The following is a 70209-nucleotide window of genomic DNA, read 5'->3' as shown; positions in this document are numbered from 1 at the left end:
CCTCGGATGTGTAGAGTTTCATTTTTAATAAGTAAGGCGAATGACCATCTCGCGAAATTGAACGTTCTCTCGGATATGGCAATACTCGGCCATATATGCGGCCGCGCACCTGAAGAAGCAGCATGAATGATTTCTTGTGGATGGCGCTATCCAACAGCAGCAGGCGTCGCTGGCACTCGTCTCCTAGACGGCGCTGCATAAGTTATGGTCACTCTTCCCGGGCGAATAATTCGGCTGGAACTGAATAACCGATCACTGTAAGAGATGTTCAATCTATATATAGCACTAGTAAAATGAAACTGCGCATATTCCATTTATACGTCCAGCGAGGATGCAGATACACAGCGCGAGACCGGGAGGATACCACGAGTGGCCGCAGTTGGCGATGGCTGCCCGGGAGCACCGTTCTGGTAACAAATACGGAAGTTATTCCCTCTATGCTTGCATTTTGGAATAACGACATTCGAACACACATTCGCAGTCCCTGCTTCGTGATGCATCTGCATTGCGGATGTAGTATACTATGGCGGCCAGCTGTGTTTATAGCAGAGGCTGTAAAGGAAAGCGGCCATGGAAAATTCAGGAGTAGGAAGCGAGGGCGATTGAAGATTAAGATAGAGATCAATGATCATCGAAAAGTAACCGGAGGCCAATCGTTATGGGTAGGTAAACTCAACAGTTTCAATTTCATATACGAGCGTGCAAGCAAGCGAGTTCGTCCTGCTTCTTTCTTGCTTCATTCCTCCTTTTCATTCATCTCTTCTGTCAATATCCCTTCGTTCGTGGCTTTCTTTTCCCTACCTTATTTCCTCCCAACCTTCATTCACCCATTCCTTCCTTCTTTATCCTTCTGTCATCGCTTCCTTCTCTCCAATTTTCAACATTCATTCATTAGTTCCTTCTTTGCACCACTCGTATCTCTGACACTTGCAGAGATGACGATCATTGAGCAAAAAAGCTTCCATGCAGGATACATCTAGCACTCTCTTTAGTAATGCGCATACTACGACAATCGAATCGACCCCTCCAATCGACCACTTGAATCGACCACGGTTATAAAGTTGGTCTTGCGTCATGTCACACTAAAGCTCTTTTGCAGTGATTTCTTCTCCGGTCATCCACTGAATGGAACCATCTTCCTGTTGAAGTCGTATCCATTTACGATGACCAAAGATTTCGAGCAGCTCTAGCTAACATTGTGTAATCGAATCATTTTTCTTGTTGTTGTATACTGCACGGTTGTAACCTAAGTGCACTTATATTTACCGCTTTGCTACCTTAGTTTGCCACCAATTTATCATGACGTTGTAAACCATAGCTAAAACTTCAATATCAGAAGCCTTTGTACTTAAACGTTGTCACTGCTTATATTTGCTTCTTTTTCTCGTTTGCTGTAACCCACTACCCTCTTTAATGCCTTTGGCCGAGAGAGTGATAAATAAATAAATAAATAAATAAATAAATAAATAAATTAATTAATTAATTAATTAATTAATTAATTAATTAATTAATTAACGTCTGGTACTTCCAGGGGGCAACATCACAGCACGCGAGGGAACCGTTACATTCACTCCTTCTTTACTTCCGTTACAGTGCAGTTTAGCGTAAATTTAGTGACGTGTCTCAGTGACAATGCAAGATATCCTCAGGCTGGGCGATCGCCTATTAAGAGGACACATGGGTGAGTCCGACTTCACACCCACCAGCCTCAGCATCACCACCTGCCACCAAAAAAAAAAAATAATAAAGTAAGAAAAGGACAGTCACCTATGATGAACGCATTGTGGAGAACTCCACCTCATTTTCGACCCCTTGAGATCTGGATAAATGAAAGAGAGATGTAAAACTAAATTAACAATGCCGGACACTTGTCCAGGCACAAACAAAAGAGGTTAGGCTTCCCGGAGAAACGCTGCACACCGACCCAACAATAACGTTCAGGCTGTTCAAATACTGAGTGTTGATAGAAAACACGTATTCATTAAAGAAACCAAAGAGGTTTGCAATCACCCAAGGCGAGGGCGCACAGGCAAACAGTCCGCGAAGAACAAACGAAGGTGAGCAACGCCGATTGAAAGATAAGCCGTCGGGGGAGGGGGGGTGGGGGGGGCACTCATTCAAGAGTAAGAGTTAAGGAGCCAGCAGTGATCCCTGAACCCGATGGTAGTCCAGGAGCCTCCGCCGTACACAGGTACAATATAATAAAGGCCCCGCGCTCCCTGACCCGTAGATACACCAACTGAGTCACAAAACTTTTCCTTCGCAATTCGGCGCCGCACACAGCATTCCAGAAGCAGAGGAAAAAGTAATCGAGGGATCGAAACAAAACAAAACAAAACAAAACAAAAAAACAAACAAACAAACACAAAACGCAGGCGCGCGCCGAGTTCACGCTTTCGCGTCGACTTCTTCATTGCCTTAGCAGCGGGGGTGCCGGCCAATTGATCGCATCCTTCCTTTCGGGTGAGACTCCCCCGCTCGCTCGCCCGAACACACACGTGGGCGAAGCGTCAGCAGCAATTGAAAGTACACAACCGACTCCGCGGCGTCTCTGTTTTGTGCCCGCTTTTGTTTCTTCTTCCAACATGGCAGCCGCGAATCGCCGCCAAGAAACAATGCGTCCGGTCAGCCTTTCCCGTCTTCTCACCCGGAACGTCCGAGGAAGGGACTCTCGAGTCCCGAAAGCGGAAATCAACGGCCGAGGAAACCGGAAGGAAATAAGGAGCGAAGAAACCCGTTGAGGGGGGGGGGGGGGTGGCCTCGTCCAAGGCTACACAACACCGAGAAGCGCGGCGGCGCCCTGCAATTGGAGAAAAACAGCGCGCCTCGCAAGCGATTTGGCGGCGGCGAAAGGGCGCAGTTACTGCGCACCGCAATATACGCACTCCGTCTGACCCTCTGGTAACGTCGGTCTGACCAACTCGGCGGAGTGCGGCGAAAGCGCGGCGGAAGGAAAAAAATGGCTGTGGCTTAGGTAAGGTTAAGCCCAGGATGCGAAGCATACTAGCCTTTATTTTAGTTGTTGAACCACTGTTTAGCCTGGTGAACTGCTGTTGCTTGGCTATATTTGGTTCGGCTAGACGAAGAAACAACTCATGCATTACTTCTTCGCCTTCAAGAGTGGAACGCGACAGCGTTCCCGTCGACCCGCCAAGGGGTGTAAGACAATGGGCTACAGGGCAGCGACTACGCGCCCCGCATTGGACGCGGTGAGCGTCGAGCAAAGCAGCGTTCGGCGCGGCAACGAAATGTGCGCCTGAGCAAGAGACGCACGCCTTAGAAACAGCGCGTTTCTAAGGCAACACCGCATTCACTAGAGGCGCTTTTGTACCGCTTTGAAGCGTTGTACTCGTGGCTCAGTGGTAGCGTCTCCGTCCCACACTCCGGAGACCCTGGTTCGATTCCCACCCAGCCCGTCTTGCAAGAGTTGAGCCAAAGCCACTTCTCCTCTGTCGTGACGTCACGGTGTCACGTGATTTCATGGTCACCGCCGCGCCTGAGGAGCTGGGTTGAGCCCTCGTAATATGCTTCGCATAAAATGGTTGTGGCTTAGCTAAGGTTAAGCCCAGGATGCGAAGCATACTAGCCTTTATTTTAGTAGTTGAACCACTGTTTAGCCTGGTGAACTGCTGTTGCTTGGCTATATTTGGTTCGGCTAGACGAAGAAACAACTCATGCATTACTGCTTCGCCTTCAAGAGTGGAACGCGACAGCGTTCCCGTCGACCCGCCAAGGGACGTAAGACAATGGGCTACGGCGTAGAGACTACGCGCCCCGCATTGGACGCGGTGAGCGTCGAGCAACGCAGCGTTCGGCGCGGCAACGAAATGTGCGCCTGAGCAAGAGACGCACGCCTTAGAAACAGCTCGTTTCTAAGGCAACACCGCATTCACTAGAGGCGCTTTTGTACCGCTTCGAAGCATCGTACTCGTGGCTCAGTCGTAGCGTCTCCGTCTCACACTGCGGAGACCCTGGTTCGATTCCCACCCAGCCCATCTTGCTAGAGTTGAGCCAAAGCCACCTATAATGTCTCCAGGAGGCATCTCACCTCGTGAGTGTCTAGCAGAGGCAAGCGCAGCTGCTTATATTGGCCTCGAGCTCCACCACTGGAAAAGCTGGCGCCACCGTCGGCGTGACGTGCTAGGAGGGATCACGTGGACATAGAGGCCGCGTCGGCTGCTTCGGGCGCGCCGAAGCGAGCTGAAAACGAGTTTAAATTCCCTCGTACGCTGCGGTCCTCATTTAGTGGCGAAATTTTCCCGCTTCGAGTGTCTCCTTTACAACGCTTGAAAGCACTACAATAGGTAGTGGCTGCCTTTGAAGGCGCGCAACATGGTAGGCTACTGCTCGGTGCCGCAGGGCCGGACGCACGTAACGGAGGCCGGCATCAGCCCTATTCACACGTAGCCGCAGGTCAAGATGCTGCGTGAAGCTTGGCTCGCGAAACATAAAACCGGCAAACAGTCATCGGCTACAACTCGGGTATGCAGCAAGCACAGACGCGAGGAAGATTTCTGCTACGGCGCCCGGTCTGCGATGTTCTGAAAACGCGCACTGAGACGCTCGCCCGAGTCCGCTGCCCGACTAATGTCATGATGGTTTGGTCTATGAACTTGTCGATGCTATAGATACTGGCAAGTTCAGTGGAGTGGAAAGGCAGCGGTAAGAAGCACATTTAAAAAAAGCATGGCATATGGTCATGTTTGTATTATGAATTAATGCAGTGGATTAAAAGAAAAGAGCAGCGGGAAATTGCACGCTGAGAACACCGATAAACATACAGTGCGACGCAACTCGAGAAAAAGTATTGAAAGGTCGAAGAATTTAGAAGAAAAAAAAGATTGAATCGTCGCGACGGCACATCACAGTCCCCGTAGGCGTCGAAGTCTCTACAATGAAATTATTTTTGAACAGCTCTGATAGCGCCCACGCAACAATGGTTGCTTGTATACTGTCAAATGCTCAAATGCTCATTCTGCGGCCTAAAGCTCATGGCACGGTGCGAAAACTCGCGCGCGGTGAAAGCGACACAGTGCGCGGACAAGCATGCAGACGCGCAGTCGGTCGCTGCGAATCTGCGCGATCGCTGCATTGAGGCTTCGTTCTATTACACTCCATTTAGTTATACAAACACTATAAGAACATATTTCACATAGTTTGCTCCCAGCGTTTACCTACCTTTCACGCAAGAAGCAGGTTCGGGAGACTACATCGCGGCGACCGCGCGCAGTGGCGTTCGCTGTACGTATTCGGTAAAGAGATAGCGTCTGTAAACGACTGTGTGCTTTCAGTTTGCCCAAGATTATTATTTACACAGTAAGAAACTTCTCTCGTTTCGAAAGTACTTACAGAAATGTCCGGGAGAGCTCGCGCGTGGTGTTTTCAGTGAGCGCTGGCAGCAAAACCTATGAGGAGCGCGCCACGTGATCCCTCATACTACGCCAGCGAGGCGCTTCCGATAGATGGCGACTCCGTAACTCCTCGCCGCCAATACCGCCGCGATGCCGCGAGCGACGGCGCGAGTTGGAGCCCCGTTTCTCCTCTGTCGTGACGTCACGGTGTCACGTGGTATGGCATGGGGTCAAAGGTCATTGAAGGCAACACCGCCGCGCCTGAGGAGCTGGGTTGTGCTCTCGTAATATGCTTCGCATAAAAACTGCAGGAGCGAGCGTCACGTGATCAAATCGGACCCATAACATGTCGGCCCTACGCGCGATCATGTCGCGGTAAGCTTTTAAGAGAGAGGTTTAGCGTGTGTACGGCATTCCGGAATGCGCAGGCGGTTTGGTCGGATTGGTTTGGTTTGGACGCCACCTGGTGGCGCAGAGGGAGGCGGATGTTGTAAGCTGGACGTTCTAGCCAACGTTACTAGACGATTCTAGTAACGTTGGTTCTAGCCTCCTTGCAAGGAACGCCGGCAACTGTTGCGTCGCCCGAACGCCGCCTCTCGGAAAAGTTCGTCACAGTTCAGAAGCGTATAGCGTGAGAAGGGTGAACAAGACGACGCGCACGTCGAAGCATCGATGGGCTCAAGCGCGGAGCCCGTGAACCATCCCGCGCGCGGCGCTGAGCCCTGAGACAACGCCCTGAGACGCACCTGCGAATCGTTTCCAACCATTGGCTAAGCCTATATATCATTATAAGAACTTCAAGAGTAGTAGGGACACGTTCTTCCTGAATGTAGTCGGGACGCCTCGGCGAGGAAACCCGATGTCCTTTCCATCGAGAGCCTAGACGGTGGAATACGTCAAACAAAAAATTGCTTTCTGTAACGAGTCCAGGGCAGTGTAACACATAGTCTTCAACATCAGCTAAAGTCCTTCAAATCACACGAAACGGAGACGCGGCGAGTCCGATCTTGTATAGCCATGCCGTATAGTAGGCGCTGACCCCGTGTGCGCTAATCCCGTGCGCAGAGCTCAACCAGTCCCCCTGCGTTTACCGGTACACCCTACTGGCTAAAACTCTCTAATGTCTTCCACCGCCGCGCCAATCGCACCCAACGCACACTCTTCCAAAGACACAAAGGGTGCGACAGCTACGAGTGACTGCCGCAGTCGTACGACGCAGCACCGAAGACGACAATCGTATTCCTTGCAACGATCCACCGAAGTTACGCGACAGTATCGGGAGAAAGATTTGGCGCTGAGCATGTTGGCAAAGCACCCGAACAAGCGCGCATCGATTAACACCTACCGGGAAACCAAGCGCACTGGGGAGCAACACACTCGGGCATCGCCATGAAAACCCCAGAGAAGGAGAGATTGGACAAGCTGAACGCAGGCAAACAACCACACCACGGGATACGTTAGGATGCTTTTGGTCGCCTAGCGGGGTTTCGCTAGTGGGCTCATCACGAAGATGCAAGAAATCCCGACAGCTGGCTCTAAGAAATCTTACCGCTGACGTAACACCATGAAACATTCGGAATCTACGCGATTTGGAAACTATGCGCGCAGTCTTTATCCCATGTTTCCGGCGCGCCGGCAGAACAGTGTGGTCACCGTAAAACGTGGCGACAGAGAAGGAGATTCTGCAATGCGGGACTGCCTGATGTCAAGCCAAAGTTTTCTCCAAAGCTTTTTGTTTTGTTTTGATTACCCATTCATCAGAGAGCGCGAGACACCGGTCCATTGGAACGATGACACCTGGATTAGCGGCCGAGATATGGATGACGAGATATAACCGACACCTGAAGGCGGATCTCGCTTCTAGGTCGCGTTCCCGAAAGATCACTGTGGCTGTTGCCTTGACATTATTGTGGTACATAACGTCCAGCGCGACGAAAAGGTACATGCCGAATAGCGGAGAACTAGGCGACGCACAAGAAAATGTTCTTGCGTCTCCGAAAGAAAAACAACTTGCGGAAACTAAAAAGCAATAGTTTGCCCGGCGATAATGACAACGGCACAGCGGGAAAATCGCGACCACACAAACGTAGAAGGCACCGGTGGCTGCCGCGCCCCGAAGAAATGCTCGAATCCTGATGGACAACGGCACGCCAATCTTGTATACTGTCAAAAATCTTGATTATAAACGAAACACTCATAATTCCGACACATGATCCGCGAAAACTGCATGAAGTACCCCTAACAGTTACCAAAGTCACACGAGATAAAGAAGGGAAGGCGCGGAGTTCAACCTGACGCACTTCAGGTTTGCTACCCTGCACTGGGCATGGTAGTTACGGGATGACAAAGATAGGCAGGCGTACAGACACACTTACAGAGTTGGAGAGACAGAGAGAGACAGAGAGAGACAGACAGACAGAGAGAGACAGAGAGAGAGAGAGAGAGAGAGAGAGAGAGAGAGACAGACAGACAGACAGACAGACAGACAGACAGACAGACAGACAGACAGACAGATAGACAGATAGACAGATAGATAGATAGATAGATAGATAGATAGATAGATAGATAGATAGATAGATAGATAGATAGATAGATAGATCTATCGTGTGCATTCCGGAGCACTGCACGGAAATGGAGAGTCGTGGAGTAAAGGAAACGCCGCCATACTAGCCACGGCCAGCGAAGCTCCGCGTTCCGCGCACTGCGGCCTTTATTTCAATGCAGCCACGAAATTGGGCCGAGAAGAAAGAGGCGGGCGCAGAACCGATGGTCCTCAAAATGAGATTGTCCGTTCGGCTGCTCGGCGAAGATGGCAGCGGCAGGAGTCGTATATAGCAGCACAGTGGACAAAGCACCGCGGCTACGGCTGCTCGGCCGACGCGTGGGCCGTACAGGCCGTCGCGCTACACGCCGATGGTTGAGTGCGGACGACCGTCTCCGAGACGGCCAAAACGCCGGGGCGCTCGACGCCCCAATCGTTTTCGTTCAAACAATACGTTCCGGCCAAGTGACCGGCCGTTTCGCTTCGCCTCGGAAGTGGGTTCCCGGCGACAGAGGGCGCGCCGCATTGCAGACGGCCGCAAACTGTCGCTTCCGTCTGTTCTTCCAAGGTTATGTTCTGTCTGGACAAGGTCGAAATCCCGCCGAGCTGGCGTTTTTGGGCCAATCAGGCTCGCAGCGTTGCTATGGTTTCTCTATCGGAACTGAGAAAGATGGCGATTGGATAATATGGCGGAATCTTATTGAGTCCAGAATCTCCGCTTCGGCGCCACTTGTTCCCTATATTGGGAAAGTTAGAGGCCCATCATTAAAGCCAACGAAAACGAAACGTATGACCCTTGTTTTGTTATATTAAACGTCACGCAGATTCTTGTTTGTTTGAGTTGGAAACTGTATACGCTAATACGACCCAGTACGTATGGAGCAGAAACTTGGAATTTAACAAAAAAGCTTGAGCAGAAGTTAAAGAACGCGAGACGACCGGTGGAACGAAAAATAATAGTCGTAACCTTAAAAGGCAGGAAGACAGCGGCGTGGATAAGAGTGTATACGGTGGTACCCGACATTCTAGTTGACATCACGTGGAAGAAATGGCTTTGAACACGACATCTAACCCATAGGGCAAATCACCGGTGGTTTATGAGACTTGCCGTACGGGTGCCAAGAGAAGAGAGGCGAAGTCAGGGTGGGCAAAGATTACGGTGGTGCGATGGAATCAGGAAATTCGCAGGCACAAGATGGTGTGAGCCGGCACTAGGCATGCGTAATTCGGCGATTTCTGGAAGAAGTCTCTGTGCCGCAGAGAACATAGAAGGCGCTCGTGATAATGACGATGGAAGTCCAGAGATGGTAGCACTGCGATGATTCACGAATTCCGTGAGCGCCGGAAAGTAGTTCGTAAACTAAAGATCTTTACAGCCACCCTCTTTCTCTGTCCTCCTAATCTGTAGTACAACATTTATTTGTAAGCTGTGCAGCATTTAAGGCTGTGCTGTTTTCGGGGAATGGACAACTTCTTTTTCGAAATATGTTCCCGCGTGCGCTTGAAGTCGACTAGGCAAACGGCCTACTCTATAAGCTTCGAAACGAGGCCGACGACGGCTATTGAAGTGGCTCGAAATCAGAGAACACAACGAAAGCAAACAAAGAACGGGCACGTATACTTCTCCCTGTCCTCTTCGTGCTGTCCGGGTTAGCGCTAGAATGCATTCTTCACGTCCGGAACAACCATAACCGGCAAAGCAACAGCAGTTTTAATGCTATAGCATTCTTATCATATTTCTCGCACCTTGCGGAACGTTTTCTTGTTTGTGTCTAACCGTTTGATCCGCCGTCCTGGGGTCCCTGGGTATTCCGCGGTCTAACGGGTAGCACAGCACCGGGCGGAAAACGTGAAGAAAACGTGTTCTAAAGCACCCTTGGACCAACTTAGGTGACTGAATATGTGCCACAGGAGATATGCCGCTCTTCAAGAAACCTTTTTCAAGTCGACTTAGGCCACCATAGGTATGCGCCACCGGTATGTGCCGCTCTTCAACGTACCTTTTCGGTGTCAACTTGTGTCGAGGGGTATGTGCTACAGGGTATTGCCGCATTTCAATCTCTTCTTGACACGAATTTGGGTAGTTGGGTATGTCCCACTCCTCAACGAATCTCTTTGAATGCCAACTTGAACCGCCACTCTTCAGCTATGAAAAAAAAATTATTTCAAATTTCCGAGATGCTGGGCGGAATCGGAACAGCATCCTACATATACAGCCACTCTTGTATAAATATATATTACGCACACGCCACGCCCAAACTTCATGGCAGCGGCACTAGGTGGCGCAGCGCGTCCGGAGGAAAGCGCGAGGGACGAGTTCGGCTGCAGTACACGTCTCACAAATGACGCGTTTCGACAGAGACAGCTTCATTGCCAATCGCGTTAACGATGGCATTCATCAAGAAATGGCTTATGCCAGATTTTCCTTTTTGTTAAATAAAATGAATGAGAAGATGCATGCATGCATGCATTCGAAGATGACGTGCTTTCTGGCAAAAAAAAAAATCGCCATGTTTGCGTTCCGATCCAATCAGACAGGGAGCGGCCGTTCCGCTAGCCAATCAGAGCTGACAAGATGGCGAAGTTCACGGCACGGCGGAGCCTTCACTGTGAGCAGAATGGTATTCCCGGCGGCGAAACGCAGTGCTCCCACTTTTCCATACATGCGAGAACACAGTTCGTTTGTCGCGAGGCTTTTCTTAACCCTGTTTTGGTGTCTTGGTCGTGCGTCCGCCTGTAGATGCAACCCGACAAATTCGGCATAACAGACGATAAGAAGACGGGTGCAGACGACTGTGCCAGACATATGGAACAGACGGAGCAGTGACGTACAGCCGGAGTGTATAGGAGAGCAAATGCCATGGGAGACGGCTGTCGTTAACAGCCAGCCGGCCTTCCCCTTATTGCGAGAGGCTGTATACGTATCGTTAGAGCAGTCTCTGCGCTCACTGAATCAACCAGGGACACAACGGTTTCGTTCCGCCCCATGAAGGAACGCCATAGCATTGCAATGTCATTAGGTCGGCCTGAAAGCTGGCCGAGGCTCGAAGCACTATGTCGGACGTAAACGCTGACAAGAAGCACGACGTCTCGCCACCGTCCATATACGAGGCTTAATGCGGGTGGTGGTAACCCCGCAAACACATATCCAGGCTCCCGCGTGGTTAAGCGAGTCAAGAAAGGAACCTTCGCAGTGGAACGTGTATAACCGTTTTCTCGTACATCGAGCGTCGTAATGTACTGGGCCCAGCCACTGAATTATAGCTAAGAACATCCAGAGAACTGACATAGCGTATATAGCAATCATGCAGGAAATCCAGATGACATCCCGAGAGAGACAGAAAAAAAAAACTTCTAGTGTAGTTTGGTTGAGAGGACTGTTTTGATGTGCAGGAGCGATGTTGTTTGCGTCAAAGGCCACAATTCCAGCCGAGTTCACTCTGAGTAATCTAAGATAATAACTACCATGATGTCATAATCGAAAGCGCGGTGTGTGCTCAGCATCGTTACGAGGATCGTGTCGTCAAATATTCAGCAGCCGCAAAAGTGTACGTCCGAGCGTAAATCACGCCTGCATAAAACGAGCTACAAAACGCAAAGAAAGTCACAGATGCTTCCCGCAGTTGGCTTTCAGTTTGCAGTCGTTTTGCGTTGCGACGATGCTGCTATCGCCATAAATTTAAAAATTAGTAAGTATAAAATCAAACTGCTATGTGTATTCGTGTTTGCGCCGTTTGCCATTAACACAAGTCAGCTCAAGACTAGCGAGCAACAATTTACGGGTTTTCGAATCTCGCAGACACATTTCGACGACCATCGTAACCATGCAGACCAATTGTGTTCGTGTTGTTATTCTTGTCGGTGTTGCTCTCGTTCGGTTTCAATGGCCGACGACATCGAACCTCCGATTTTGCATATTAGCGGAAAGCCATGAGCGTGCCCACGCGCTAAGCTAAATTGGGACGTCATAGTTTTTTTGATATACATAAGTCTGTCCCGCTAAAGGGCTGTGACAACGCAGAATGGCTTACTTGATTGAGACATCGAGTGATTGATCGCCCCAATCAACTATTAGACTGATCGTTTGATCGATTGACAAAACTGGGACGGATGGAAACAAAACAACCCTCCGCCATGTGCACGACTGATTGCTTCAATTAACGCTCGCTGATGACCATGCACGTCCACACTCATTGCCTGTAAAGGCATCTAAGTCAATATAGCGTATGAGGCACAGCCAACATTGGACCACACTGGCAATTACATCACACATAGTTGGCCCAGCGATGGTCACGCCTACACCGGAACTACGCGCACAGCGATGGTGCGAGGAGAACGCTATTACGTCGCCATGTCGATGGCCGAGCAGTGAGGCAATGTACAACCTCTTAGACAAATGGGCAACTGTGAGCTACCATCAACACGCAGTGCCGTCTCCACAAGAAACGAATAGACGTTCATCATCGTTCGTATAAAGATAAACATCTATAGATGTTTCTGACGATCCCGCGCGGCGCTTCCGAAAAGCGTATACGCATAATGCACACGACCGCACTTAAAAGCAACAAGCAACGAAACTACCACTGAGCACTCGCGCAGATTTCTCCGCGCGCAGCAAACGAGGCGTAGAGCATTGCTTTCGTGACCTCTGACGCAACGTTTACACGGAGTCTGCTTCTCGGAAACCATTCCACACATTTGGGCGAGTGTTGGGAGGCGTTCGAAGGACCAAGTTCCGCCGGAAGTCAGCTTCTTCTTCCTCGTAATAAACGATGGCAAACGGGCAAAGATTGCCGTTCACCCCTTCCGATCCGGCGGCCTCGCCGCATCTTTCCCCCCGTCGCTTTGGCGTCGACTCAAAGAGTTCACTAACCCCTCTTCGAGCCTCCATGCTACGGATGCGTTGCTTGGCTCTGCCAGTTCGTGCTGTGTGTATTTACCGCACGGAGGTTTGCGGCACAACGCTCGCTGCTTTCCGCCGCTGCTCGTGCGTTACGCCTTATGTTCCGAGGGTAATGAAGCGGAGAGACCGACGTCACGCAGCGAAAATGTTCTCGCAGCGCCCGACGCGTATAGTCTTGGGGAAAAACAGCCATAGACACACACACGCACACACACGCACGCGCGCAAAAATGAGTAAAGGGGCGTGGATCTCGAAAACTCTTTGACAGGCAAGAGCAGCCCGTGTATAAGAGAAACCGTGCGCAGTGTCGAGAAAGGCCAGTTCGGCGACAAGGGATGAAATGGATTGCATATTATATATATTAGTCATATCATAAGAAGCCAACAAACACTGACACCAACGACAACGTAGGGGAAATTACTTGTGCTTAACAAATGAAATAATGCGAAGGTTATGCGATCGCTCCCCACCTGCGGCAAGTTGTTTTTTCATCTACATTTATTTCCATTAATTTATCGCTTCTTTATTTTATTTGTTAAGCACAAGCAATTTCCGCTATTGTTGTCCTTGGTGTCAGTGTTTCTTGGGTTCTTATGATATGACTAATAAAGAATCGGGGCCCTCGGTTAACCCTCTTTCTTCTCGTTCACACACACACACGCACACACGCACACACACACACACACACACACACACACACACACACACACACACACACATATATATATATATATATATATATATATATATATATATATATATATATATATATATATATATATTCTCGTGAACTGTCGCACATGCTGCGGTTCCAAAGGAAGCGCAACGAGACTGCGTTGACTGTCAACTCGATAGACTTCAAACGACGCGTTGCAACTCGATGGAGCTCACTGCGCAAGAGTTGTGTCTAGACATTTCAGCTGGTTCGAGCCGGAGTGCCTGCACAAAAGCCTACTCTTCACTTTGCGGTGGCAGTGAGAAACAAAAACTTTGCGTCGGTTGAAGCTTTCAAAAGTTGCGGGCCGTTTTCTTTAGTAACTTCGAGGTTAGTTCAGCTGGCCTTCGAGCTCTAAGCGAGTGCCACTCCTATGGGCTTTCCGTTTCGCCATCGTAGCACAAATTAAAAGTTATCGGCCAACAGCACTGCTTGAAAAGCAGAGGTTAAAAAAAGATCCATTACCGCATAGTATCGGGAATCAATGTCACTACTGGCTTTCACAATGAACTGCCGCCGGCCACTGCCACCGTCTACAGACAAATAAATCTTTCATGAGAAAAACCTGACCCTGAAACACTGAAATCCGCTTACTGCTACGATGGGCTGGACAAAATAGCTATAGTTTGCCAATGCTATGTCTGAGCACCTGTCGCAGCAGTCCGCTTAATTTCTTTTGTTTTTCACGTTAAGCTCTCCTAAATCGCCTTCGCCTTTCTTCATTCGACATTCGAAGGTACAAATATGACACAATCTTCGTACTTCCAATGGCAAGATGTACTTACGGTATACATTTGATGAGTTCCTACCGCGCTCCTACTTGTTTTGCAGCGATGCCCAGCCCTTCAGGGATTGCGGAATCCTTTAGAACCCTCTAGCGCCCTGAACTGAAACGTGTCACTTTGAATGAACCGGATCATTTTGTTCCGAGCGCTCGCTTTTAACTGCACGAATGTAAAAACACACGGCGTAAGCGCTAGAGAAAGCTCGAAAGTGACGAAGTGACGGGTGTGGCCACAGGCCACACCCGTCACTGGCACGAAAAGCGAATCGTGCATTACTGCAATACTTGAGGTACACCGGTTTAAGAGACCGTTTATAGTGTCCCTGTGCATAGTGTCCCGCCCACACGTACTCAGTGCTCACTCTCTCCCTTTCTCCTTTTTCTAGTCCCCTTTCCCCCACTCCAAGTGTAGGGTAGCAAACCGGATACTCTTCTGGTTGACCTCCCTGTCTTTCCTGTCATTGCTTTCTCTGTCTTCTCTCTCGAAAGCGACGAGTCCAATGCATCATTAGTTCTTGCACTGCTTCGTGAAACCTCTTGTCCGAAGCTTATTGTGTGTCATAGGTGCCTCCGAGATGCGCGATAAGCTGCTGTTTTACTTGAGGTAGCACTTAATTCTCAGGGTATCACTTGGATCGCGTATCATCTTGTCTGAAACACGTTGTACACATGTCATATGCCTAATCACGCAAACAGGCGATAAAAGTGTATGAAATGCCGCAGCGTAAATCACAGAGAAAACAGTCGAAGTCCAAGGACTCACCGCTAGGTGGAAGCCACAATACCACGCCGCCACAAACACCGCTACTTCATCAAGGCATGTATAGCATACCTGCACCACATTGCGGCAAATTAGTCAACGTGCCCCTGAAGCGGGAATTGATGAACAAGAAGAGCATCTACAAGCTTTGTCAAAAGTCTATGGGCCACTCCGCGCATTCACCAAAAGGGCTTTTTTTTTTTTTCTGGCTGTGCGTTGCGGTTTACGGGGAACTCATGCCACTCCTGACCTCTGGTTGATGAGCACGACAGTTCTTTCTGCATAACCCAGGCCGTTCGAACTTATGGCGCACCAGACCAACAACTTCCAGCAGCTTTTAGTCAGCTGGGCGATCACCGGCAACGTAGGGCATACACATTCAACAAAACAAAAAGAAGCTGAGTGGCGCCGTGTGGAAGAAAGGCCTGAACTTGCCATCGCAAGCCCTTGCACACTGTCGTGTTTTACGGGTAGCGCATTTATTTATAAGTGTTTTGCTGCAAAGTGCGAAAGACGCGACCGCTCCCAAAAGTCCCCGAAGGCACTAGGCGCGCGCGGGCGCATCTGACGAAACCCTATGAGCTAGCGTCCTAACGAGGTTGCGACAACTGCGCGGGAAAGGCAAGAGAACTCTTTCTCGGGGCGGGTACGGGCAACATTTTTCTTTTTCTACTACTTCCCGGCCCCCAGTAGATCACCCGATGCCGGAGGCGGAGTAGAAGAAACCCTCGGTTCGTACGTCTTGCAGAGCTGGGACATACCGGAGTCTGAACTAGCGACAATCTCTCCCAAAATAAAATAATAAAAAACAGCGAAGCAGGCAAGAACGACACGAAAGATAACTTGGAACTGTGAGAATAAGAGGTCGGCGAAGAACAGCGGCGCGGCAACGACGGGACGACGATGTGCCGCTTGGGAGAGGACGGGAGCGACAGAATGAATTGCCCCCAATTTGCAAGTTGAGAAGCGCCGCGCGCCCCTCGGAAGCAGCGCAGTGTTGGCGGGCTTTGTGCCGCTAGAAGCGTGCAGTGTTACAGAAGCTCCGCGGCGTAGTCTCGCGTTAACCAGCTCGAGGCGTTAAGGTGGAACAAAGATTCGCGTTCTCCACGAGCCATACTCCTTGCAATACGCTGTGCAGCCCGTCCGAATTTACTTTAATGCGTTACACGATGCATATCCCTATTGTCAGAATGAATTGAAACGCGTACGTCGATAAACGAAACACAACAGCGCACACGCGCACTTTCGTTAAACAAAATGCAACGTTGCTGCTCGGCCAGTCGTTAAACAAGTCCTAGCTGCACTAGTATCGTCGCAAGCGTGGCCAACGCTGGGCCAAATTTTTCATCTGTGGGGCCATTATTGCCTTGCATTGTGCCCACGTTCGCCCTGGGTTATGCAAGGGTAGAAAATAACGGCATGCGGTCCTGAGTCACGCTTATTTCGCCATCCCCACCCTAACTGAAAAGGTACAGACGCGTTGCAGCTTTCGCGCTCCTTCGTACTAACATTGCGAAAATTTTTAACCCGAAATGCTGCAGGCGAATGGTTACAATTTCTTTGTTTGCTTGATGCAATGCCATCTGCACACGCATGTCAGTCGCTTCATACAACATGTTCGCCAGAAAGAGCAACGAAAGTGGGTCTAGGGAGAAGAAACACCAAGCGCGGCGGGCAGTGGAGTTCAGGCACTTCTGTTCAGTGCTCAAAATTCATGACAGACTCGCAGACGAGCCGTTAACTATTGTGAGTTTTACACGTATAGTTCTTTTCAGCCTTCATTACCTAAGTTACCAGTTTCGTCTGCGTGATTTGAAGGGCCAGTACACGACACGCTGCAAACAATTCCAAGGCACCTATTAGTTGCCACAGATGTCCCCTGGTTAAAGTTCAAGTACGAAGCGTTGTCTGACCTGAAAAGCAGACGATCCAGCGCGGCAAAGGAAGAAACTAAACTCGCGGTGACGTCTGCAGTTTGCCTCAGTTTCCGCAACGCTGCACGCAATTATCGAACTTTGCTTGCAGACGACGACCCGTTCCGTGGGAATCTAAAAGCCGGGGGGGGGGGGGGGGGGCATGCTGCGAACGCCCGCGAAATTATTGTGCAATATGGATATATCGAGGGTGAAAATAGAATGTTTCTCGGGAAAGCAGGCACTACACAGTCCGTCGACCGACCGTTCCTGGAGAAATACGGTGTCAACGAGCACTTACGCTCGGCTTAGCAAGAGGGCAAAGACGTGTTATTGTTACAAATGGCCTCCTCTGTTTCTTCTTTATTTTTTTTTTTCGAAAGAACTATTTCTCAAGGTGAGCGCGCGCACTCACACAAAAGGAGTGGCTGTACTTGCTTGTTATCTCGTTGACTTCTTAATGTTCCATTGAATCTCACTCGCAGCAGCGTGCCTTTAGGCCTGAGTAGTCCCCAACGCCAAATGGCCGACTTACGAAATAAAGTTTCTGGGTGTTCGTAGTCGTGCTTTGCGTTGAATTAATGATAAGCGCCAGGCCCCTGGAGGTGGTCGTGCGAATTTCGACAAAAAAAAAAAAAACTGTGCAGACGAAAAATTCGCTTTTCGCGTTAACGCTCCGCGGGTTGGGACCGCAGAAAGCGCCCTCTATGGGGCATGTGAGTTACGAAGATTGCGTTTGCGAAGGCGATTGTGACACAGCGGGAGGAGGAATGTCGAAAACGCACATTCGTCGACTCAAAAGGACGCGGTTCGTATTAGCGAATTCCATTCCACAGCCTTAGAGATTTTTGAACTTCTCAGGGCGTCCAGCTGTGCCTCAGGACATCTTTATGCCGGACAACATGTTACTGCATTCCCTGCTGTAAAAAAAATAAAAATAAAGAAGAGGTACTACAAGCGAAAAATAAACGTTGCTCGAAATTGTATCGAAGAAAAAAGAAAAAGAACAGAAGTTTACGTAAAATAGACGTAGTTTTTTTTATGTTTTGGGCCCTGCAGCAGCCTTACCAATTCTCCCAAAATTTTTGGTGACTGGGTATTGGATAAGTTTTAAGGATAACAATCTCTTTTCAAGAGATAAGCAGATGCAATACTAAGAGTAATCTATAGCTCAAAACTGGTTTAGCTTAGCGTTTCTTAAATTATCTCGGTGACCGAGCAATCGGCAAGTTTTTGCATAAAAGCGATGACGCTCGAAACATTTGCAACAGGCGTACAGCATACAAACGTTGTGTGGGCGCCAATTTAAAAAATACAGTATTTCTTTTACTGAATTATAAAATCTGCTGTGACGACACATCTCAAGAACGAAAATCGACCATGCCATAGCAACTTTTATTAAGGTCCATATTTTCATTGTTTGGCCAAGGTCTGTGAGTCGCGGCGCTGGCTAACACTCCCAGCGTTCTTAGGAAACATAAATACCAAAGGAAGTGGATGGAGAAAAGGCGCCGCGGTAGCGCAATTGGTAGAGCATCGCACGAGAAATGCGAAGGTTGTGGGATCGTTCCCCACCTGCGGCATGTTGTTTTTATGCGAAGCATATTACGGGACTCAACCCAGCTCCTCAGGGCGGTGTCGCCTTGAATACCACGTGACACCGTGACGTCACGACAGCGGAGAAACGGCGCTCCAACTCGTGCCGTCGCTCGCGGCGTCGCCCCCCGCATCGGACGCGGTGAGCGTCGAGCAACGCAGCGTTCGGCGCGACAACGAACTGTGCGCCTGAGCAAGCGCCGCACGCCTGAGCCGACGCCGACGACACCGGCTTTTCTGCGACACGAGCTCCTTAACGCTATCACGTTAAAATAAAGGCTTGTATGCTTCGCATCCTCGGCTTAACCTTAGCTAAGCCACAGCCATTTTTTCATCACCTTTCATTTCCATTAATTTATCGTTGCTTTATTTCATTTATTAAGCACACGTAATTTCCCCTATGCTGTGCTTGGTGTCAGTGTTTGCTGGCTTCTTATGACATTTTCATTCTGTACGACAGACAATATGTTAGGGCGTTGAGTGAAGGAACCTAGTACGATGAGTCACGCCCTTAACTCAAACCGCGTTAGCAGGTCCGAGCTATTTATTTCAATACTGAAGCTACGACGAGCACAATAGTGGGGTACTCTAGCAAATTTTCTGACAACGATCTCATTATGAGGCATATCGCACTGAAAGACTCTGGATAAATTGGGACCACCTGCGTTTCCTTAACGTGCACCCAGTGCAATAAACGCGCGTTTCTTTTTTAAGATTACGCCGCCATCAGAATGCGGCCTGCGAAGTCGGATACGAACCTGCGACATCGCAATCGGCAGCAAAACGTCACAGCTACCGCGGAGGATAGGGGAGTAAGAGGCCTCACGACATGGCGTCGAGAATGGTGGATGTGCATCATTATTTGGCTGCCCAATGTTGGGACATCACGCCGACGGCTGGAGTGTCAGCATAACTGTTATCGCAATAAGATCGCATCGTAGCACCAGCCACCAGTACGACTCAGCCTGTAAGCAAAAATAAAAGATTTAAAAAAAATGATAAAACGGAGCGGTAGCACAGTAACTATAGCCGCGTTTACATGAATGCGACAGTGTCGCATCGCATCGCATTTCTAGCGCATCACATTCATGTAAACAGCAGTAATGCGCTAGAAAGGCGCATCGCATTAATGCGCCAGGCGAGGGTAGATTTACGGGCGCGAGTCGACTCTCGCGGAGCATGTAAACGCAGGATCGTCGCATTAGGAATGATGGGAAGGAATTGCCAAACAACATGGCGGCGGTCCTGGCTGCCCGCTTCGAAATGAATTTGGCGTTGCTTTTGTAAAATGCACTTCGTTCGCAGCAAATGAATGTGTAAACGGCTTTCGCTTAGTATCGGGCCGCTTCGACGACAGGGTATTATGGATAACCTTGTGGTGTTTTCAAGATCGCTTCTCGTTTCGAACGAGGCGAAGCCTAATGAAAGAAACATTCGAGATGTCAGCGCTACCTATCGCTATAGTCGAAAAGTAGCCGCAACGACGACTAATGGCCTCCGAGATCCGAAGATCTCGCTGGCCAGCTAAAGCTGCAAAAAATGTGCGCTGCTTCGCGTCCGCTACACTATAGCGTATAGCGTACGCTATAAGTTGCGTACGCTAAACTAAAACTGTCTATTTCTCGGCACTCAACCACCAACGTGCACTCGGCCCACAACCGGAAACCAGTTGCACCGGAAGTCGGTTGCACTTCACTTATACGCGCTACGTTTTTGCGAGAGTTAAGGCGCTACATGTAAACAGCGTCGCATCACATTTCCCAAATGCGCTTGGAAATGCGATGCGCCACTGTCGCATTCATGTAAACGGGGCTTATGGCATTGCGCTGCTGAGTTCAAGGTAGTGGGTTCGAACGCGACCGGGGCATGCAGGCGCATCTCGATAGCGGCGAAATGTAATAACGCGCACGTACGTTGATGTAAGTGCACTTTAAACTGCTCATCGTCGTCAGACTTAATGTGGAGTCTCCCACTGCGGCGTGCCTCACAATCAGATCCTGGTTTTTGGCACGCAAAACTTGTCTTATCTTTGCTTAAGTTGTACAGAAAAATATTCCCTACAAAAAGAAAATTACTAGTGGGAACTGTGGCGCTAACTGTATACAAGCATGGCGGTTCAGTCAGCGTGAGGATGATGGTCAGTTGATGGATTTTCCTAACAATCGACCTTCTAGCTTTGAACGGTTTTGTGACCTAGCACGCAGTACATAGATTTGTTTCAACAAAATATGGCGTTGCTAATTCCAAAATTCGAAAACGATTATGCTGCAGTGGGGAGTTGTTGCCTAGCCTCCTTTAAAAAAGGAAAACTGTCATCACTTAGAAATCTTGAAACATAAACGGTGAGCAGCAACCAAACGACAGCGTTTGAAGCGAAAAGCAGCGCAAGCACGAATATTCTACAAATCCAAGTCGTATTTCTCAATCCACTGGTAGTTGAACGTTCCTAGCGCCAAATATCTCTATCGTATCTTTTTTTTTTTCAATTTATTTTAAAAATCTCCGTGCTTTATAGTAGGCAGCGCTCTGTGCGTAAAATAAGTGCCAGTCCAAAATTAACAAGGTCACCCGTTTTGATGACGTATAAATAATACAGACAAGACAGATGGTCTCACGAAGTCTGAAGCTTGAGATGGTTAATAAATATGGTCGAACAAGCCCTGCTGCTGTAGAGCCAACGTTTCGACAAGTGCACTTGTCTTAGCCGAAACGACCAAGACAAGACAAGATTCCCACGAAGAGATGTCCATATGTCGAACGGTTGGCTCAAGCGGCATTCCATGTAAGCAATGTCAATAACACAAATTAAGAAACATAATGTTTCGGCTACGAACGTGAAAATCATCCATGACAGTGTTTGGACAGTATTTCGTAAACACAGCCAGGCAAACCCAGCAATCGCTGAACTCGGCGATAAATTGTCGCAGGAGCTGTAGCGCTCGTCTTTCAGATGTTGCCTGTCCCAGTATACGTCTTCCCTGCACGTTGGATTTGAGCAACGACACTTAAGCGAACGCAAGACAAAGCTACGCACACGTACAGGTGGCTACGAAAATGAATCGAAAACAACCAGTGGACGCACATGACAGGCCATAAATTGGTGCTTCGCGTGAGCGAGGTGTCGGCACACAGACGTTTGATCCTATTCACCGCGTGCGCCTTCGGATCGATACACGTCTTTCAGAGTCCACTCAATTTAGTTTCGGCGCTTTGCTTCTTTCTTTTTGTATGACGTGTCCGCCGGCCTGATTGCGGGCAATATCCCTCCCACAGAAATCGCTCCCACAGCTGATCAATGTTCCTTACTGGCAAGCCTATATAGGACAAGGCTTCACGTCACCGCTACAGGTAACGCTATGGGAACTCTTTCCTAGTAGTGAAAGCATTATGTACCTGATGGTAGCGTCGTATACGTAGAGAGATATTATGGTACGACAAATGAGCTGTCTTTTGATGTTATTGTTGTTTTTGCACACGGTTCACTCCTCTGTGCCTCACACCATCCGCGCACTGTTGTACGGGCTGTCGGGAATGGAACCGGCTTACATCAAGTTCAGCAGCAGAATTCCATGTAGGGTCTGAAGACTGAGAGGCGGCACATCACTGTTACCAAGGTAACTGTACTGCGGTTTAAGGCATAACGTTCAATGCCACATAAGAGAGAGAGAGAGAGAGAGAGAATGAGAGAGAGAGAGAATTAGAGAATTAGAGAGAGAGAATTAGAAATGAAAGGCAAGAAACCGAATAATAAAGAAAAGAAAACAAAGTCTAGAGGGTGTCACGGAGGACTGAGGTGACGTGAAGTAAGGAGAGGGGGGGGGGGGCGTACTTTCTTTCAAGGTGGCACGCGAACCGGTGATCCCAGTCTGCGAGCAAACGTGCTTGGATCCTCCATACGACACATCCGACCGAGAAATGTCCCTTCAAAACTGGCGTATAGAAACAAAACAAAAGGCTGCACAACATCGCAAAAAAAGAAAAAGAAGCAAGAAGACAAGAGAACGGAGAGACCGCTCGTGATCGAGGTCGTTCAACCCTCGACTCACGTCACCGCACCGTCAGCGCCACGCTATAAAGCGACCGCGCACAACACACAAGCACCGCCCGGCACAAACACCCTCGCGCTGCCGATCGCCGGCGTTGCGAGCACGTCGTGGACACCCGTGTAACACCGTGCGCGGCACCGCCAGCGAATCCTTCGGTGCTGTCACGACAGGCGATTGGACGGAGAAGAGAAGCGGTGCCACCTCGGGCCTCAAAACGGCGCCTATAGCAGCGGTAGTGGTGGCGGAGCTGCGCCGTGTTTTCTTTTTATGGGGAGAGCTCGTTTCGCATGCTGATGTTGATCGAAGAGTGCCGCGGGTAAGGTGTTGCCAGATTGCCAGCTCGCGTGCCCCGGCGCCTCCGGAAAGCGCAGAGACTCGCTTTGTATGTTTTCGGGTGGACTCGCGTTTACCGTTATGAAGATGCGCGCGCCATGTACCGACGTGGTACCTACATACACCGTCGAAGGGAAAATCAAAATCGAACAGGAGAACTCGAATTCGAGTATCTGTATTCAGGAGGTTCGTGATTAGATCACTGAGGAGATATCGCTGCCACTGCGCTCGGGTTGCGCAGAACAAAAAACAAGAAAGTATTCTAGCCAGTACTCCCAGACAAAGACCCCACATAAGACTACAGTTCGCTTGCTACAGTTCCTGATGTCTTAGGGCCTTCGTGACAGGCTTTAAGAGCGAAGTAGTCTGCTACCACTGTACACGGTTTACTTCATTTTTGTTGCTGTATCCTCTCTTGCTCTCTAGACCCCACATAAGACTACATTTCGCCTGCTACAGTTCCTGATGTCTTAGGGCCTTCGTGACAGACTTTAAGAACGAAGTCTGCTACCACTGCACACGTTTTGCTTCGTTTTTGTTCCTGTATCCTCTCTTGTTCTCCAGACCCAACATAAGACTACATTTCGCCTGCTACAATTCCTGATGTCTTAGGGCCTTCGTGACAGACCTTAAGAACGAAGTCTGCTACCACTGTACACGTTTTACTTCGTTTTTGTTCCTGTATCCTCTCTTGTTCTCTTGCGCTCAGCCATGTGCAAAGTTAGCCAGAGAGAGCTACTTCTCGCTAACCTCCCTGCTTTTTTATAACCTAACTGCCTTTCTACACACTCTTCCTCTGTGTGTGTCAACGTCTAAAGACGCAACGCGCTCTTTGTACTCGAAAGAAAACTGGAAATTATATAGGAAATGCACGAATCAAACTCTCCACATTTCGCTCTCAGTTCGCGTTCTTCAAATTGCCCGTCCGAGTCTCACATACACTGGAGAACAACGTGCATCAATTAACCCGGTTCATGCATACACCGATGCACACACGCGTAAATGCACGCACGCACGTATACACATGCATAAACAGAAGCATACATGCAGACAAGCATACATACACAGAAACAAGCAGGCAGGCACGTATGCGCACTTTAACAAACGAAGCAAGGTCAACACACTCTCTTCAGCGAATGGAGACGAATTGGTCCCACGTATTAATGCGACGCATTACTACTCAGCAACGGTTTTCAGTCATGCCTGTGGAATAACTCTATACCGCCCCCGGGAGAACACAACAAGCACACGTAACTGAAAAGTCAGCGCGGGATAACAGCGCCCTCTGACGACGAGAAAGCACGACACTCGTTTCACGGTCCTCATAGTCCGCAAATTAAAGACACCCCACAGGCTCAAGCCATGCGTATTCGGCGAAGAAATGAGAGTCCGACGCGGACAACATGCCAATCCCTTTCTTTCGAAATGCGCGTGGAAATAGACAGAATTTGAGCGATTGCGGCAATTTGGGTCCCAAGATAATCCAACGCCAGAGAGACGAGCATATCGGCGACTTTCTTAAGTTCTTTGAGATTAAAGATTTAATTACGGGTTTTTCTACGCGCAAAACGACGATCTGATTACACGGGCCACGTACGCCACAGTGAGGGACGGCGGATTAATTTGCACCACCTGGAGTTCCATAAGGTGCACCAAATAAAACGAGCCTTATTGTAGTCCGACTCCATTGGAATAATGGAGTCGCCACGGTTGGCAACGAACCCGCAACCACGAGCTCAGCAACGCAACGGCCAATAGGGCTACAGCGGCGAGTGTTGTCCATTTTTTTTTTTTTTGTTAACCCTGTAATGTCCAACGCATATCGTCATCATAGGCATCAGCATCATCCTATTTTATGTTCACTGCATGACGAAGGCCTCTCCCTGCGACCTACAATTACCCCTGTCCTGCGCCAACCGATTCCAACTATAGCGCCCGTGAAATTATATAGCGCCAACTATAGCGCCCGTGAAATTATATAGCGATCCAACTATAGCGCCCGTGAACCAAATTGCTTGTGACGAAGCAACTTGGTTTCTGCACATGTAAGTGCCGATAAGATTTTGTTTAGTCTTCGGATGTTCTTGGTATGTTTCTTTTTTTTTTTTTCTTTATCATGAAGCCATCATGTATGCGATGCGATTGCCTGTCGCTGCTGCTTTGTATTTCCGGGCTGCGGCCGAGTCAAGCTGTTTACGGCAGCTTTTTCTGCAGCTCCCCCTGTTTGTATTTTTTGAGGCAGAAATAAAATTATTATTATTATTATTATAATTTCCTAAGTTCACCGCCCCGCCTAGTCTTCTGCCGTCCTCAACTGCGCTTCCCTTTTCTTGTTGCCCATTCTGTGACCCTAATGGCCCAACGGTTATCTAACCTGCGCACTACATCACCTGCCCAGCTCCATTTTTTTTTTCTCTTAATGTCAATTAGAGTATCGGCTACACCCGTTTTCTCTCTGATCCAAACCGCTCTCTTGCGTAATATTTCTCCTAACGGGCGAGCGTTTATTAGAATTCAACCGCTAGACATTTTTTCTCTAATTGATTTAAGTATGACAACGACCAGTGTAGGTAACACCATTTTTTTTTTCGGAGAAAGCCGCTAGGTCACGGTCCAAAAGACTCAAATTTTGCTAAAGGTTGCCAACTGATAATGATGGTAAATTGGTCGAAATGTAATTTTTACGCCTCAATAGTTTCTAGGCATCTTTCTTCCTCTCCCCCGTCGCTATTATCTTACAGCCTTAAAGTTTCTTCCCGTGCGGATTTAACAGTCGAATTGTTAAGAGTTAAAACAATCCCCCCCCCTCTTCTTTTTTTTTTTTTTTGAAAACGGAGACAAACTTCAAGCTCATGCTTTTCCAAGAAAAGAAGCTTCTATGTACCCTGATGGCTGGCTGAAAATCTCTTCAGCATGTCTTCGGAAGTGGCGATAAATTTAGCTATTTAGCATATAGCATTAAAATGGCACCGAGGCATTTATCCCTGCCCAAGTTCCCTGAATAACTTTTGCAGGCTTACTTACGGCTATTTACGTCATAAAACATAACCATTAAAAAATTCGCTAACACTCAAAAAATGGCAAAGTTGCCCGTAAGCTCATTAAATATTCGCTAAATTCAGCCACCATCTCGCGAAGTTAACACTAACAACGACGACGACTGTGCGCGTATATATTCAGAAGTACTTCACAGCCTTTCCTTATTTTTTTGCTTTCTTTCATTCTTCTTTTTTTTTCTTTCTTTCTCTTTTTTATTTTAGACTTATCGTGCAGGCGTGCACAGATGCTTACAACTGCGCAATTTCTGTGTCACCACGACACTCACTCGCCTCCAAATTAAAACTTACGCACTGCCGTGCCGGCTTAGTCCTCCCGCTAAATTCCCGCGCGTTATATTCAGGTCACGGCCCCATCAGCGGAGGGCACAAACAGCGGAACGACGGGGGCACGTGGTACTGCAAGCGCGGAACAGAGAGCTTTCAAAGAAACAAGCGAAGCGAAGTGCACGCGGAACGCTTACACGCACGACACCAAAGTCGACGGGCTCGGGCCAACGGCGACAGCGTTTGGCGTGAAGAAAAGTGCGCAAAGGAAAACAAATAACAGCAACGAAACCACGCGTTAGGTGGCAACACGCATCGCCGAAATACCTGCGTCAGCACACGTGTTTTTTTTCTTTTTTTTTTACGAGCCGTGTTTCCTACAAAAATTACTAGAGGGAACAGTGGTGCTAGCTTGGACGGAAGCAGCGAGTACGGTGGTTCATCCAGCGGGGAAACGATGGGTATAAGTACACGCATTTGTCTAAACTTGACTCTTTTCGCTTTGGAACACATTCGCCCAGTATATTTTAAACCTCAAGCTTGCTTTATGGCAATCATTAGCCACGTTTTCCTTCTCATCTATATTATCGTACAAGATCCATCATGAGTGCTAATACATTTCGGCAAGAACCCTTCTTACGAGGACTGTCAGCGTTAATACGGTTAGCGTTCAAGCAGCGCAACCACACGCACCGTATCACCAGTGTGGAAACGCCTCATGTATAAGCCGTGAACTGCAGCCGAGATCCTCTCTCGCGCCCATCTCGGAACACGTTGCGCCATCTGGCGTCGCCGCCGCGAAGTCCGCGCGAATTCCCGATTCTTTTATGCGTGGCCTCCGAGCTGCGCGGGTGCGTGCTAAACGCCGAGATGTGGCCAAAAAGCAATCGCTCACGGCCCACGGGCATTCGTGGTGCGCGCAAAAAGCTTCAGGAACCCATGCGACGAGGGTCAGATTCTAAACATCCTCAGAGCAAACTTACGGAATATTTTTTTTTCTCATTTAAAAGCACCGCAAAGAGGCTAGACAGACTCAATTTGGTTGAAGCTACGAATGCTATTCGCATTAGAAGTACTCATATAGTGCCCCATAAAAGTGCGCATTCAAAGTAACCAAACGCAAAAGAAAAAAATTATTGACGTAAAACACGCCTCCGTTCTGAGAAAAAGAATGAGAGATGCTGTATGTAATTGTGTGATAACCCCCTCACATAAACAGTGAGGGAGTTATCGAACAATATAGTACGGAACCTGAAATCCCATTGGCAGATCGTGAAAAAGATAGTATTGAAAGCCGCAGCAACAGTTTGGTGAATTTACCAAGTTGAAAGCGAACAAAGCTTCACATATTCCAGAACATATATATGCTTAAAAACGTGAATTCGTTATGATCAAAACTCCCAGAGATGTTCTCAGAAATGTAAACGTTTCATAAACGTTTTTGCATACGGGGTGATCATATTTAAGTTTCCCCGAAATTTTTAAAATCGCCTGTAGCAGATGGCATAATTTTTGTCCTCGACCTGGATTATTCGAAGAGGCGTAGATTACTTGCAAGAAAAACGGAAACACATATTCAACTAATTAATGAACTCCATAACTAACTTATTAATTAACCACTTTCGACACATACTGCAGTTTACGAATTGTACCCGGCGAGATTGCATGCAAGACGGCACTTGGAACGGATTTTCGGGATGACATGAGTTCCGAGATATTGTTTACCAAACTGTGGGACGAAATATACATGGGCGTTCCAGTTACTTTGGCGCGTCAACACAATTAAAGAGCGTCTTGTAAGAAAGAGCACGTCGAACAACTGCGCATTTCTTACGGCGAGTTTGATGGCTCATTTCTCCAAACTTGTGTCATTCTGGAAATTATTTCCAAGTGGATACGGCTTGCAAACTTACCGGCTACAATTCGTAAATTGCGGTATGTCCCACAAAGTAAATAATTAAGAAGTGAAAACGTGAATTCTTTTGTCCATTAGTTTAATATGTGTTTCGATTTCTCGTACAATTAATGTCCGCCTCTCTGAATAACCGAGTTCGAGGACTAGAATTACGTTATCTGCAACAGGAGAGTTTTTTTAATTGCGGCAAACATAAAGATGATCACCTTGTACGTAGAATGATTCCCAGATTTCACGCCCACAATTTCCTGCGCGGGCCATAAATTGGTGGCAGCTCCTTCCTTCATCGACACAGACGACCCAGCAACCGCCTCTTCCTGACGTCACATCCAGTAGATCGTCTTCAGGCACGCCGGCGACTATGTTCTAGGACGGAAGTGAAATTACACGGCGCCCTTTAGTCCCACTGTCTGGCGCAGGCATGACCCGGCCATCGGCAACACCTGAGTAAGAGTCACATCTGTCTAAAAGCGCGAGCGTAAAGGATAAAATTGGCGCACAGCACGGGTCTCGATAACCACTTCATCTGGCAGCCGGAAATTCTGAAATAACTGCTCGCTCCATACACTCTAACGAACCCTGGATAAAGTTTACTACTCCTTTGGGATCTCGCACGCAAGATACACTGGAGAGAGAGCAGTTCGAATCGTTTCCATCAGGCTAAAAGTTTCTGGCCCAGTAAAATCGGCGTTGAGGATGGGAACCGTCGACTTAGACCTTAGCGCGAAATCGCAGCTCGGCCTTGCTGACATGCGCCGGTGCGAGGAACCGATTCAGGGGCAGCCGTACGGCGACTCCAAGCAAGATCGTGAAATGCAATTCAGGTTTAGTGCAAGTTGGGTGGGCCAGTTGATTGATCAATCATTGCCATGCAGCGTAGGAAAGACGCACGCAAGAACGAAAGCAAAAAAAAGAAAAAAGAAATGACACATAGCCCAAGGGCGTTCAATAAAACTGCTCTGATCAGCGCAGGTGAGATGCGACACGCCGAAGCATAGGATCGAACACATCAACCAAAAATGTAAAGGTGGCAGGAATCTCGGGCCTGCGCGTGACAAGAAACACGCTGATTATCCACAAGTTTCGAGAAAGCGAAGTTCTTCGACCGACGAACCTCTAGCGATGAATTCACGGCGCTTACAACTTTGGGAAGCGATGCGCTGTGAGAGTTACGAAAGCTGCCATGCGTATTGCACGGTTCCGGATTACGTTTGACGACTTTGCCTTCGTTAACGTGCGACATATTTGAAGGACACAACCACTTTTTTTTTTTTCGTTTCATCGCCATCAGAATGTAGCCGGCGAGTCGAACCCGGAACCGCGTCCTCGACAGCAAAACGGTATGTTCGATAAAGCAAACTACCGCATTTACTCAAATATATGTTGAATAAGAATACATAGGTCGACGTCCCTCTATGTTGCAGTCGCCATGAAATTAAAAAAAGAAATACATATATTTAAAATAAACGCAGGTCCATATCTTTTTGTTTCTTAGAAAAACAAAAAAATAAAGAACTTAAACATGATACACTTTCATTTACCGTAAGTTCCGCTCCTAAGCCTCACTTGCCCCAAGCGGCAACCTTTTCGGGTCTTCCAGAAAAGGCGTCCACGGCCCCCTTATGCGACGTCTTCCTTTGTGCCGGGGAGTGCGTCGGCATGCCGCATTTCTTAACACCAGTATATGGAGGGTCTCCAGGCTGGCTTTGTTTGGCGGGCGCAATGGGGGAACTCCTTCAGCTCGGTACCTTAACATATATGTTCACAAATATAGGTCGAAATTATTTGGTCAGGAAAGGAGGTCGATGGCTCATGTTAAATCGCATTTCCGGAAGAAAGAAAAGGTAGGCGACCTACATTAGAATAAATACGGTAACCAGACGCGGCCCTCGCTAACGTCTCCGCCTTCTGTCTTCTCTCTCTCTCTCTCTCTTTTGTCCTGCCTAAAACGCGCCTCTCCTTCACACACTCAAGCACTCTCGTCTTCAAGTCACGGTGCGCATCATAACCAACAACACAGCGCCGCTTATTTTACGACGCAAGACGTTACCCAAGACGCGCGCCCCCGGAGCGCGTGCTTCACCGCGCGGGCCTTGCCTCGCCAACAGTGAGGCTTCGCTAACAGTAAGGCCACGCCGTGCATGCATGCATGCATGCATGCATACGAGCATAAAGATCCCAAGAGAGACGCAAAAGCACGCAACACGAACGCGTGTTCTTTCTTTTTTTTATTTTTTTTTCCGTCACCCGCAAGGAAGCGTGCGGAAGAGCCCAGCGCGGTTAGGTGCGAGGAGGCATCCATGTTTTAACAGCCCCGGTATCAGTAGCGATCGCCGCGCCACCCCGCGGAGGGGGGGCACACGCGAAGCAGTCACAGCGAGGACGCTCGCGAATTCGTCTTGCTCCCATCTCCCCGAAAATGACCGCGGCTGCGAGCACGCTACAGACCTGCCCACCGCATAAAAGACGGGCACTTGGGCGTCCCATGCACAACGACACGCGCGCGAGAACGCGAGCACGTTGCCGCGAGCCTCGGATACGACGTAGGTGCTCTGCTACGAACGAGCCGGCTGACTGTGCGCGCTAGAGAAATGAATAACTGAAGAGGTAGCGCCGGTGGCCTCGCGGCGGCCTTGCTTCCACCGCCATCTGGTGGCGGCCAGAGCGATGCTGCAAGCAGGTTACGCACGTGCTCTTCGCGTGCTTCACTTTAAACGTGCGTGATTCGTTAGCTTTACAGGAGACTGCGCTAAGGTGGCTGTTTTAGTGTGAGTAGCAGGGCACGTGTGTGCTTGGCTTGAGCATCTAACTCGCACGCCGGAGTTCGTTACCTGTGGTTCATTAATTTGTCACCAAGGTGCACGGAAGTTACGGCGTAGGCGCGTATAAAATTAAATCAGATTCTGAGGCTTTATATCGCAAAACTACGCTCCTATTATGACCAGTGGGGGACCACGCGTAAATTATGACCAGCTGGAGCGGTTTAACTTGCACGCAAATGTAAGTACAGTAGCGGTGTTTTTTTTTCTTTTCTTTGCAATTTGCAGCCATTAATATGCGGCCTTCACTGCCGCGATCGAACCCGCGACGTCTAGCTCAGTAGTGCAACACTTTAGACACTAAGCTACCGCGGGAGGGCGGTATGCTTTACCCACAGTCACGTGATCCCTGTGGCTTCTAAAATTATGTTTCGCGAGATTTTCTATTTAAATGTTGTAGATTTAACGCTACGCGATTGCAGAACCATGAAATCGTGAGTGAGCGAGTGGCGCCCACGCAAAAATATTTTCTTTTTCGTCATCTCAAATCACCGCACCATAGGAGATGAGCGAGCACGAGGGGGTTGCGTTTTTCGCCGAGTGTGAAAAATGCGAGTGCAAACATTTCACAGCGCATGCTCAAGCGTCCTCGCAGACTTGTTTCCTTGCCTTCCGCGTGCCTACTGACACATCACAGATTTTCGCGTCTCTCTAAAGTGAATGCACAGACACAGACAAAACGCAATTACGCCTTACACATCATAATTAATTGTACGCAGCATATCTTCGTTTTTAAGCAAAACGAACCACCTTGAAACGCATAAAAGCAGTACAAAGAACTCACGCTTTCCGCCGGGAAAAGTAATGCTAGCATCCGACGCTTAAAATAACGAGCAGCTCATCAGACTACTGCACATGCCTAAAAAAAAATGGCTTGAGCCTTTCGGGGCTTATCTAGTCCCACAACAATGATTGTCATCTATCTTGCCCACATTTCCTTTCTTTAACGCTGCGCGCCCGGCATACTTCAAGAGGCCACGAACTGCAAGTGCGTTGTCAGCGTGACATAGCATTCTCGACAGGAAAGTAGCAAGAGCACAGTTTTCAAGAAAGGAAACGCAAGCAACGCAGACGACGATTATCGCTTGCGGAAGGGGGGGGGGGCGACAAGAAACACCCCAAAGGGTTCGAACTTTTTGTTTTGAGAATGTATAGCCGTCAATTCGAACGTAAATCAGAGGGAACTTGATAGAGCAAACAACCGTATTCGTCAGCCCTGCGAGAACACCCAGAAATTTTCGCTGCAGCACATCCGTACCGAAAAAAGAAAGCGAAAGAAAAGCAACAACGCAGATTTCCACCGACTGCCAGTTTATCTACACACGAGGTATCAATCACCCGAGGCGGCAGGGAAGTTCGCAAGTCAGAGCTCCCAGCCAAACATGGCCGGTACCCAGTGAGCAATCAATTCCGCCAACGCTGGCGTACCAGCAAGCCCAGTAAATAGAGAAAAAAGTGCAACCTCATCGAAGCCGTTCACGGGTGGAAACATGACGTGCTAGCTTGTCTATCCTATCCCTGACGAGGCGCACACCTCGAGGGAAAGGGGGGTGGGGGGGGGGGGACTATTGTTGACCGTGATGCAGCACAAACAGCGTCTATTGCTCGAATTTCCGAGACTGACCCTTTCGGCTACAAGATGCCCACATACCCGATAGCAGAGCTCAAAGCATTCTTGAGCAGCTTTCCATTGTTACTTTGCCCACTTTCGACCACCGTGTGCTAGACACTGAACCAACTGCGAAGCTCAGGCACCACTGCAACACCGGAGGTACTATTCTTCAGATACCGAAATTCCCCCATATTGTCAAATTCGCCATACTGCCAGCTCCGATCGGCTAATAGGCTGCTACGATCTCTTTGTTTGACTTTAAAAACGAAAAAATGGTGAAGTTTGACAACGTCGCATAATTTGAAAGAGTTCCAAACGATAGCATCTGGCGAAAAAAATAAAACAAGAAATGAATAAAATGTTTTTGGGTCTAAACAGACTGGCACAGATTGTCTGCCCACACAATAGCGTTCTCTTCCAATAACCCCGTTGCGGCAGGTTTTTCACCAGATGTGTACTAGAACTCCCGAGTATAAATGAAGCTTCTGCATAGACAAATAAATACACGGCTCTGTCACGTGACGCCTGATGAGACTAGCACGCGCGACGCAAGCAAAACAGAAAAAAGAAAAGAAGAGCGCAAGGCAAACTACAATCTCATCAATGCGCAAGCAAAGGAAGGTTTGATATGTATACCACAATGAAAACGATATTTGGATTGGCATCCGCTGCGAGTGGAGGCCCCATCGTGCCACCACTGACTTCAGCCACACGACCAACCACATCGCACCATGGTTATAAAGGAGCTGATTTTACCAGAGAACGCAACATGCGCAAGATGCGTATTTACTGCTTCCTTCTTCGCAAGGACTCGTCTGTACAAACCAAACCCGCTAAGTAAAAATTGAGAAACCGTTACAAAATACTTCGAAGTAGATCGGAATGCGTTGACTTTTCATCGCATGTCTCACAGCCACAACGTGCATTTTGCCAAGTTAGAACCGCAGGATGACGACGTCATAAGCGTTGGCGCGTTTGCCAATCGGCGGCAGCGTTCAAAGCCACAGTTCGCATGCATTGCCACACACATTACTAAAAAAAAAAAAGAAATAAAGATACTTGCGTGTGTGTGTGGGGGGGGGGGGGGGGGGGAATTACGTTTGTACAGCCAGTGACAAAACTTTACGCTTCAGGGGTTCCACAGCAAATGTGAGTTTCCGCTTTCTTGTATCATGGCGCTTCTAATTTGATGGATCATTGTGTGGGTCGCAAGAAGAACTGCATATTCAAACTTCTAATTCGAGACTATGTGCCCGCGATTTGCGCGATATAAGCTTCTTGACAAACGCCGTGTCCTGGAAACCATAGAGTTTCCTACCAAAATTACTAGAGGGAACTCTGGCGCTAGTGTCTACGGGAGCTGCAATGAGTACGGTTGTCCCAGCATGGGAATTATGGGAAGTACATGGATTTGCCTAAAATTCGTCCTTTTGGCTTCAAACGGCTTTGTAAACTCGTCATTTTCAACAGTGTATTGCGTAATAAATACTTCAATCAACATCATTAAAATTGTCCGACGACAGAATTCGAACACAGGACTCCAGCACAGAAGCCTGGTATTGAAACGATTAAGCCACGGACGCATTTATTGACAAGCGAATGAAAAGACCTCATGAATTTATCACGGGCATGTCAGTGCAGTGAGACGCTTGGCGCGTTTCGATTTGGCCGCCTGGACAAGCTCAATCATTGCAATTAATAGCAATTGTGCGTGTTCCCGGCGTCTTCTGCACTTCGAAGAATATAGATTGCGCTTAAATGCACGACAATAAGATTTATATAGCGTAATAGACAAAGCCACAAGAACGTTTGAATCCATAAGCACGAAGATCAGACAAATCCATGTACTTCCCATCATTCCCATGGTAGGACAACGACTGCAGCGCCAGAGTTCCCTCTAGTAATTTTTGTAGGAAACTCTATGCTGGAAACCTTTATGGCCGGCTGTGTGCGTGCATATGTATGTATGTATGTATGTATGTATGTATGTATGTATGTATGTATGTATGTATGTATGTATGTATGTATGTATGTATGTATGTATGTATGTATGTATGTATGTATGTATGTATGTATGTATGTATCACGCTCAGTATCACCTGCAACGCGACAGTGCATGACGAAGAGGTCCCGCGTTGGAGCTCACACAGAGTGTCACTGAGACAAAGTGAAGCATGATGCACTTGGCCCTGCAGCAGGAACGCTTATATTGAATCTTCGGCATCACCAACACAGAAGACACGGGTGTCGCTCGTCAACCGCAGGCGACTGTCTCAGCTTTCCTTCGTATCTGCCACTTCGAAGGCTTCAGGCTAGTGCTCGAACTTCCGCGGCAGCACAAGCCATGGAAGCCGTATCCCGCCTCGAAATTTCTTAACCCGACCTCCCAAAAGGGAAAAAAATCCGGAATCGACACTGCACCGTAATATGCGGTGAACAGCAACACGTCACCATAAACCTCAATATGACGCCGCAAGGGCAAGAAATGCCCGCATTGTCGTATATAACGATCGAGCAGGAGACGCAGAAAGTTCACGATTCACCGCCCAGGGCAACTAACGTCCGCTAGGAGGTGCGTGGAGCGTAAGTAGCAAAACCACCTCGGCCGCCGCGAGAGCTATATATATAGACCGCGGGTGGTCGCGACAAGAGGACGGAAGGCCAATTAATGCAGCATCTGGTCTTTATGGGTCCTTCCCCCCCACCTCCCCTCCAACCCTCGCGCTCTGCAACGTCCCCCTGCTTACGAGAGGCCTCGTTCGAGGAGCGGAAATGTTTCTCCTCTGCCTCGTTACACGCTTCGTTCTTTTCCGCGCCGGGTTTTTATAGCGCGCGCCGTAGGCCGTCAGCAGCAGCCGGCAACGGCCTCGGCCATATTGCCGCGCTCCATGGCCAGCTGTATCGCGCGGCGATCGTCGGCAGCAAAGTGCTCGGGTCATAGCATGCGTCGCTGGACTGGAAGGGGCCGTTCGGCAGCCATCGTGTGACCGTGCTTGTACAGAAGCACTTTCTCAACCTCTTACCTCGCCCCCACCCTTTCCCGCCCCGTGGCCTTCCCTGCGTTTTCCCAAGAACTAGCCGAGACCATTACATAAGCCTTTCAAATAAACTCTGAAGTGCCGTGAAAGTTATGCAAGTCGCACCAGTTAACAACATGTCATAAGTAAAAGTTCGCAGAACCGCTTATAGCAAGTATGTTCTGTAAGTGAGAGGTTCGTTAGAAAATGCGAACATGTACTGCAGCCTGGAAAGCAATTACGGCTATTTTAGTTCTCGACTTAACTAGGTAATCGCAGGCGTTGAAGATGGTGAACGCTATAGAAGCAATCAAAATGTTCACACATATGTGTGCGCAGCTGGCGTACTGAGCATCGTTTGTACAACTTAGAGCGGTCAGAGCCTTCCTTGCTTACTTCGAACACCCTCCGCCTGAGGCTTCGTCCGGCGCTTCAAGACATAAAACACCCCAAAAGGTGTTTTTATGCTTCTGTAGCTCCCACCTTTAGACCACTCGGAATTGAAATTATCTAATTGAATCACTTGGAACTAGCGAGAGATTCCCAACTTTACAGCCCTGGCAACGCCATCTATTCGATTGGTCCAAATACGAAATTACGCCCTTCAAGCAGAATGCAACACAATTTAACAAAAAGACAGTTAAACCTGACAGAGTAATATACGCTTCAGGAAGCGGCTGCCCTCTCTGCCTCTCCGGATAAGTGAACGATCTATCCTCGCAAATCGCAAGCGGAATCAACAGCAAGAACACTTGCGATCAAATTTGCATTTCGGCGCGGACACGAACTCATAACGGTTGACGCTCGCCAATTATTCAATATGCAGGCAGGGAGGAGGAGGAAAGAGAAAAGAAGAAGGCAGGGAGGTTAACCAGAATAACGTCCGGTTGGCTACCCTACACCGGGGGAATGGGAAAGGGGAAAGCAAAGATCACAGGGAGAGAGAGGAGGGAAGGAAAGAAGGAAACTGCGGCAAGTTCGCTGACGCGTGTGGTTTTCCAAAAATTGCCTTAATAGTCACAGGTGGTCGCACAAACCCGTCGTCCTTAAGAAACACAAAAGTGCCTTCACCGCTTTATGGGCCGACGGGCGATGGGGGCGGTGTTCCAGCAGCACCTGCACAGAAAGCGGCCGATTGTCCAGTTTTTGGAAAGCTTTGGCAGCAATCCTTATCGCGCACATTAGAAGGCATACGACAGCAGACAGCACAAATTACAGACCATTCCGTGAGATGCATGTATCTTAGAGATGCCCAATCGGTATAATTAAAGTCAATAAACTGGAGCGCACCGATCTCAGTGTGGGCAACCCGCACGTTCTGCATAACTGCTCGGTCATTAATGCTCAGACCTGCGTTAACCATTTAAGGCGCCTTGTACACAATTGTGTACATTGTACTTCTGGTGTTTTTTTTTCACGTTTAGGGCGCGCAATTTTCTATTAGGTTGGCTTTAGCACATTCCCAAACTTTAAACTGACAACCATGTGCATTTTGGGCACTATCTGTCGCATTTCGGTGAAGATGTTCATATCAAAACAAGAAATGCCGGACGCCGGAGCAGCAAAGAGCGGTGAGTGAAGTTCTTATTTTTTTAGAGCCGCTTTTTTTTATTGTGGCAAGCGAAAAAAAAATAGACGCGCTTGTGCATCATATGAAGTACCGAGGAGTGATAATTTTATCCTTTCTGAGGAGATGACCGAACGCTAACGCTCGCACGCGCATGTGTACACGATTGTGTACAAAGCGCCGTGGTCGCTGCAGAAATGAAGAACGCTGAGAGTTGCTTTGATTTTCTTTCCAGGTTTTTTGGCCATTCGTCGTTCTTTCTACAATGCAAACAAGTATAAGAAAACCCAAAAGACAGCTGAAAGGCTTTTGGAGCTCATTGCTGATAAATGTTTCAGACGTTGGGGAAAGTGACGAAGAAGAAGCCACGTGCGAAGCGACCGACGCCTGCGTTGCAGCTGCGTTCACCAACCTCACAGAAGAGGAAGATGCTGCTGCAGGGGAAACGCAAGCTGAAGAAGTGGACACAGAGTGTTTTTTCCTTTTGTGAACCTGGGTATCTGCAATTCTTGGCTGGACTACCACCGTGACAATCAAATGCTGCCTGGAGCGAAACACCTATATTCGATGAATTTTCGCTTGCTTGCAAGCTGCCGAAGCATTAATTAAGTCGGTACTACCCGAGAAAAAGCGTGGAAGGCCTTCTCTTGCAGAGATCCAAACACCACAACCAAAGATAGGGCAAAAAAGCAAGAATATCGCTTCCTTGCACCGACGCGCACTACGACTCCTTTGACCATTGGTTCGAATCCCGCGACCAGAAGGTGCGAAGTAGGTGCAAGCCCGAGAAGTGCACACGAGGCACCCGGATATTCTGCATGAAATGCGCCGTGCAACTGTGCCTGACGAAAGAGAGAAATTGCTTCCTCGCATTCCACAAGTGAATTTTGTGACCACCGAGGTGCTGTGTACACAATTGTGTACGATGTTGCAAATAATAAAGTTTCATGACAACTTTCAAGAACTCGATGGTTTTGTGTTTCTTAGGTCCCAAAAAGAATGTTTATATATAAAAAGATTTTTTTCTATGCATAATTGCAAGTGGAGCCTGAAAGGGTTATACCCCTGTCACACGAGCACTTTAAAGGCATTTGAAGAAAAAGACATCTCACACAAAGGAGTTGCATCCGCAGACACACGCCAAAGTTTAATCTCTTTTTCAGAAGCGGTCTTTTCCGAAACCGGAGATCACCGATCTCTTTTACGGCTGGAAAGGCGTAGCCTCCAACGCAGTGGGCACCAGTAATTATCATGCAATAAAGAAACGAAGCAAAAGTGCATTTTTATTTCAAGTGTACACATCACAAAAAAGGGTTTTGTCTTTCGTTGAACCTTAAGTAGGCGCAGTTTTGCACTTTTTTCACGGCACTCTCGTAAGCAGTTCGAAAATATCACGTGACGCTAACAGACGATGCAAATTCGCGCCATTTTCTGCGACCATGGCTACGGCGAGCGGTACCGACGAACAGCCTCCGGCACGCCAAAGAAAACCGCGGGTACAGTGGTCGGAGAGAGACACCTGGGCGTTAATCAAGTTATGGGAAGACAACCTGCCCTCGCTGCGTGCGCAGAAGCACAACGGAGGCGTTTACGATGGCATTGCACAAGCATTGACGAGCATGGGTGTACCTCGCACAAAGGCGCAAGTGCACAGCAAGATAGAGAACCTGGGACAGACCTACAGGTAAGACAAAGCACAGCAGTAAGCTGTGAGCGCTAAATTTACCTTGAAGCGGCTTCAGGCTGTGGTCGCAAGCTGCAAGCTCTCGTTTGTGGTGTCGCGACCTCAGCATCGAACGTTGTTTCCGTAGTAGGCAGCGACGGAACCCTAATCTAGCGGACGGAGCCGTAGTAACGAAGGTTTTAAGGCAGAGACCCTTCATTTCAGCTAGCGTCGAATTTTGCAGGGCTGAACTGCGCCCTGCACACACGAAAGTCGACGACGCGCTAAAGGCTGTTTCTGCAATTCCTTTACAGTGCGAGTCGGTCTGAGTAAACGCAAATTCGCCTTCACATGCGGCGAAGAATGACAACCCGCGCAGGTCGTCAATAGCATGATTTCGTTCGTCACAAGATAACGGGAACCTTAACTTATGGACAGGCGCATTTCACATTATATTGTACGCCTTCTCACGGCAACATATAATACGAAGCAGGAAGTCGTCTGCATGTTTTCATTTCTGCAGATGTGACTACGGTTTGCATTTTTCTCGGACCATGCGCAAGCGTTGTTCTCAGACAAGAAAACATGAGAAACTTTAAATTTTTTCGAGTAAAAAGGGTTACCTTCGCTTCTCAGGCTTTCTGTACCATCAAGTCGCGTTTGTATCTATCGGCAAACGTTTTGCTCTGTGTATATCTTTACATTTTGAGTATATAAAATTTTAGTTCTTTCGTTTTCTTATCCAGGAGCTGCCTGAAACACATGACAACAGGGTCATCACCGCCGAGCTGGCCATTCTTCTCCGAAGTCCATAGGTTTCTAGGATCCCTGCCTGTTCACGATACATCTTTAATGGAAGAGGCTGGGTGCAGCGAGAGCACAACAAGCAGCACTGCCTCCGTCGAAGAAGTAAGAAATGCATAGTGGAGACTATATATGCTTTATTACAGTCAACTAAATTTCAAGACATAATGTAGCATCAGCTGTGCTGCCAAGCCCATAATCTGCACAACCCTGCAGTGTAGCGGACTGCTCTTGTTAATACTGTGGTTCATTTCTGCTTGTGCTCACGCGCTGTTCATTTTGCAAGCTTGGCAGTGCGCTGTTTGGAGAATAAAAAAAATGCAGACTCTAAAATAAAAAAACGTGAATACATACACGCAAGGAGAGGCAGCTCTCTTGCAAGTAAAAACCCTGAACTAATTGTTTACCGCTTCACACATCAACTAATGTGGTCAATGTATTTCGGATCCCTTCTTCAAACGCAGCTGATCTTCGACATGCTTGATTCCGGCTCTGCTTCTTGTGAAGACGTCGCCGAAGATTGTTCACCTTCCGAGTCGCCAGTACAACAGGTTGAATCCAGGAACCTCGCAAGTGGCAGTTCCGAATGTGCCCGCAGGAAGAGAAGGCAACCGGCTGGCGACTTTCAAGAAAGGATGCTTGAGGAGCAGCGACGGCAGAGAGAGCAGTTTGCTGATGCGCACAAAATGGAAATGGATCTCCGTAAAGAGGGGCTCAAGTTGCAAGAGAAACTTGTAGATGCAATGTTGAAGTTTTTTAGTAAAAACTGACATGGTGTTCCACAATTGTTGCTGATTCTTGGGACTCTTGCGTTCAGTTCCTTCGCTTGTAATATTCCACAAGTGCTGTCCTGATGGCGGATGCATTTCCAATTTCAGCTTCTGTTCTGCGTGATGGCTGTGGAAATGTAGCATTGGACTGCTGCACCTCACTTAACCACTGTGGGTGGACACTGTCGTTGAAGTGCTCGCAAATGTTATTGAGCACGCAGCATGCTCGTATAGCCAAACGGGCATTGCCAACAGAACACTCCATTCTTTTCGCAATGAAACGGAACCGGGCCTTTAGCCTTCCGAATGCGTTTTCAACTATCCTCCTTGCTCCAGATAAATGACAGTTGAAATTCCTTTCAGCTTCACTGATGACAGTTCGGTGTCCAAATGGCTTCATGAGGTTTGGGGTTAGTGGAAATGCTTGATCGCATAATATTATCGGTGGGACTGCTGTGGTACCCACTGCGGCAACAGGTGCTTTGAAAAGGGGACTGTTGACAATCTTCGACAGCCGTGAAACACCAAACACATGTGCGTCGTGGCAGCGTCCTGGGGCACCGACATTGCAGTATCTGAATCGATACTTGTGGTCGACCAATGCTAGTAGGATAATAATGTGCCTGCAAGAAAAAACAAAGTGCAAAGTGAATAAAGGTTAGTGCAGCATGGCACTGCTGAGTTCACTGCCTTTAGTTACTGTGATGCGATTTTACAGTTTGCTTTTATTAATAGCTGTGAGTGCAGCTCGGATTACATTATTTCACATAATGCCACAACCGGTCGCTGTTAGCGTACTCTACATCGTATAGGAGTTGCAGTCCTGCGGAGAACTCTTTTCGTCGTCGCATTAAAATTGTCGCTGCTAAACACTGCAAGACTGCGAACCAAATTACGCGTTTTCTTAAGAGCTGCTGGTAAAATTGAATAACATTTTACTTAGCAATAAAATATGGGTCAGTCAGTTACTTTTTTTTACTACTATAAAAATGGGCCCAAACAGAACACTTACATGAAATAAGTTAAATCGTGGCCACTTACCAACCCTTGTAGTTGTAGTAGTCGGTGGCGTACTTCTTTGGAGGCGAAATAGGGAAATGGCAGCCATCAAGGGCACCGACAGCTTGAGGGAAATCGCACACGGCTTCGAACTCTTGGATGTGCCTAGGCATTTCCTCTTCAGTAATCATTCTGATCCAGTCACTTTCGAGCACAGAGACAACAGCTGCGCAAAACTCTCTGTAAATGACGTTGACGGATGAGCGCCCAACGCCGAAGAGGTTTGCCACAGTTCTATCTTCGGCAGAAGAGCACAATTTGTAGAGGCCAATGGCGACACGCTTTTCCGCAGTGATCGGGTCACGCATGTTGGTAACTTGTTTTTCGAGCACATGGCGCAGACTTTCCACGAGAAACCGGAACGTTGAGGGGTTCACTCGAAACGACTGCTTGAAGTTGTGGCCACCGAGGTGAGGCACAGTCTCCTCGAACCACTTTTCGTGGCGGATGAAAGCCCACGTCGATCGGTTGCAGACTCTCGTGGGAAGCGCCAAGGCATAAAATGTACACCCGTTGAGTAGCAACTGCCGCTTAATACGGTCTTTGACTGCCTTTGCGGCGTCTGCTTCGCTCTCTGCAGCAAGAATCCTTGCCAAAATGCATGCTATTTCGACTTTTTCCTTCGTGTCCGTGCAGTCCCCCATATTCTCGACCTCCATGTTGACTCCGATGTAAACAGTGGCCCAAGGTTGCTAGACGAACATGTAAAATTTGCTACTTCTGCGAAGACTCTTGAAGCTACCTTATTAAATCTTCTTTAATTTAACCTTTTCGAATAAACTGTATCTAAATTCACTAAAACAAGCATATTATAGTACGTTTCTAATTTCTATATTGAAATACGTTGGTTTATTCTAACTGGTTTTGTTTCAGAATCTAGCGCCATGCTTTCCATAGCGTGTTCGGAAGGAAACGATAAAAGGAGATCGCCCGCGCCGTGTGTCTGCAGCGCAACTCCTTTTAATTAGAGGTCTTTCAACTCGGTAAAGGACCGCTTAGGTAAAAGAGTTTTTGCGTGCTTGTGTGACAGAGGTATTAAACACATAGCGCACACTTCAGTGTGCTGGTGCAGCAACATACAACTGTCAATTACGCGTCATATCAACGCAGACATCGGCAGAAACAGTTCTGTCGCGCCGACCGCAAGAGTCACTGCATTGCCAAAATAAGACACGCTTGCACCTTCGGAAGGTGTAACTTGCGCATGTCCTTCGCACACCCTTTAGTGTCATAAGGCCGCAGTACGGGGGTTTTCGTTAATACATCATATAGCCATTCCAGTACGCAGTCGTTTCAACTAGACAGAGAGAGACGAAGGAAAAGACAGGGATGTTAACCAGCGCCACCTAGACTGTCTTGGTTGCGTTAGGTCAAGCAGGAAAAAAAATCACTTTGTTACCCTACAACGGCCGAAGGGGGAGAAATAGCCAGGAGAACGAAGAGACAGAGAGATAACGCACAAAACCCGACAAGAAGTGTAGGGACTTAAGTCCAGACTGCGTGTACACGTATTGTAGACCTTCTGCAAACTACACAAAAGTGCCACCGGCAGCTATATAGTGTTTCGCAGCTAACGTTAGCTAAGCTGCTACACGAAAAAATAATTATTATAAAAAAAAACACAGTGCAAGATGCAAGTGGCAGAAGCAATTCAGTTGCAAGAATGATTGCAAGAACGATGACGACCGTACACCATAGGTCTTATAATTGTAGCTTGCAGTGTGTTTTATAAATTTTTTTTCTTCGTTGAACAGTTTGGCTAGTGTTAGCTGGGACGCTACATATGTGTATTTATTACGCGTACAGAGAGACGAATATCTGTAGTAAACGACTGTAACCACGTCCAACATGTCTACTGTTGTTGTCGTTGACACACACACACACACACACACACACACACACACACACACACACACACACACACACACACACACACACACACACACACACACACACACACACACACACACACACACACACACACACACACACACACACACACACACACACACACACACACACACACAAATCAGGCAGTTCGCGATACGTGCGCGAAGTCGGACACTGAGCACATTCACAATGGATATTCCTTCATGCACACAGCAGAAAACCCCTACCTATCAGAAAGCCACAAAGAGCTGTGAAGGCGTGTCTTCGTTTCTGCGGCTGCCTAAATATTCTAACGTGGAAACGGCCAGCTTCGACGACGTTTTGCGGTTCCAGTGCCACACCAGCATACGGACACTATCGCCGAAAGAAAGCAGAAAGAAAAGAACCAACCAGTTGTTCTATACATTTCCTCCCTGTAGCCATATGCTGCAGGGCGGCTACCCATCTAGTTGTATCTCGTGCTCTCCGCTCAAGCGGCCCAACTCCGGCGAGCCTTTCGCAGCGCAGCTGACGAAACCAGTGACCGCGCTGCTCATTTTCGCAAAGTGACGTCCGCAGTGGGTGACGCTAATGTGGCGCGTTTTTTAACGACCTATTTTAACGATCACTTTGACGCCTCGCACTGCCAACCTCATCCTCTTCTCTTTTTCTTTTTCCTTTCTTTTCTATTTTCTCCAGCGAACTTCCACGAGCACGAGCAACGTGACTCCCCCAATATACACCCATGTGCCAGCAGTATAGTTTGGGGAGCTGGTGCACCGTTAATGAGACAGCTTAGGCTATGCGAGTGTACAACGACCTCTCAGATAAGAGACTCGTTGTATAGTTACTAACTATAACCATTAGTAAATGTTACTGGAGCCGCTAACAATCGTGACCCGCAGTATATAGAGCTGAGTCAACGCGCTAAATGAGCACCGCTACGCGACCATAGTTATGAGATTTCTTTACGCTGTTAGTTGTAAGCGTGTTATACAAAAAAAAAAGAAACACCCACTGGTCAAATGTGCACAAAGCGCCACGGAGTGTCCTCGGAGGAAAACATGGTCCCAGTTAACATCGCCACCCTTTTCAGAAGTTTCCACTTACGCAATCGAGCAAAACAAAGCTGCAAATACTGAAACAAAACATTCGTAGCAGGGCCAATTGCTTGCGGAGAAAGAAACAACGCTAAACTGACGAACAGGGACCGCCATAAGTGAGGCTAGTGCTCTTCTTAATTGACCGTATACAGAGGATCAAGTCCACGCCAACCGCGACTTGTGTGTCCTCTCGCGAAAAGCTAACAAGCCTCGCCTCTTACAAGATTAATGCTCTTGGCGCCTCGCTAGAAAAAGAATTTGAGAAAAGAAGAAGGACTACGCTCTTACTTTTTCCGCTCTTTATCCGGAAAATTCGGCGTCAACAAAAGAGCGTCGGGAAGCGGATAGGCTTTCACACTTTAAATGACTCCACCCATCCATGCCCACCCGCCATTTCTTTCTCTCTTTCCGTTTCTAAAATCAACCAGCGAGTCTCTTCTTTCATTCCACCATTACCCGCGAATGGAACACGATAGGAAGCGAAAGATTACTTCAGAAAAAAAAAAAAATCACCGAACACAAAACACGACTCGAAGAAGAACTGATAGAGATATAATAGCTCATCCGCGGGCCGGCAGAGAGCGCTACAACAAGCCACGGGCGAGAAATGAGGCAAGAAATTCGACAAAAAAAAATGCAACAAAGAACTTACGTATACATAGATATATAAAAATAAGGGAAGAAGTAATCGATCTAAAGTCAAGAGAGCAGAAGAGGTCGCGCCACTCAGCGGCCACTTGAAGCACGAGCACTTGCGCGCGCGCACACACACACTCGAAACACTTCTTGAAGTGCCCTTCCTTCCATACTTCCTTTTTTGGGGGGCCCTGATAAATGACTCCCATAAGCTGATTGAAACGCGCTCGTCAAGAAAACGAGCCCACACCACCACCAACGACGCCTCTTCGTTTTCCGACCTTAGACTTCAGTCGAGCTATATATACACAATTCGAGCGAATCGCCATTTTTAGATGTCCTTCTGCAATTTTTCTTTTCCTCATTTTTCGTCTGCTGCTCCTTCCTTTCTTGATGGCGGTCTTTGGTTCCGTCGTACCACTCTAGAGACCGCGTCGTCTGCTCCAAGCAAGTCGCCGTCTGCTTGAGACGCTTATATGGAACAAATAAAGGAAATCAGTACCGACCCGTCCTAATGACGCTCTCTGCTGCTTTCTGTTGGTTGCGCTTGTTTTTTTTTCTATTTTTATGCTATAATACGAACAGTAGTAGAGAAGTAGGAGACGGGGGCTGAACGTGTTCCTCTGTCGACAAAAATTTCGAACGATTCACACAAAACGAAAATAGCGTTATTGTGTAGAAGAATCCAGTCCCACCTTGTACATCACAGTTCTTTGTATTAACAAAATTAGCCTGAAAGATATTCTAATGCGCTAATTCTAATTTATACGTACGCCCAGTGCTAGTGCCAGCAAACGTTATTTTATAACCCCTGTATGCTAACCAACAAAATAGTGCAAGAAAGTGCAGCTCACGCTAAACCAGTTTACCCTCCTTAAGAGGGTGTTTTATAGTGTCCATGACTAACACCATTACATCCTATGGCAAAAAGGAAGTTCCACCAATGAAAACACCGATTCAATGGGTGCGTTGGGTTGGCTTAACTCCATTTTCCCTAATGGGCGCAACGCGTGACATTAGGCCCATTTCTTACACTCTAAAAACTAAGAGAGTGCCGGGCACTCCCTTTGAGGGAGTAGCGGCTTGTCCCATATTTCACTCTCTTTTCGAGAGTAGATCGACCCTCTTTGAGAGAGAGTAGGTCAACTCCTGTTGACGGAGTTTTGTTACTCCGCCGCAAGGGATTGCTAGTACTCTTCTGCAGAGTGATAATACTCTTCCCACAGGGAGTGCTAGTACTCTTCCGCAGAGTGGTAATACTCTCACCGTAGGGGTAATGGCACTCCACCAGACCGAGTACTTCTACTCCCCCAAACAGAGTGCAACTACTCTTCCCAATACCCTCTTAGCGAAGTCCTGGCCACGCATGCAGGCAGGAAATCAGATAAAATTAGGGTCGCTGATACACCGTTCTCTAGGCGGCTCCTCAGACTCAGTGGCCCGATTCCAAGCGGCCTTCAGAATAGGCGTGAGCAATGTTATGCAGGATTTTAAAGTCATTTTTCCTGGCTATTTGCTGCCTACCATGAGTCGTGACGGCTCGTAATCGGCTTATGCGTATGTGTCCCGAACGCCACTGCGGAGAAAAAAAAGCTAATTCACATTTAATCCGCAAATATCTTCGCATATTTCACAATCAGGAGACACATAATCTAATTAGAACACAACAGTCGAGGGAATCACACACTTATGGAGAACCACATTGCTCTATACATCAAGTGGATTCGAACCCGCGTACACTCGCATCTATACAATTCAAAGCACACATCCTAACCATTACACCACAAAGCCACCACGCTCAGTCGTGTTGTTTTAGAGCTTATATACATAACAAATGTATTTGAGGAATCGGCTGCGGTGGTTGGAGTTTCTCTGCAGTGTGCTGTGCTGTTGTGTACTGGAATACGTTTGCGTTTGCATCATTTCCATTGCTTGCTACGACTAACGGAGGAATACAACGTAGACGACGACGTGAGAACTATTCACGGCTTGTCGTCACCCCAGGAAAATAACAAATGTGCCGTTCAGCTCACGATCGAGTGCTTTTCCAGTCCATGCATTATATGTTCTCCGAAAATACGCGGATACAAAGTATCGTGCCAACCATCCACGTATGTGAATTTAAGTCGCGCGTATACTGGTGAGCATTTCTGTTTATTTTTTCCGCCAGTTCCATTCGTATGTGGTCAACTGCGATGCCAGTACCAGGCATTTCGACGTGCCTCACGCTGCCGTGTAGGCGTTCTTTTCAAGTGCATTAGTTTAGAGTTTGGTTCAGTCCGCTGTGAGCTGTTGTTCTGCATTAGCAGCGGATCGTTAGCGTTTTGAAGAGCACGCATTCCAGCATTTGGAGACTGCTTATGCCGATAGCCGCGTCACATGCATTGGCACGCATGTTTAAATGAGTAATGTGTCCACTTGTTACGCGTGCACTGCTCGTATCCTGTGGCAGTGCTCGTTCTAAAAGCTTCGAAGACCATCTACATTCATACGTGTGTTCAATATATATGCACAGGATAGACTTGCGGGCTAGTTGGTTGAGCATTTTAGAAGAAACAGCGCAACACAAGGACGACGCAAAAACATGGACAACACCACGAAGCGCTGGTGTGGTCGATGCTTTTTTTCGTCCTGGTGTTAGCGCTGTTTCTTCTTCCACGATACACGCACACCACAGGTACGCGAAAGTTTAGGAGTATAGGGCGTTAACTTTGTTTTCCCTGTTTCCTCTCAGTGTCAATGGCACAATGCGTTGCCCGAAATAGCGCACGCTTACCCCCATATTCAGAAATGCATCATAACTTGAAGCCCATGCTTGACTTGATCTAAATGACGCAAGTCGTGAACGCACCAAAAGAAAGGCAGTGAGCGTCTGGGGGACGTTCGCACCAGGCGTCGTTTATATAAAGTCAAGCATGGGCTTTGTATTAATATACATTTCTGAATACGGGGGTTATTCATCTACTTCTCCCAGAAAATGTCGAAGAAACGCCCACCAAAACCAGGCACATTCGTAAACCTAACCAGGCAATACGAAGCTCCATAGAAAAAGAGTGGTATTAAAAGCTTTCAGTATTTTTCTTTACTCCAAAATGGTTGCGCTCTCGTGGTTTCAATGTACAGAGATGATGCAGCGTTAGCTAAAAAGCATGAATTTCCGAACTCCATGCCAAAATAAGCTTGTAAAATTATTTAGGTGCTAGAAACCAGGGTTTGTAGCGATCCTTGAAAACCCTTTATTTCTAAAATGCCATTTTCAAGGCATTGAAAAGCCTGGAATGTTTAGAAGTACTGGAAAGTCCTTAAATTTGTACACTTGGCTAGACATAGCAGACATTGCCAAGTGTTTTTTTTCCCTTTCTGTGACATTCTTCGCATGTCACAGAGAATTGTCTGTGGAGGTAATAGAAGGAAAGCGACATCCTTAAAGTTCAAATTACAAAGGAGCTGCAGATACCAGTTTTAGGCACATGGAACCGGCGACAAATGTACTTGGAGGAGCAGAAGCAGGAAGCTCAACGGTTGAGGCATTCAAAGAAAAGCCGTGATGAGTAAATTGAGAGCTACAGACACAATAAAAGATCACCTTTCTCCGGTGCTGTGTTGTTCCGCGATCTTGAGCGCGCGCGCGCGCGGTGGAGAACTCCGAGTGAAAAAGTAGAGCGCTCGCTACGCATTCCTTTGAACTGCGGCGGCCTGTTCTCTTAGAAGCAAAACGATGTGTTCTTTGCTCAGCGTGCATGAATGATACATTGCCATGTTCGAGGCCAGCCACCTACAGTTGAAGCAGAAGATCACGCTACATTTTGTTCTCTATTGCCGCAAGAGTAGAACTACTCTCTCTCTCTGAAGGGGGAGAGTGAAAAGCACATTTCACTCTCTCCTTGGTGAGAGAGTGAACAATGCATTTCACTCTCCTCGACATTTTGCGAGAGTAAAACGACGCTTTGAAGAGTGAACCGGCCGCTTCACTCCTGCGATACCCTTCCTAGTTTTTAGAGTGTAGGAGATGCATGCGTAACACGCGTGATTCATTATTGCACCTTACTATTCCAGTGATCGAAGAATGGATGGGTGCTATGAGTGTCCTTTTAGAAACGGGACGGTAGGTTGCTCCACGAAGCTCTTATTCTTTTGCCTGATGTTCTGCCCATTTTTTAAACACACAAAGGATTCCAAGTATCAAACTTCCTGAACCACTACTGGGAACATTGTTGTTGTACGCCTCCGTTGTTTGTGGTGTCCCTAATTTAATATGTCACCAATTGTACGCATCGCCGGTAGTGGTCTACCGTTCATTTAAACGCTTCGCGAAAGCTTCACTTCACATAGATGCCTCCGTGAGTGTTAAATCTACATAATTTCTCTTTCCTTCTCCTTCACCCTCTTTTCTGTGAACAGCATTGTGAACTAGGGAAGTTGTGGAAAGTCGCAGTTAGTTCGCAGGATTCTTTAGCGATTCTGAGAGCATTCGAAGTCGTCCCGAAAGTTCATGCGGTGAGTCAGCGAAAAATTGGGAGAGGGTATACCAGAGCCTCTCTCTCTCTCTCTCTCTCGTTTCTCAAGAGGACCTGTTTGAGCTCTAGTAGAAGTCCAACTGCTATTCGACGCGAGATCGAACTAGAAGGGGCACAAACATCACCACGTTAATGTGGATGGGCGGTCGACGGTGCGCATTGAAATGGACGCGTCGGCATTCCGCCGTGGAAAATATGGCCCGATTTTCTGGTAATGAAACCCCCATTGACTGTAGTGAGCTGATCTTATATTACCCTTCAATGCCACGATTTTGGCGCAAAATGCGCACGACGGTTCCATTCACTTGAAATGAAGCTTAAACTGTCATTCAACGGGGGACTGGCACTCACCCACGCATGTCTTTGTTTCGGCCCTTTCTCAAGGATTTTCTCAGGGATGGCCGTTAAGACTTCAACGACGATGCGAGGTCATGACGCCCTTACACCTTGTGCGAAGCTGAAAACACTCATCATGACCATTCTCTTTCGTTCAGTGACACTCGAATAACCGCTGTAATGATAGCAGAGTCAATTATTTGTAGAAGGCCAACCGCTCAACAGAATTTGACGAAAATATTATACATTAAGAGAGGTTTGCGCCAATACAGCATCGCAACTGCTGACCCCCGAGCAAAAGTTGCGACGGGAGGAATGTTTCACTGGCTGGAAAACTTCAGACGGGGGCAATGGAGTCATGCAAAGGGCCGTCACCGTGATGGAACTTGGATTTATAAATACAAGACCGATATGAAGTCGCAGAGCAAGAAATCGAAGAAGGTGATCCCAAGGCAAGAAAAAATAAATAAAACGTAGAAGAAGAAAGCAAAAGGTCGTTGCCCCACCAACTTGCAATACCTGGAGTTGGAACTGTCACTACAGCTTTCAGCTTAGATTGCCTGAAGCATCTGAGACACCGTGAACGCCATTTGCGAACAGATTTGTCAAAAGAGGGCATGCTGGATTCTGCTCCACGATTATGCCCCTGCGTGCACCCTGCATTGATATTGCGGCGAGTTTTTGGCTCGCAATTCCGTCACTGCGCTGAAACACTTTTCCCACTCGCCTGATTTAAACCCCCCTGCGGCTGTTTTAGCTCCACAGATGAGAACTGGTGCTCCGTGGGCAAAACGTTTCGGAGATGTGACGACTTCAGCGCTTACAGCAGAGACAGTGAAACCAGTGCATTATGTTTAATGAGGAGCATTTTTGAAGCTAACCACATTAAGTGTACATGTACTGCACACGCTTTTCAGGGCACATCTCGTGCAATACAGCCGCCCGGTGGTGTGAGAAGTCGAATCCTATCTCGAATATATTGTGGCGAATCTTATTAGAAAGTTGCTAGTCTTGAGCTCTATCACAAGTTCTTTTTCAGTACCCTTCATCATGCGCCATACATCGTTCCTGCAGCACGCATCTCTCACCGCACCAGTCATCCGCAGCAAGTCGCACGGCCACGTGCCCGAACCACTCATTTTTCTGCCTCGTTCATTCCTCGAGCAGCTAAAGACTGGAACGGCCTTCCTGCTGACATTGTTAGCATCACTTGCCTGTCTTCATTCCTACAGCGTGTGATTGATCACTTTGAATATAACTTATGAAGTGTACCAAATGTGGAACTTATGTTAAACCCACCCCTTATGTAGTACCCCCTCCGGGGGTCTTTAAGGACAATAAACTGAACTGAACTGAACTGAACAATGGCATAAAAGATACCCGCAAATAACGAAACATTATTCTTTCCTGTTGAGCGTGTAACCATATTCCACGTGCATAAACATTTGCATTTACTAAAAGTTGCAGCGACACCACCGCTATAACGATAGCTCTGCAAAATGTGGCATGCGAAGCTGGTATAACGGAATCCTGAATACTTAATTGTTCAGGGCATTCAGGGTGTTTTCCAAAGCGTCGCTTACAACGCCCCATCCCATTTGTGACTTTTCTGCAAAAGCCACTGCGCCGTAGCATTGTGTGCTATCTTCATTTCAGTTACGTATTTTGTGCATCTGCACTCTAAAAACAGTTGCACCCTTTATGATGTATATGTGCCACACAACAATAATCTTCATCTGTCTTGACCGCATTTCCTTTTTTGAACGCGGCCAGCCCGGTACTTTCCAGTAACGAACGACATGCGCGTTATCAGCATGACACAGCATTCCCGACAGGAAAGTAGCGAGCGCAGCGTTTTCAAGAAAAGAAATGCGGACAAGACAGACGACGATTATTGTTGTGCCGCAGATACACGAAAAAGAAGGGTGTGAACTTTTCTTAGAGCGTATGGACCCGCGCAAGCTACTAAGTCCAATGATTCTTTTTTTCGTCAACTGGACGTGTATTTCCTGGACAATCGTCACGTGGTGCTTGTTGGGAATTTTATTTGCGTTTTAGACACGCCAGCAGATGTGCAAGGCCCGGGATAGGGTCGCCCAGGTTGGAACGAACGGGAGTGGCGTCGCCCCGTCCAGCACTTTTCGTTGCTGGATTTACATATCGACTTCTTCGTGGTTCTTCGTTCGTCTGGCCGTGGCGATGCGGTACGTGCGTCTCCAGGCAGGTTAGACCGTGCCTATGTGCCAAGCAATTCAGCTCAGTATGTCTCCAAATCTGATGTGATAACCTTACCTTCCTCTCCTACTTATAATTCCGATCCCAAATCAGTTACGCTTGACGTTAGCTTCCCTGCTTCTTCATCAGCAATACCTTGGCGCCTCGGCGTCCGAGTTCTACATGACGCGCCCTCCGGCTCTTGTTTGTCAATAGTATTGCGCGCTCTGTTTTTAGATCTGTCCCAGAGTCATGGGACGCGCTCAAGGTGCAGTAGCGTCTGCATTGTTCTAAATGTCTACAACAATGTCTACATCTGCCTCGTCACAGGGAAAAGCAGCCCTCGCTGTCAGTTCCTTACAAATGTTTAAATGTTATTACAAAACGCGCTTCTCATCTGCCGAGGTTGGTTGAAGCAGCTGTACGACGCGGAGTTGGTGAAATAGATTATAGGAATCAGGGGGCCTGAATAAAGAAACGGCATCGATGAAGCGTCCAAAAGAACGGTCGGATATGTGGAGCGAGCGCCGAGTCTCTCCGGCTTTTGAAACGAAACGAGGAGACCAGTGTTTCGCCGCGACGACCAAGGAAAAGGAGAGAGACAGCTCGCTGTCACCGGCAGATGGCGGGCCCTTCGCCTCCCCCGTCGCTTTCATCCCACGAACGGCCTCGATCGCAACGCCCCCCGGCTATTTAAACAGCTCAGAATGGCTCGATCTGCCATCGCAGCTTCGCCGAGTTAGAGCCCTGCTTCCTCTTTCCTGCAAGCTGTACTCTCTGCTGCAAAAGCGCAGCCGTTTGATCAGCATTTATTCTTACTGCTTATATTATATTATAGTGCTCGCTAAGATGTACTCTAGGCACTGCACCCTGATATGCTCTCCGCATTGGATACACTACGCAGCGCCTAAAAGACCACGGTCTCGGCACAGTACACTTAACTAGTACAGTAGCTAATAAGCAATGTTACATGCAATGCAGAGCTGTTCCACTACTGCTACGGTGCCTAAAGACCCTCTGTTTACAGGCGCTATACAACTCATCGGAAGGCCAACAACGGGGCACGTGATTCTTGCTGTTGGGACGACACAAAGCAGTCCCTTCCGTGCCGCTGGCCAACCTTTCGAAGCTCAAGCATGTGCGCTGCAAGCCAGTCTGAGCCGCTTGGATGACGCATATCGCATCTGAAGGAAAAGATGCTGGAACTTTGGTCGAAGCAACCTTCCACGCATCATCATCATCAGCCTGGTTACGCCCACTGCAGGCCAAAGGCCTCTCCCATACTTCTCCAACAACCCCAGTCATGTACTAATTGTGGCGATGCCGTGCCTGCAAACTTCTTAATCTCATCCGCCCACCTAACTTTCTGCCGCCCCCTGCTACGCTTCCCTTCCCTTGGAATCCAGTCCGTAACCCTTACTGACCATCGGTTATCCTCCCTCCTCATTACATGTCCTGCCCATGCCCATTTCTTTTTCTTGATTTCAACTGAGATGTCGTTCACTCGCGTTCCCTCACCCAATCTGCTCTTTTCTTATCTCTTAACGTTACACCTATCCTTCTTCTTTCCATAGCTCATTGCGTCGTCCTCAATTTGAGTATAACCCTTTTCGTAAGCCTCCAGGTTCCTGCACCGTAGGTGAGTACTGGTAAGACACAGCTATTATATACTTTTCTCTTGAGGGATAATGGCAACCTGCTGTTCATGATCTGAGAATGCCTGCCAAACGCACCCCAGTCCATTCTTATCCTTCTGATTATTTCCGTCTCATGATCCGGATTCCCTTACCACTTCCAGTGCCTCGCTACCTACTGTAAATTGCTGTTCTCTTCCGAGACTGTTAAAATATACTTTAGATTTCTGCGGATTAATTTTTACACCCATTCTAAAAATTACCTCCTATATGAACCTTGCACGCAGAAGGCCGCAAAAGCCGCATTGCCCATTCCGAAGGCTAATGGACTTGACGAACGCCACCTTGCGACTGTCCTCGAAAATATTTGCACAAAGTGTGTTCACGCAGACATTTATTATTTTTTTGCTATTTCCTTTTTACTCATCTATCTTCTTCCTCACCCAAGCGAAGGGTGGCCAGCCAGGTAAGGCCTTGCTCAACCTCGCTGCCTTTCCTGCTTCGCATCTCTCTCTATCATAGTGCCTAATAGCATTCATTATAGGCGCCAGACTACTACTACTACTACTACTACTACTACTACTACTACTACTACTACTACTACTACTACTACTACTACTACTAATACTGTGGTGCCTAAAATGCAATAGTCTAGGCACTACGCTACCACTACTTGTTCTTCCTTTTGTGTCTATTCGACGTCCGCTTTTCAAGCATAATGACCATGCTACGTCTACGCCATTACCGAGTTGCACTGGAAGTGCGTAGGACTCTACCCAATACTTTCTTTTCTGTTTTTTTTTTTCTTTTCGCATTACCCTTTTTTAGGAATGCTGAGTAATGGTAACGCTCGTACTGTTTCTTCCGGTAAATTACTGGTTCCCCTTACCCATAATAAATGGCGAACGCCATTTCGCAAATGTAGCGGTAAAGGTTTGGAATGTCCTTCCACAGCGTGTAATACAGGATGCTAGCACAAGCTGCGCGCTCAAAACTTTATTTTCGTACACGGAGCCGGAAGACTGGAAATAGATATAGAAACAACACGCAAGGTTATTGTGCAGTTTCATAGAATACATTTTTATGAGCGTGCCCATATAAATACCTGTAATCAGCTTTAATGGTTCACGTGGAGGCCTAATATGTGTTATTGCCTTAGCAAAAAGAGTGTAAAATTTTATTTATTTATTATTTATTTTATTGTACCCTCAAGACCGAAGTATTACAGAGGGGAGTGGGTAAAAAAAAACATACACAAGTAAATAAACAAAGCAGCAATAAACAACAAATTGTATAGTGTGATTCTCCTTAGTTTATTTGTTTCTCTAACTTGTTATAATCTGTATATGTATGAGATCCCCCCTTAATTTCCTACTGGCTGAAAATCCAGATATCATTGTATGTACAATGTGAATATGTAAAACGGTCACCTTGCAATGCTTCAAGCAGCACAAATCTGGTAGCGTTTCAAACAGTTACATCACCAATCACTGATTACTTAAGCGTTGTCACGGATACTTTGACCGGTATTAGCATAAATGAACTGGCCAGAGTGCAAAACGGAGGTTTAATTTTAAAAGCTATGAAAGCACTTTGGTTTCACATTTGTTTGCAAAAGTTGGTTCATAAAAATAATTTGAAAGGAATAGAATAAGCCACCTGAGCTTCCTGTTCAAGACAGTTTTTATTTATACACAACCTTTCTTTAGGCATAACGTTAACAGAATTTATCGAAAACAGGTAAGTTTCAAAAAAGAATACAAGCACGAAGCGTTTCAGCGAAGTGGCGTCTATGCGATGCCATTACAGACCCTACACGGCGTGTTAAAGCTTTTTCATTAAGGGTGCCAGAAATCCGGGGGCGCCAGCCTATGTCGCATCAGGCACGTACCCAGGATTTTTTTTCGGGGGGGGCCCACCACCTCCATCATCATCATCATCATCATCATCATCATCATCATCATCATCATCCTGTTTTATGTCTACTGCAGGACGAAGGCCTCTCCCTGCGATCTCCATTTACCCCTGTCCTGCGCCAACCGATTGCAACTAGCGCCCGCGAATTTCCTAATTTCATCGCTCCACTTAGTGTTTTGTCGTCCTCGATTGCGTTTTCCTTCTCTTGGTACCCATTCTGTAACCCTAATGGTCCAACGGTTATCTAACCGGCGCATTACATGGCCTGCCCAGCTACATTTTGTCCCCTTGATGTCAATTAGGATATCGTCTATACCCGTTCGCTCTCTGATCCAAACCGCTCTCTTTCTCTCTCTTAACGTTATGCCTAGCAATCTTCGTTCGATCGCTATTTGCGCGGTCCTTAACTCATTCTCAAGTCTCTGCCCCATATGTAAGCTCTGGCAAAATGCACTGATTGCATGCACACCTTACTTTTCAATAACAATGGTAAGCTTTCAGTCAGGAACTGGCAATGTCTGCCGTATGCGATCCAACCTATTTTTCTTCTTCTGTGAATTTCCTTCTCATGATCAGGGTTCCCTGTGATTAATTGACCTAGGTAAACGTACTCCTTCACAGTCTCTAGTGGCCGACTGGCGATCCTGATCTCTTGTTCCTTTGCCCGGCTATTTATCATTATCTTCATCTTCTGCATAATAATATTCAACCCCACTCTTACACTCTCTCTGTTAAGGTCTCCAATCATTTGTTGTAACTCGTCTGCATTGTTGTTGAATAGAACAATGTCATCGGCAAACCGAAGGTTGCTGAGATATTTGCCGTCGATCTTTACTCCTCAGCCTTCCCAGTTTAATAGCTTGAATTCAAGGGAGACGGCAGGGAGTGAGATAAAGGATATTGATGAATGGGCTAAGAAACTAGGCCAGGACGTTAAAAACGCAACCAAGGAGATAACGGAGGACTCTGCACTGGAGATAGCGGACAGCCACCTCCTCCATATGTGGGAGGCTAAGCTCAGCATGGAAAAACGGCTCAGGAGGCAAAAGTGGAACCGCAATCTCAGGAGACGGATCGCTAGGCTCAATAAAGATATAGAAGATTACGCGCTCAAACTAACCAAGCAGAACTGGGAGTCCACCTGCGATAGGATAGACGGAAATATAGGCCTAGCTAGGACATGGAATCTACTCCGCTACCTGCTGGATCCACAGGGCTGCAAAACAGCGCAGCGACAGAACCTTCAAAAAATTCTTCACTTGTACGAAGGTACGGAGGTAGATCTAATGAAGGACATACAGGAGAGATACATAGGGGACACCAGCAAGGAACCCCTACCTAACTATGAAGGCGTAGGCAACTCCAGCCTAGACGAACCCATCAGCGAGGCGGAAGTCCGGGCGGAGATTGCCAAGCTCAAAACCAAATCAGCTTCAGGCCCGGATGGCGTTAGCAATAAAATGCTACGCAATCTAGATGATAACTCTATAACTGCATTAACTAACTTTATGCAGAAGTGCTGGGAAGAGGGTAAACTACCAAATCAGTGGAAAACCGCTAAGGTGGTGATGATCCCAAAACCAGGCAAGAAACTCCAGATAGAGAACTTAAGACCTATCTCTCTAACCTCTTGTGCAGGCAAGCTTTTGGAGCACGTTATTCAAACGCGGCTCAATAACTACATGGAGGATAATGACCTCTATCCGCATTCGATGGTGGGCTTTAGGCCCAGGCTCTCCACCCAGGACGTGATGCTGCAACTAAAGCACCAAATCATCGATTCGGAAACGGGGGACGCAAAGGCAATTCTAGGGCTTGACCTAGCGAAGGCTTTTGATAACGTCACACATAAAGCCATTCTTGAGAACCTTCAGGACTTGGGAGTAGGCGTACGAACCTAGAATTACATTAGGGACTTCTTGTCAGACCGAGAAGCAAAAATCCAGATTGGAGAATGCCAATCGGATGACATTAAATTAGGCAGCAAAGGGACCCCACAGGGCTCTGTGCTCTCGCCGTTTCTTTTCAATGTGGCCATGATCAAACTCCCTGAAAGACTGGAGGCTATTGAAGGACTAAATCACAGCATATACGCTGATGACATTACGTTGTGGATAGCTAGGGGCAGCGATGCCCAAATAGAGGAAGCCCTCCAAAGGGCTATCCAGGCAGTTGAAGGTTATGTCGGACCTAGGGGACTTAAATGTTCACCACAAAAATCGGAACTGCTTCTATACCAGCCGAAAGGCAGGGCCAGTAAGGAGGAACCGCAAATCTCTCTGACAGCTGGGGGGATCCCCATTCCAAAAGTGAACCAAATCAGAGTTCTGGGACTTTTTATTCAGGACAACGGTTTTAATGGCGAAACAATAAGGAGACTAGACGGCTGCGCACTGCAGACCATGAGACTGATCCGCAGGATCGCCAACAGGCGGTCCGGGATGAGAGAAGCGAATCTAGTTAGGCTAGTCCAGGCCTTTGTGATAGGTAGAATAGCTTATGTTGCTCCCTTCCTCAGTTTTAGGTCATTCGAGAAGAAGAAGATTGATGGCATCATACGTAAAAGTATAAAACAGGCGCTGGGGCTTCCCATCCGCACTGCAAATGAAAAGCTTTTAGCTCTAGGGCTCCACAACACGCTTGAGGAGATTATTGAAGCAGTGAGGATCTCGCAGTATGAGAGACTTGCGGGAAGCCCTACGGGCAGGAAAATCCTAGCTAGGCTAGGCATAAACTATGCGGGGCAGGAAGGCATCAAAGTAGACCTGCCGCGAAGCGTGCGGAACCGACTAATAATCCCACCACTACCTCAAAACATGCACCCAATCCATCACAAGGAACGCAGACAGAAACGGGCCGAGGCTCTTGAGAAGCGTTTCAAAAACTCGAAGGACGTGCTCTACGTTGATGCTGCAGACTATGGCAACGGCCGCATGGCCCTAGCGGTAGCGAGCGCTGAAACTAGATTGATAGCCAGTGGCACAGTTCCAACGGATTGCTCTCAAATTGGAGAAGAATCTGCCATAGCACTTGCAATTGCAAGTACTTCAGCCAAAATTATAGTCAGCGACTCTAAGGTTGCGGTGATGAACTTTGCCAGAGGCAGAATTTCTCCCGAGGCGAACAGAATCCTGCAGACCTGCAGAGATAGCAGGAAAATTGAAATAATCTGGGCACCTGCGCACGCCTCCCTCGCTGGGAATGAGGCGGCCCACGAATTAGCTCGAGGACTCACATTCCGAGCTGGTGGGCTAGCCGAAGGCTTCACGGGGCGAGACCGCTTAGTGTGCTACAGAGAGATCACACAACACTACAGACTAGGGCGGGTTAAATATCCTCCGGCTGATGCATCCTTAAACAAGAGCCAGGCCTCCACTTGGCGTCGCCTGCAAACCAACTCGTTTCCAAGCCCGGTGTCGTGCAGCCTCTACTACCCGGGTCAGTACTCTAGCCAGTGTAAGCTATGTAAAGCCAGGGCTAATCTTAACCACATTCTGTGGGAATGCCCACAGGCTCCCTCTGAGGGAAGAATAACGTGTTTAGAACAATGGGAGACCTTATTACTCAGCTCCGATCCGGAGATTCAACTGAAGACCGTCCAACTGGCCGAAATCGCCGCTAGGGTCCAAGGACTCCTGGCCGTCGTCTAGGTGGGAAGACTTAAAGCTTTCCCTACATCTGTTGGACAAATAAAGTTTTACAATCCAATCCAATCTTCTAAGCACGCAGTGAATAGCTTTGGAGAAATTGTCTCCCTCTCTGACCCATTTTCCTATAGGTATCTCCATGCTTTTCGTGTGTAGAATTAAGGTAGCTGTAGAACCTCTGTATATATTCTTACGCGAAGGACGAGCCAGTAAGACGAGAAATTATTTACAGATTATATTTACAACAACGGTTGCAGCGCTGACCGGTTAGATTCACAGCGCGAGCCCAGTTCGTTCTTCCTCCTCTTTTCTTAAATGATGGCGCCCACGCACCTCGTTCAAACAAATAAATACCACACGCATGTAGCAATATTTTTCAAGCTTTTTACGTAAGCGTTCTGTAGTCCTTGATTACGTAGTGCCTCTAGACTGCTGGTATCTCTACTGAATCAAATGCATTTTCGTAATCTATATAAGCCACATAGAGAGGCTTATTGTACTCTGCAGATTTCACGATAGCCTGATTGATGACATGGATGTGATCCATTGTAAGGTATATCTTCCTGAAGCCAGCCTGTTCCCTTGGTTGACAAAATCCAGTGTTGCCCTTATTCTATTGGAGATTATTTTGGTAAATATCTTATATAATACTGGGAGCAAGCTAACGGTCCTATAATTTTTTGTGGATTAGTATAATGTCTGCATTCTTCCAGTTTTCTGGGACCCTTGCAGTCGATATGCACTTCGTATAAAGAGCCGCCAGTTTTCCAAGCATTATGTCTCCTCCATCTTTGATTAAATGGACTTATTCCACCTTCTCCTCCCGCTCTTCATCGTTCCATGTCTTGCAGCGCCCTTCTGACCTCATCGCTAGTTATAGGATAGTTTCTGTATCCTGTTCATTACTGTTTCTAATTGAGGTATCGTGACTCCTCTGGGTACTGTATACAGGTCAGCTTAGAATTTTTCCGCTGCTTTTACTGTATCTTCGAGATTGCTTATGATATTATCCCTGTTATCGTTTAGTGCATACATCATGGTTTGTCCTATGCCAGGTTTCTTTTTTACTGATTTCAGGCTGCGTTCATTTTTTTACGGCTTCTTCAGTCTTTCACATGTTATAGTTTCGAATATCAATTATTTTCGCCTTGTGGATCAGTTTTGACAGTTCCGCGAATTGCGTAACGCTGTGCGACCGCCAGTCCCATACAACCGCGTAGAGCGCAGGACTCTGCGATTCTAGACGTACTGCGCTTACCGAGAAAGGTTAGAAAAACACCCACATAAGTACAGCAGAGAAGTGGCTACGTGAGGCGGTTCGACCGATAACTGTACAAGCGTCATTCAAAGCAAGTAATTATTCTCCACTTCCGGCGGCGTTTTCTCTACTTCCTTTTTAAATAAAAAAATGTTGATCCATAAATATTCTCATAAACAACGGCTAACATTTTTATTATTCGCTTTTGCTTGCAGTTTGGTTGTTGCGTTGGCTCTCTCCCTTAGTAGATCGTTTAATTTCTCAACTCCTTGTGATTTTTGTTTCCGGTTTCCAATTTTGCACAAAAAGTGCTATACAATTAGGGAAAACAGACGAGGTAACGGGCGACAGTCATCTTGCTTGTGGGTTTAAGGGTTATTGCAGGGCTTCATGATGGACGTTCTTTCACATTATTTTATTTCCCACCTTATCTAACCTTTATCACGTGTATATGGTTCCGGGCATCTGCCAGCGTCGCGGCGAGCCGTAACTCAAGGAAATAATGAAGCAAACGGAAAAGTTAAACGCAATTGGTGTTTTTTCCGGCCGCAACTCGTTCCATGAGAGTACAGACCAGCTGAGTAACAGCCGCATCCCTCTCCTGGTCCCAGGATCAGCCTAAACAAAGAAGGTTGAACTAACAAAAGCAACAGCTATGCGCGTGACGGTTGAATAGATGGTGACAACTGAGCGCATCTCGAGTTAATCGCGCGGGTGCGGAATCTGTGAGAAAACTGTCCTTCACATTACAAGAGATGCCGATAACTACCGCCATATAAAAGGAGTGAAAAAGGCAGCATAAGGCTGACCGATGAACAGCTGCCAAGTCTCAACATTAATCTGGCAGCGCTTTAGGAATGTGTGAGGAGTGGTGGCGTGGGTGGGGAGGGGGGGGGGGGGTATGACACTTGATTTCGGGGGGGGGGGGGCCCGGGCCCCCCCGGGCCCCCCCCTGGGTACGTGCCTGTGTCGCATGCATGTATAGTTGTACTAGCCCAAGGAATTCAATCAACGCTAAATCTCGTTATCGCAGTCAGTTAGTTCTTCGGGCGAAACTGGAAATTTTTACATTAGCAATCGAGTTACTACCGGCATCTACAGAGACATCGGATAGGAATGGATACATCGCATTCAAGAAGCACACACATACAAAGAAAAGTTGCGTTACGTTGTAAATACGCGCATACACAACGGCAAGGCAACGGCATGAGGACAAATATGACAACGACGACCGATTTATTTTACTAGGTCGACCGATGAACGACGCAGTTCTGTTACGGCGAGTTCCCGATGCCGAAGGCGGAGCCAGCTTATCTTATCCGCACATCTTATCACACATCTTATCAAAGCGCCATAGCTTCCACGAGGAAAAACTGGAAGAAACGGGCGTACTCTCGGACGAGCGAAGCAAATAGGCGGTGTCCAAATCCATGTTTCTGTTTCGGTTACTCAGAGGCAACGGTAGCTGATCTCGAAGGCTGTGCTACTGCGTCTCGTGTATACGCCGGAAGCGATCGCGGACCCGGAAATACGTTGTCAGCCATGTTCTAAACATCATCTACCGCTGCTACATGTGACGTGACCTACGCGACAGCAGCCTCAAGCGCTACAGGTAGGCACGTGGGAAAGATGACGGCAAGGTCGTTATTTAATGGTTTGACGCATGCGTCTGTGGCCCAATGAGTACATGACTGGGATACTGCGCTGCGGGACCGCGGTTCAAACCCCATCCTTGGACATGTAACTTCTTTATTCAGGAGGCCCCCCACACGAGATGATAGTGCAAGCCCCCTACCAAACGCGAAGTGCCTGATGACAAGCAAAGAATGCTTCGCATTAGAACAAGGAGGCAGCGCCACGTAAGCACGTTGAAGCCAAAAAAAAAAGGGGGGGGGGGGGGTCATCACCACGCGATGTTTGCTAGAAAAGAAAGCAGAGAGATATAAACATTGGATGGGAATACTAGACCATAAAATGGCTCAAGACGATTTTGGAGACGAAGCATTCGACAGTAATGCCGAGATGCTTGTGCATAGCTAAGCTTTGTGTGTGAGTGTGTGTGGTGTGTGCGTGTGTGTGAAACAGTAACACACACGCTGGCTAGCGTAAGCAGGCATGCATCAAGAAAAGACAAACGTTCAGTTCGCCAGTTCCGTCAACGCCATCAACGGAAGTCCGAAACACAAACACGTAATGAAACCTAAGCATCTCGTCGAAGCGATGGAGTTTCAACTCGCGACAAAATTCTCGCGCTGAAGACAACAGTGTCATCAAAGACGGCACAAGGGAAATCGCCCTCGTAGCAAAGCTTTTAGTGACCAATTCGACCGCTTACAAAAGACAACAACTGGCAGCATCAAGGGGGCGCGCACCATTACAAACATTTCGCGAGACGCGGTAAAAGGCAGCGGCCGCTCTCTTCGCATGGAGCTTTAAGACGCTGCCACTTAAAGCTATAAGCTCCGAAGCGCCGCTCAAAAAGTGCGCTCCAGCGATGTCGAGCGAACGCGTCCAAATTGAGCAAACGCCCTCGAGGCCTCATAATCTTCGTCCCTCGCCATGGACACACTCTCCACACTTCCAATCCATATCAGCGCTCGAGAATGTTTGCGCACTCTAAACAGACAGACGACATCTTCATTCTTCTTTCTTTCTTTTTTTGATCGAGTCGCGGAATATGCCCCTCTGTTTGCGCAATCCCGCAAAAAACAATTCTTCAGTTATGAAAGACAAATACTATAAGCGAGGCGAAGGCAAACAATCTTTTCGGTACGGCCCAACACACACACGAGGCGCTCTTTCGAAAGCACGTGATATACCACATCCTGGGGCCACAGAAGTTGATCGCCCCCAGAGCCAAATGCGCCTAAATGGAAGCGGATCATCTAAACACTTGGGGACAAACGGGGACCGCGATTTACAAGCAAACGAAACGTGAAAGCCAGGCACACATAATGGAAGAAACAATGAAGCCAGGGGGAACACTGCTAAGTGGTTTTCTTTCTTTCTTGTTGGAGTTTCTTTCGAGGGCATCGGTATAAAGCGGCAAAGAGCGACTGAATGGAGCGAAGCGAGAAGATGACACAAACTTAGCACAAAGGGTCAAGAAGTAAAACAAAGAAAACAGCAATAACAAAGACAAAAAAACGTGGAGTCGTCGCTTGCTTTGGACGTATATAGCGCTCATCTAGAGCCCTGCAAGTCGCTCATAAAAGAGGAGCCTCTCGCCTTCTCCAAGCAGAGATGACGGGGTGGTCGCGCAAGCAGAAGTGCCAGCAGACGACGGGGCACAAACAGTTATGAACAACACGAAAAACGCAAGAGCAAGATACCCCATCGGGGGGCTGTTGGAAGCGTCGTGTGCAAGGTAATTATGAAGTTAAGTCGGTGCAATTAGCGCCAAGCCAGGGCTTGCTCTTCGCGTGCCATCCGGGTCCTTAGTGAGAGAAGGGAGATGGAGGCACCGTTCTTCTGCGTCACTCTCTCTCGTGCCTGCCGGACGCTGATCGCCGCTTCGCAGACGTGCCCAGACGTAGCAGACGTACGACCCGCCCGGCCAGCGTCTCTGTGTTGTAAGCCAAGTGACTTGCGTCAGATATGTCGCGCAATCTGCCCCCCCCCCCCCCCCTTCCCCTCTGTCTTCCTTTCGGAGCCGCTCGCCCCCATCGAAAGCGACATCCGTCAGCAAAGTAACGAGCTTGTCTGCGTTGGACACGGCTCTGAATATACAAGGTGGACCATCATAAAAGGAAACACGTAAACACGTTAAGAACCACTGAATGCTTTCATTTACGCGCAGAAAATGCTTGCTGACACAAACTCAAAGTACTTAAACGAGAGACTGCTTGTTAGCAGATGTCCCAGTGAGCTTTCGAGTCGCGTTTCTGTAGTCGATTGGATGGTTGCTTCGACATCGGCAAGCTGTACCTGTAACGATGTGCAATTGCTGAAGTGACGTCCAAATAATGAAGGGAATGGTGCACAACGGCGGTAACTGCGTCTTACCTATAGCGGTAGTGGGAAAGAGGGCAATCAGGAAAATATTAAACGCTGAGACATTTGAGAGCACAGAAAATTTCTGCGAATGAAAGCAGTTAGGGAGATAAGCTGAAGCAAATTAAGGCCGCGGTTGGAATTGCTATTTTGTCCCGGAGGAGAGGTCGGCGACATTACTTCCAGACGGTGCCACTGTCACTAGCTCATTCTCCTGCCAGTTCTTCGCGCCAGCGCTCAGATATATGTACGCCGCTGCTCGTGCCACTGCACGACATGAAAGGCTTCAGGACGCTAGGTCCCGTCGACGCCGTGTACGGTCGTAGCCGAGCAACGGAAAAAGATGCGTCCTCCCCCCCCCCCCTCCCCATTACGCATAAGGACCGTCATCCCTATTTCGACGAACCCGAAGCGCCCATTATGCGACTATTGTGTATACGTATTCGTTCAGGCAAGCTGGTGGTCAGAGAACGCGAATGGCCCCGTGTGTACATACAGAGATCGTGAAGCGCCTCCCCGCTATCCACTCGTTGCATCCGAAGAGGAGTTGGAGGAGGAGGAGGAGGGCATCGTCGCCATTTGCACGCCCGCTGCCTCTTTCGACGGCAGCGTTATCGGCCTTTGATCCGCATTAATTTCCGGCCGGTCGCTGTACACGACCGAACGGGACGGCGATCCATAACGATCCATCTCAGCGCGCTACGCAGTAAGCGGCGCGTCGTGCGCTGGTAGCTGTGGAATGGCGCCGCGGAGTCCCCGGCCTGCGCGACTTCTCGGGCCAGACTTTTCTCTGAGCTATAGGATGACGCGTGTTCGCCTAATAGGGAGGGCGCCATTAGTCTGACATCCTTCTCCGGGCTTTCGAAAGATCGAGAGAGGCGCCTCTTGCGAAAACAGAGAGAGAGAGAGAGAGGGAGAGAGAGAGAGAGATGAACGAAATGCAGGGAGGGTAACCGGACGCACATCCGGTTCGCTACCCTGTGCAGCGGAAAGGCGGTTTGGCAAGAGAGAGAGAAAGCACGAAAGGAAGAAACATAATTACGTTGTCGCTTTGTCCGATGGTGCACATAAAAACTACGGTCGGCGACGAAGGTCTGTCCATTTAGGAAACTTGCAGTGCACATCGAGACTAGTGAGCCAAAAGAGAAAATTGTTTTTCTCCTAGCTCAACTACGTTTTGGCGTATGCGAAACCATCGCTAGTGGCAAGCTACGCTGATTGCGCATCCGCTCAGAGTAACCGAAGACAAAATCGACGTCCAACGCTACCGCACTACTTTGGGGCAAGAAAAACGCATGCGCGAAAAGCTCCCGCTCTTCCATTGCCACAGAAAGTTGACCGCGGATGAAGCTTTCAGAGAACATCCGCGAACTTCGATACGACGATCGCTCCCTTTTAAGCAAAGGAAGCCGGCCTAAAATGGACGTTCCGAGCGGGGCGGGGCAGGCGAAAGCTTCATTCAGAGAGATAAAACTCGATCCGTCCGTCGCCGAGAAAAGACACTCCGTGCACACTCTCCTCCCAGCCATATTCGAGAGTGAAGTTGGCCGGGGTGCGGATCCGGCAGGCAGACTACGACCCTCCTGCCACCGGCCCCGAACGAAGTTGAATCGCCCAGAAAAGTTGCGTCCGTCGTCAGTGCAAACTTTCCTGAACGCGCCGCCGTGGCACGCTTCCTATACGCGTCGCCGTTGCGGCGCGATTCTCCCCGGAGAGTGATCATTTCCAGGTCATTTATCAAACAGACCGTGCGATGTGTGTGCGTGTGGGTCTGCGGTGACGACAGGGGTACACGTCGGGGTTGAGGGCGGCGCGTCCCGCTGCCTATACATCGAAGACTGCATCGGGAAGACCCCGATTTAACGAAGGTCGTGCTAAACAAAATGACCCTTTCCTTTCTTTTCTTTTTTTCTGTGTTCTTCTGCGTCAAAGACTTGCGTGCACAAAACTTCTTCAAGTTGCGCACGTCTGGGCGCTTTCGGATGTTGGATGGATCGGGGCGGCGAAACGACTCTCATTCGCTGATGTGTCTAATGACGCGAGGAGAACCCTTAACCCTGGGGTAATCCATCTCCTTAGAAGACTCGGGAAAAGCCAGAACAAGGCTAAAGGCATCGATTCTGAAGAAATAGAATAAAAATTTTCACCCAGTGTGCTTGGCGCGGTTTAGCATGGTAATAATGCTTAGTGCACTTAAGCCCGAAATCGGGTGTACGATGAGAGACGCTATGTAAAGAGGAAGCTTGGCTTCGTGCTTCAGTATAACACTAATATATCGAAGAAAAATTATCCTCAGTTGAAATGAAAGTCGTGCAATGGCACCCGGTTGAAGTCGCGACTGCCTTTCACATGGCAATAGGCAATACGGGAAAGGATTGCAAAAAGAGGTTGTTTAAATACAGGCTCATTCAAATACACGTGGCCAAAAAGAACCGAGGGCTCGAGGAACCGAGGAGCCCTTCGCCTGTAAAACATACTTCGAAGCGCTAAAAGATATTTTCCTGGCCGTAGAAACTATCCCGCAATCATCGGAGATTAAAGGTTAAATGTTGGGGAACACTTAAGTATCATTACTTGATGCTGTGAGAGAGAGAGAGAGAGAGAGAGGGGGGGGAGCAAATGATAAAGGAAAGGTAGGGAGGTGAACCAGGACTGAGCCCGGTTGGCTACCCTACACAGGGGAAAGGGAAAAGGGGACGGAAAGATTAAAAGAAGAAGAGAAAGTCTACTGGGTATATCGCTCATGTCACTCAGTCCGGATCACAGACACTGACTCAATGCAGTAGCTTTCAAATATCGCAGCAGAGCTTTTGTGGCCTTTTGTAGCTGCGATATACGAGGCCATGGTCCCAAGATCTTCAAGGTGAACGGTGTTCTGTCTAGCTGATTGAGAGCTGTGCAGAGGTCATGTCTTTCGTTTTGAAAAGATGGGCAGTAGCACAGTAGATGTTCTATAGTTTCACACGTACTTGATGCTGAAGTTCTGTTTCAAATGCCGCAGCTGGAGTCATCGACATTACCGTTACATCGTCATACGGAACGAAAACTGTTTACCTTTTGAGCAACAGTCAACTGTCATGCTAACGTAGCACGCTGCTCGCAGCAGGACGTGGTATACGCTGATCGCATTCACGCAAAAATAAATAGGAGTGCCACGCGCTTTTTTTCCTTGCGGTGCTTACATGTGAAAGACTGTTTTATGACGTCATGACACATCAACCAACATGGTACGGAAACTGCATCCACATTCGCGAAAATCTCTTACGCTGGAATTGTTCTTAAGAACAAATTCCAGACAATTTACGAAAAAAAAATGCTTTGTGAATTCAGCCTCTGATTCGTGTACGCAAGTATACTACGATAATATTTGGCGCCATCCGACACTTGCCAGCACTTTCATATGACGTACCATAGTCATACCTTCATCTTATTAAATTACTCCTTCATCCAGAGGATTCGGACCTTGACTCGGACTTCGAAATCGTCATGGCAGTTACACTACGGAAACCCTGCCTCACGAACTTTTACAAGTGCTCGTGAACTTACGCACCACAAATTGGAGGCTAGCTTTCAGAAATAACGTTTAGTTGCAAACGAACAGGTATTGGTTAGACATAACAAATAGAGAGTACCGCACGTAGCTTTCCCTGTAGCAAGCCGATAGATCTCCGGAAGAAAACCTCCAATGCGCACCATACCGAAGTACCTACTTAACCCATCGCGTGAGGAAGTTATGATAGGCGTTGCGGCCACAGTATTTAACGACGAGAGCATACGCGAGACAAGAGAGAGGTGATAGGCGTAACTATAACGATTAGGGAGGCGCGGTGTCTGGCAAACATGCGAGGCACGTCCCACTCCCCATCCTGCCCAAAAAGCCCGCACCCCTGCGATACACTCTCCACGCGTCCGCCAATGACGCCCTCCGCGCGGGGCCCAGCCCTCGGTCTATGTGAAATTGGTCAAACGAGCAATCAAGCACGGACGTCCGGCCGGCCCTGAACGGGCATTCGGTCCACGTCCGTACGCAAATCGGATTGAACGTGCGGCCGGGCAGCCTTCCTCATGCGTACGCACCCAGCGCGCCGAACGTGAAGCGGTTAACTGCGCGGCACAGAGGCCCAGAAGCAAGAGCTTGCGTTAGAGTAAGGCAAAAAAAGAAAACGAGAACAAGAATAATGCGAGACCAAAGCAGCGGTCGCTGCTGGAGTGGCTGTATAGAAAGGGCGGACGCGCATTGGGCGCGGAAGGCGAGGTTTTTTTGCGAGCCATTTTCCTAATGCCGGATTAGGTTGGTTTATAGTCGATGCCCCCCCCCCCCCCGACCTCATAATTCGTTTTGTCATCATCTCCTTCGGCGCGGCCTTCTTAACGCAATGCTGCTCTCCAGGCGAAGACCTGTTCGATGTGCACGCTGGGTAAAGCTTTCTTTCTTTTACTGCAGGCAATTGCCACCCCCCCCCCAAAAAAAAAGAAAAACAACTATTACGCGTACATTGTCTGACATATTACTGGTAAGTGTTTTTCGTCGGATTACCACCTTATTGAGTTGTCACTCGGCGAACACGCACCAGCTGCAACCGATTTCTTTCTTTTTTCTAAGTATCGTCCCCAATTCTACATAGCGAAACAGTTTTTGTCTAATCAGACTGAGCCCGCGAAGCGAATAGTATTGCACGTTCGGGGAAATGTGCGCGGATGATCACCCTGAAATGTACCACGATACGTCTATTACAAAAGAAAGAAAGAAAGAAAGAAAGAAAGAAAGAAAGAAAGAAAGAAAGAAAGAAAGAAAGAAAGAAAGAAAGAAAGACGAACGGGAACCACGAGTTCAGTTCGGCCGGTACAAGTTCGTCCAACAGAGGGCCACCTGCTTAAACCCAATCCTTTCACACGTCAGCGAACTCACCGCAATTTCCTTCTTTCCCTCCCTCCTCTCTCTCTCCCTGTTATCTTTGTTTTCCCCCTTTCCTATTCCCGCGGTGTAGGGTAGCCAACCGGACGTTATTCTGGTTAACCTCCCTGCCTTCTACTTATCTCTTTCCCTCCTCCCTTTCCCTTCGCAGTGTTCTTCCTTCTTCATTACTGGAATGTGACCATATTCAATGATTTATTGGAGTAAAAGCCGCTAGAAGGGCAATGAGGCACAGTAACAAACAAACGAACCAACCAACCAACAAACAAACAAACCGAGAGCATAATTCCAAAAAGCGGTTCAATGTCCAACGTTTCGCACAAATGACGTCGTCTGCCAGATGGCGTCACTGAGGGAGAGCGCATTGGGCTTTGCTACAAACCGATACTTTCGATATTTCTATCTAGACTAAAGAGGGAATGCTGAACGAACAGTTCTCACCTTACAGCACATAATAGCCCATTTCGAAAGACACAACGATCAGAAGCTGACCATCACAGGCACAGTGACCTGTCCTACGGCTGTCCTATGACTATGACTATGGACCAGCTTGGATTGCAACCATCTGCAGGCCTCCACTGGCTCCATCTCAGGTGCTTCATAGTTCAGAGGCGTACTAACTATTTAGTGCTCGAGGGAGCCGGGGAGGGGGCGGGGGGGGGGGAGAGTTCGAAAGGT

General features: G+C 48.0%; 2 protein-coding genes and 1 non-coding gene across 3 annotated transcripts; 2 read left to right on the top strand and 1 right to left on the bottom strand.

The window, feature by feature from the left end:
* Positions 1-18478: 18478 nt before the first annotated feature.
* On the top strand, positions 18479-18551 carry TRNAS-AGA (transfer RNA serine (anticodon AGA)). Its single transcript has one exon. It is a non-coding gene; the product is annotated as a tRNA-Ser (tRNA).
* Positions 18552-38269: 19718 nt separating this feature from the next.
* On the top strand, positions 38270-40448 carry LOC135917306 (myb/SANT-like DNA-binding domain-containing protein 1). The gene is made up of 3 exons (XM_065450865.2): positions 38270-38880; positions 39606-39768; positions 40128-40448. Exons 1-3 carry the CDS (start codon positions 38636-38638, stop codon positions 40431-40433), a joined length of 714 nt encoding a protein of 237 aa, XP_065306937.1. The 5' UTR covers positions 38270-38635; the 3' UTR covers positions 40434-40448.
* On the bottom strand, positions 39783-42452 carry LOC135901091 (uncharacterized). Its single transcript, XM_070530543.1, has 2 exons — positions 41475-42452; positions 39783-41056 (listed from the first exon to the last, which is right to left on the bottom strand). The coding sequence occupies exons 1-2, from the start codon at positions 42149-42151 to the stop codon at positions 40477-40479; spliced, it is 1257 nt and encodes a 418-aa protein (XP_070386644.1). The 5' UTR covers positions 42152-42452; the 3' UTR covers positions 39783-40476.
* Between the last annotated feature and the right edge of the window lie 27757 nt (positions 42453-70209).

Source organism: Dermacentor albipictus, unplaced genomic scaffold, assembly GCF_038994185.2.
Source record: "Dermacentor albipictus isolate Rhodes 1998 colony unplaced genomic scaffold, USDA_Dalb.pri_finalv2 scaffold_215, whole genome shotgun sequence".
NCBI classification, from domain to species: Eukaryota; Metazoa; Arthropoda; class Arachnida; order Ixodida; family Ixodidae; genus Dermacentor; species Dermacentor albipictus.
The sequence above is the reverse complement of the archived record's forward strand: the minus strand, read 5'-3'. Positions and strand labels throughout refer to the sequence as shown.

Coding starts and splice junctions, on each gene's coding strand:
- LOC135917306 (XM_065450865.2), top strand. CDS start 38,636: ATGGCTACGGCGAGCGGTACCGACGAACAGCCTCCGGCACGCCAAAGA. Junction 38,881..39,605: donor AACCTGGGACAGACCTACAG/GTAAGACAAAGC, acceptor TTTCTTATCCAG/GAGCTGCCTGAAACACATGA. Junction 39,769..40,127: donor GCACTGCCTCCGTCGAAGAA/GTAAGAAATGCA, acceptor CTTCAAACGCAG/CTGATCTTCGACATGCTTGA.
- LOC135901091 (XM_070530543.1), bottom strand. CDS start 42,151: ATGGAGGTCGAGAATATGGGGGACTGCACGGACACGAAGGAAAAAGTC. Junction 41,057..41,474: donor TACTACAACTACAAGGGTTG/GTAAGTGGCCAC, acceptor TTTTTCTTGCAG/GCACATTATTATCCTACTAG.